The following is a 72,089-nucleotide window of genomic DNA, read 5'->3' on the forward strand; positions in this document are numbered from 1 at the left end:
TGGGCAACCCGAGTGTACTGTATAGACCTTAGAGATTAAATTGGAGCTTGCATTCTTAAGTTGGATTTAGTTTGAACATTTATGTACCTTTAGCTGAATTCGTCTACAATAATAGATTCTAGTCCAGCATTCAAATGGCACCATATGAAATATTGTATGGTAGGAGGAGTTGTTCTCTTATCGGATGGTTTGAAGCTGGTGAGACTGGCTTAATGGGACCCGACTTGGTACAAGAAATTATTGATAAGATCCGGTTCATCAGACAGAGATTGCTCATAGCTCAAGGTAGATAAAAGTCTTATGCGATAAGGGCAGAAGAGGTTTAGTTTTTACCATTAGGGATAGAGTGTTCCTACGAGTTTTTCTTATGAAAGGAATGATACGATTCAAAAAAAAAAGTAAAGTTGAGTCCGAGATTTATGGAAGGGTACGAGAAACTTGACTGAACGGGAGCTATGGCATACCATTTGATACTTCCTGCTGAGTTGTATTTTATTCATTTTGTGTTTGATGTTTCAATGCTAAGAAAATATACACCAGACTCTTCTTAGGTGTATGAAGCACTGACGCTACTGTTCGATGAGAACTTGTCATATGAGTAGCTGGTGGCTATTATCAAGAAAGAAAGCTATGATCAAGGAAATTATAATGTGAAAGTCTTGTGAAGCAATCATACAGTTGAAAAAGCTACCTAGGAAATAAAAGATGTGCGAGTCAAGTACCCTCACTTATTTTAGTCTACAGGTATGTACTTGAGTTAAATTCGGGAACCCAATTTTTATAAGGTGAGGAGGATGTAATATCTCATGATTTTAACCAAGGATATATTAGTCATTTAGCAATTAATTAAGTAAAAAAAAAGATGCACAAAAAGAAAGAAAAGTCGAACAAATCTAGCAAAAAGAACTAATAAAATAAAACAAAATAAAAAAAAAGAGTATGTAAATGGGCCTTACCCATCAGCAACGTAAGGGCATAGGAGAAAAAGAAAAATATATATATAAAAGGCTAAAGTGATTTTGGGAGAAAAGGGACGCAGTGAACAAAAGCTTAAGAACAAAAAAAAATTGAAGAAGGCATATAAGTAAGAGGCAAAGAAAGCAAAGAAGGGATTTTGTTGAAATCTTATAGTCAACAAGACATAAGAATTAGAAAGGAGCGTTGGTTCAGTCTTTGTTCCGCAAAACTTCTACCCTACTGGAAAAGTAAATTTACATTCTTGAGTTTCCGCGATAAGTTCCAGGTAATTACATATATTTTTCCTCCTTTTGAAATAGTGGTAATTTTATATACATAATTCCTCGCTAGACTAAGTAAATATAATGTTGGGATTTGATTCTAAGTTAAAAAGAGGAGGTTAGGGAATTGAGAGAAAATCCATAAGACTTTTCATGAATTAAGCGAGCATATTATATAAATAGGCTAAAAAGTTATAGATTTTGGACTAATCTAAATTACTCATAGCGTGGGTAAATATAATTTGGCGAATTGATGATAAAATATAAAATTCGGAGGATTGGGTATCCTAAATTTTTTTCATCAATTTAGCCTAAATGAGGCAATTAACACGAGATCAGTGTTGATGTGGTTATAGATTGATTGAATAAAGTAGTACGAATCGTTCGAGGTGACGAGTTTGGTATTTCACACGAGTATTGTGAGTAGTAATCTTACCGCAATTTGTACTTTAATAACTTGCATGATTTACACATGATTTTTAATACGAATATATTACCGATTATTTTGAGTTTCATGTGGGACAAGTCTCACTCGATGTGATACCGAAATAGTTATTTGAGATGATTACCGTTGTTTTAAATATTCTTGTTGTCACTAGTCTGTTCTACCGTTACTTCAATTTACTGTTATCGAAATGAAATTACATGATTTGATAAGAACCGAAATGCCCTATATTGTTTTAAAATATTTTCCTATGAGTATATACGGATATAGAGACAGTATAAATGGGAGTAGACTTCGAAGGATCCCGTAGCTAACGGTGGGTTCGTTAGACCTGGTGCACCTTGTATTTACTGATTACAGAGTACAATTATAGCCCTCGCTAGTGGAAAGATAGAACTAGCATACCGTTATCGTTTTCCCTCGTAGGGACTACCGTTATATTTGACTGCTTGCGAAGAAGTCCACAGTTATACCGATTACATGATCCGTTCATTGAAATCTCCCAAATGTGAATATTGATATTATATAGTGGTTACCGAGCTTATTACTGAATTGTTAATTGTATGTACCACAAGAAAAGCATGATGAGACTGAGAATTATTTATTATTTTTGAAAGAGCATTTTATGTTATTTTCTGTTTGAGATACTAGCATATTTTCTGACTTGTCCCCAATAAAAACGATTGTTGTTAAGTGTTATTACTCGCTGAGCTAGAGACTCATTCCCCGCTAATTTTTTTCTACATAGACAGCAATTGACGCGGGCGAGGATTTCGTTAATTAGAGCGCACATGTTGATAGTTCTTGGTGAGCCTCACACTTGTTTGCATGGGCGGAGATTTTATTTATTGTTATAGTCTTTTCTTTGAACTCTTAGAATCGCTCCATAGTCAATATTTTAGTGTCATGAGTATTCTTTTGTTATTATTGTCTTATGTTGAGTATCGTTCTTTATTATCAAAGTTAGAGATAAATTAGTATTTCTGGTTGTTAGTGGGTTGCTTAGTAATTGTGGAGACTTGTTTTAGTTAATTGATAAGTTGTCAATTGTTTGATATGATATTAGGATGTTTGGTTGTTGATTTGAGATTGGAAAAAGTTTGGGATCGTCCAAAAACAGGAAAAACTCTATCCGATTTTCTGTAAAATACCTGTGAGGCTTACTTGGGAGCACTTGCTCCTAAGTGCCGGTCACGATCCTAAATTGGGTCGTGACAGTTCTTTCCCCAGTTTTTCTTCCTTTGACGTTCTCTACTTTTTATCTTTTCATGTTGTATATATTTTTAATGGAATTCATCAATGGATTTCAATCGTTTTGCTATAGAGTTTTAATTTAACAATTTCCTTTTATGTTGCACAATTGGTGTTCAAATTAAAATTGTCAATCAATAAGTTTTGAAGGTGTTTGACTCTCCACCATTGATAACTATTAAAAAGTTTTGAAGCTTTGAATTCGAATTTGGGTTTTCAAAAATCATTATTTGTTTGGATTGGATATTGTTGCAAACAATTGGGATATTGTTTGGAATTTATATCTCAATTTTGAGGTGTTTAGTGAATATTAGACTTATTTATGGCTCAATTTTAGATTGAAACTCGAAAAAGAAGAAGAAGAACACATGACATACAATATACTTACGAAATTGTAGTAACGTTGTATGTAAATTGTATTTAAGTTGTATTCTATTGTAGTTATATATTTCTTTATTTGAATGTTGTATGAAAGTTGAAAAATAGTTGTATATGAAATTTGTATTTAAACTATAAATACTATCTTTTTACATAAAGTTGTTGATATATATCAAAATTATATTAAGAGGGGAAGTTTTGAATGGAAGTTTAGATAGGAAGAAGAACAAACCGCATACAAAATATATACAAATCAGATACAAAATACATCAAAAAGATATATTGTATAAAATTTGTATGAAAATTGTATTTAAGTTGTATGATATTGTAGTTGTATTTAACTGGGTAAATATTATGTATGAAAGTCGTAGATAAGTTATAACTAAGTTGTATACTACATAATTAGTTGTATAAAATTTATTTTTAGTTTATATGTTGTTGTAGATGTATCAAATATGAATTACTGTGACTTATTTTTAATCATTGTTCTATGGAAGCATGTCCTATTTTGTAGAAAGATTGCTGCAACATCAGAAATTCACCATGTGTCATGTTGTATAATTTGTTGTAATTGTTTCCACAACTACTCATGTTTCAGTAGCTATGTAGTAAATAGATTGTGTTTTTTCACATTGCAGAGCTGCAAAATGATCACAAGATTATGACAGAACGAATAGACATATCCAAGTTCTGCGTAGCGCAAGGCTTGCTTCTATACCTTCTTTTGTCAAAGACTCAGGATACATGATATGACATTGCTGGATCAGTAAAAAAAATTAGCACATGATATGTGTTGTTGAAATGGTTATTGGTTATGCTTTAGTAACGCTTCTTAGAACTCGAATATGATGAGGCAAATTTCTGTTTGTGACTTGTGAGAATCATTGGATTGTTTTAATTTGCTTGTGATCACAACTGAATATTTTTGGATTATAAACTTAGATATAATAAAATTTTCTAATTTAAGGCACTAATAATGAATTGTATATGGAGAGATGCGGCAGAGAATAGGGAAAGAAGAGAGGAGAGAAAACAGGAAAAAAAATGTAACTGAATCCCCTAAGTTAAGACACTAATAATTGATTGTATATAAATTGTAAGCAATCCTTATTTAGGGCAGGTAATATACAAAACTAAGATAGTCTTAGTAAATAAGTTTCAAATATTGTATAGGAAGAAAAAAATTCCTAATATGTATTGAACGAGCTATTTGTAAACTATTCCAATTAAGGTAAGAGGGTATCTGTGTAGACTATGTGGGGAATTTGCATCTATACTCGCTTTTTGTGTTACGTTTTAACTTATGCCCACTTTGCAAAAAAAATTGCAAACGTACCCGCTTTTTCGCATAACTTCAGCATACGAGGCTGAAGTAGCAAAGGCAATCACGCAAAACTTCAGCATTCTAGTAGTCGGGCCTGAAGTTTAGTTCTAGAGCTGAAGTTTTTGTTTTTGTAACTGGCGAACTTCAGCTCTAGAGCTGAAGTTTTTGTTTTGTAACTGGGGAACTTCAGCTCTAGAGCTGAAGTTTTTGTCTTTGTAACTGGGAAACTTCAGCTCTACAGCTGAAGTTTTTGTTTGTTTATAATTTCATTTGTCACACCATCTTGACCAAACTGACAGAAAATTAATTACCAAGTCTCGATCATATTGATCGATCGGACATGTTTCTTCCTTTTGAGATTGTCAAGCAGCTCGCGAGATCAGGCGTTAAGGTTATCTTAATAGCCAGAAACGAGAAGAGGGGAGTGGAAGCAACATCCTTGCTGAATAAACAATGTTTTTCAAATGTTGTTTTCCATCAGCTTGATGTTCAAGGTACTCTGAGCATTAAATCTAAGAATTGAAAATTTAATATTATTCTTATACATGAATGAGATCTTGTCTCTTTTGTGAGTATTATTTGTATTTAAGAATAATCGTATTTTCACTATTATTATTCTTATCAAGATAGAACCGTTACAGCTGAGGGTATCGGCGAAAAGAAAAAAATGATTGACAATTTATAGGACTCACCGGAGAACTAAGAAGAAGCAGATAGGGATGAACCTTACTTCTGGAAAAAGAAAAGATAAAACTTTGAGGAGGAGAAGGAGGAGGAGAAAGGGGGCTGATGTTGTTTAAAAAGTGGGTAAAAGTTAAAAGTTTTTTAAAAAATGGGTATAGATTAAATGGGGCGACCAAATAGGGCGCCCCGTGCAACTTTTACAGACTATGTAGTCCAGTAAGGCCCAAAACATATAGAAGGCTTTCTGATTTAAATATTATCTAGGGAAACTACCAGTTATGTCCATTTATAAGTAGCTTATTATAAAAATTGGTCAATTCATAAAATATTATTAATATTAGCCAAATATTACTAATATTAGCCAATTAGCTATTTGTAGCAAAAAAAATCAATTTTTTACTTTCTTTTGAGTGGGTGTTATTAGAATAGATTGGATACATCTTTTTTTTGGTTAAAGTAAAATTTTATTCAACCAAAATTGTATATTTACAGCCACTAGTTCCATTTGGACTCAAGAACTAGTCAACTATATCTCTTTCTATCTAAAAGTGTTAACTATGCATTTACATTCATAAGCTATCTACTCTTAGCTAGGAAAGCTATTTAAACTATCTAGTATCTTCTTCCATTTGCTATAACTTTGTCCTCTAATGTGCAGTTGGAGGCTGATTTCTTTAATTCTCTGTTGACTCTCTCTCTCTCTTTTCATTTTGAAATCTTCTAGCATTCCTTTCACTCCATACATGGTATACTGTTGCAGCAAATAGCCATGCTAGAACTTGGCCTTTAGCTTTGCTTCCTCTAAACCTCTTTGCCATCCAGCATACCTCCTCATTCCATGTTTTAAGAGTTCTATTTTCATTCATCCACTTCAATAAAGAACACCATATATCTCTTGCATATTTACATTCAAAGAATAGGTGAGCTAGTGATTCTGTGGTTCCTTTGGAGCATAAAACACAATCTTTTGGAACATTTATTCCCTATCTCTCTAGTCTGTCCACGGTTGCAAGCCTTTGTCTTATGGCTAGCCATATAATGAATTGATGTTTAGGTATTTGCCTTGCCTCCATGGTCAGATTTTTCCATTGAAATTTTTGATATTATGGCTGAAAGGATGAATAAGCTGCCGTGATGCTGAACTTATCACCCTTGCTGCACTTTCCCAGTTCCACCTTGTAGTTCCTGTTGCCAAACCAGTTTCTTGCATCACGTAATTTCCTCACAAGCCAGCAAGCTTGTGTATGTGTTTTCATGTATTCTATCTCCTTGTTCTTTACGTAATAATCATGTATCCATTGCACCCATAGTGATTCCTTCCTTGTAGATACTGCCCATAAGAGTTTGCATATGGTTGCCCTGTTCCACAAAGTGTAGTCTATCAACTTTAGGCCCCCCGCTGATCTTGGCATACACAATGATTCCCAAGATACTAAAGCTTTCTTTGATGTTTCACAACTTCCAGTCCATAGAAAGGTTCTGCATATACTTGTGATGAGTTGAACAACCTTCTTGGGTAATATAAAAATCTGAGCCCAGTATGTTTGCATCTCAAAAAGAACACTTTTGATCAGCTGCACCCTTCCACTATAGGATAGGAATTTAGTAGTCCAGCATCTGATTCTTGATATCATCTTCTCCACAATTGGCATACACTGTTGTACAGTAATCTTCTTGGAAGAATGTGGAACCCCCAGGTATTTGAATGGCAGTTCTCCTGGTGCAAACTGCATCTCGTTCAAAATCTGCTGCTTCAGTTCCTGAGGAATTCCAGCAATATACAGAGAACTCTTGTCCAAATTTGCTTTCAGCCCAGACACATTAGAGAAATGATTAAAAGCTTGGATCATTAGTCGGACTGAAATTCAATCAGCCCTACATCACATGAGTAAATCATCAGCAAAACATATATGTACCAGCTTCATCCTGCTACATCTAGGGTGGTAATTGAAGTCTGGATTATGTTGTAACTGTTTGAGGCATCTGTTTAGGTACTCCATAATCAGCACAAACAAGTACGGGGACATGGGATCATCCTGTCTCAATCCCTTCCTTGCCTCAAACTTTGGACTAATCCCTCTATTTATCAATATAGCATAACTTACAGTAGTCACACATTCCATAATCCACCCAACAAATTTCTCGGGAAACCCAAACTCTAGTAAAACAGTTCTAAGGAAGTCTCATTCAACTGAGTCATAAGCTTTTCTGATGTCAACTTTTACCATGCACCTAGGGGAGGCTCCCTTATGCGTATATCTTTTCACTAGCTCATGTGCAATGATTACATTATCTAAGATACTCCTTCCTTCTATGAATGTTGATTGTGAATGTCCAACAATTGTGTCTGCTACTAGTTTAAGTCTATCAGTCAGGATTCTTGCTATCAATTTATACAAAGTTGTACAGCAAGCTATGGGTCTGTACTCCTTCACATATGTGGGATTTGCTACATTTGGTACTAGAGTGAGTGTGGTGCAGTTTGCTTCCTTTAACATTTTCCCAGTTTCAAAAAACTGGACAACAGCCTTACTCACCTCCTCTCCTATGACATATCAATATTCTTTGAAGAATTCTGCATTGAACCCATCCACCCCTAAGGCCTTGTCATTTGGTAGCTCTCTTAATGCATGTAGGACATCCTCTTTTGTGACTGGTTGAATCAGTAGCAATTGTTGATCTCTCTGTAAACAAGGGTCATCTTTAGCAATGTAAGTAACTACACAAGGTAGTTCATGTGCTTTGTCTCCCATCAAGCCTTGATAGAACCTTATGAATTCCTGATGCACCTACTTTGGGTCAGTTAACCGCATTCCATGTTCATTATAAATAGTAGCTATGTTATTCCTAGCCTGTCTTGCATTGAGTTGGGCATGAAAGAACTTGGAATTTGAATCTCCCTGTTTGATCCATACAACTCTAGATTTTTGTCTAAGGACTCTTTCCTGTATAGTAGCCCATTTCTCCAGCTCCAGTAGTATCTCTTTTTCTTCTGTGATCAGTTGAGTACTGTACAAGTCAGTTTCCAGAGCATATTGTGTTTCTTTCAGTTTTGCCTGCAGGTTCTCCAGCTTTTGATCTAGCTTGTTCATTTCTTGATTCATCTGTTTAACAGTTTGTTCCACTTGTTTCAATTTCCCGCAAACTCCATACATAGCATAGCCATCAACTTGGGTCTTCCATATATCCTCTACCATTTCCTTGACTGATTGTTGCTTCGGCAAGACATTGAGTTGTCTAAATGGATACATCTTAAGGAACTTGAATCTTAGTTTTGGGATAATTTGGTGAAGTTTTGAGGTGGTTTGAATTGAAAATTCAAAGTAAAAACTGAACATGAAAAAATTATGTGTATCATTTGTGTATTACATATGTATCATATTTTTATCAATTGTGCATCACATGTATACATGTGTCTGAGATACATGCGTGATACATGTTTGATACATGTGTCGCAGAAGAACTTTTTGAACGCGATTTAATTACGAAATTTGATACAAAACCAGTCCAAATCACCTTCAATCTTCCTCAAATTTTGTACATTGACTTATCTATATGTTTTCAATGAATTTCAACTATACCCATTGAAAAAGTTCTTTTTTGCTTAGATTTTTGGAATATTATATTTATTTTTTTCGTATTTTATTACCTTATTTGCTACCTCATCCATGAAATTTCCTTTCTGTCTTGCATCTAATGTTGCTAATCACGCTTAAAAATATAGAAGGTGATTTTTGCATGTGATTCTTTGAGAGAAAGAACCTTATTAATTTGGGTTTTCAATTTTTATATGTGCTTGACTAGTTTTGGTAAGTCTATGACTAATGGCTAGAGGTTGGTAAGTTGAGACTTATTTGGGATATTTGTGTAAGTTTCCCAATTATCAATTGGAGTCACTAGGAAGACCCATGATCCACCAATTGTTAATATTCTAAGACCTTTCACTCAATTGTTTTTTTTTTTTTTTTTTTGGGGGGGGGGGGGAGGGCAATTAACATCATATTCCAGAGGTGATTTGTGAATTTTAATTTAATAGGTGTGATATATTGCGTTTTTTTAAAAGATATAAACTATATATACTGTGTGATAGGAAAGATAGAAGTGTGCAAGTGAAATTGTTTAACTGATTTGTGGCCCTATATATTAATTTAAGTCCTTTTCTTTACAACCATGCTTAAGAGTATGGAACTCATTGGCAAAGAAAATTGAATATAGGATGGTCAGCTTATTAAAAGGAGTGGTCCTAAACTCCTAATTAAATATTAATATGGTCATCCTCAAACCCTACTTTGACATTGATACACAACTCCTAATGGTCCCTCTTGAAAAACATTCCCATTGCTTGGCCTACCAGTGTAATAAATGTTAACTCAGTCATCCCTTAGTCACCTAGAGAATTTCCATCCTCAATTTTGGTGGCAGATATCCAACATTCCTTTGAAGTCCCTCCAAACATTCTTCTTTCAATGCCATAGCAGCTAGTTGATAACAGCTACTCCGTTCACTTTTATTTGTTCACTATTGACTTTGCATATCTCTTAAGACATAATAAATAAAGTGCATAATTTACCATGATACCTATATTAAATGGTGAATAGTCTTAATGAATATGAAAAATAATTTAAAATGAGTAATTAATACTAAGTCAAAAAAAGAAGAAGTAAATTACTTTTCTCTTGATATGCGAAAGTGGACAAGTAAAATTAAAAATCTATTTTTAGAATAATATAGACTAATAAATAAACAGAGGGAGCACATAGTATACCACAATCTGTTGCTATTGACTGTTAGTTTAGCCTCTAACTTTCTTCTCTCTTCAATCAAGGCCTATATCAACCACATGACTCCATAGCATATCTTTTCTTCACTATTAATCCGTATTAAAAACATGGGACCTTTCTATCTGTGACGCCAATAACGGAGGGCGGGTCAAAGAGAATGATTGAGGATTGCACATTACATTTTAGACGAATCACATCGGAATGTGAGAGAAAAGTGAAGAGCTTTATAACGCAAAATACAAGTTTGCATGGTACACACGCTTTAAGATCCATGATGGCGAGAGAAAAAATTCACGAGGTCTATTGGATCAAAACGGACAATATATGCCATGGGCTTGGGCACAGTGACACTATTGTGGCACCTTCATCGAAACCATGCGTTATCTTATCTGCCAGGATTAAGGCTCGTACACATATGAGGAAATAATAACATGGTTTTGGTTCATGCATAAAAATAATGTTCATATTCTGTCAGTGTTTCTTGATAGTATAGTTAGTCCCAAAATTTCTTGGTTAGGTTTATTGCTCACCTGATTTCCAGCCCAGCCGACTCTTTTGTGAAAGAGAGACTAGAGAGGTGAATTTAGAGTCTAGAGTAAGTGAATTGAAAATGCGTGTGATCTAATTATAAATATTTTATTTTATTTTTATTCAGAGAGAAGTAATAATTAACTACATACAGTTAGAAACTAGAGAATCCATTATTTGCTTCCAAATAGAGGATTAGGATGACTACAAAATTAAGAATTGCTAACAGACAAATTCCAAGCACATTCAGGCATGATTGTCATGTGGTTATGTTATCTTGATTGACATTTCCTTTTGATTCTTCCAATTATTGAACTCATACTTATATATTAGAAGTATATAATTAATTTTATAATTCTACTCTAGAGTTCCTACTCTCCCCCCTCTTGCATCAAGATCTATCTGGTTCCACAGTTTGGAGTCGTTAACAGATTGAACACGTGTTCTCTTCCCATCCTGTCGACGAGTTACGCAATTTTTTAAGATATAATTTCTGTGCTTTTAAATAGGACAATGAAAGCCACTAAAATTATACATTAATGGCAATTGGCATATGATGTTTTGGCAAAGCTTATCCTATTGTTCTCTTGAAAATGTTGTTATCCAATTAACTGGCTGGGGGACACAAAGGACTGGTACGAAGTGGCTTGAGAGGATTTTGTTTTAAGTTTTCCAATATTGCTAGCAGAGCCTGTAGGACGTGCGACCATTTCATTTGAAAAGCTTAAGTTGTTAAAATATAGTGTTTTTTCAATTGTTACTTCATTAGTGTGTGTTTTTTAGGCACGCTAAATTTGAACCTAAAAGCTTAAGTTATTAACAAAATGCCCACATTTAAATTCTTAATTATATCATGTGTCAGTAGAGTCTACACGTTATTTCAACTACAGATCTTCAACTAGTGGAAACAATATTAGCTAAGAGCTCAACATACTCTGATACAGATCTTCTGTACCAGACTTACGGATAACATAGTTAGACACACTTGGGATCGAGTGCACCTGCTACATATAAAACAGTTCAAAATCAAGTGGAATATTCTACTACTTAGTTTTGGAAGTCGCATGGCCACACTCCCCCAACCATGTTGGTCGGACATAGATGAAAAGGGTATCAAATATTTCAACACTAATGAAAACTTTGTCAATGGACGAGGCAGACAGCATCACTTGAAGGCATCAGTTTAAAGTCCAAATATGTATCTCATTTTGAAGCAAGATTCTGTTCAAGTAGGGCCTTTTGGGTTTTGGACATAGGTGCATGCCAACTTCAATATTTGGATTTGATGACTCTTGAGTGAGGCAAACATGTCTTTTGGAAAGTAGCTTTGTTTCAATGTAGATTTTCAAATGTTGATGAATACCAACTATGGAATATCAGGAGAGCATAACGAAAGGAGAAACAAATAAACAAACCATAATAATATCTTCTTTTCGGACAAGGTTGGCCGATGGTTACCTTATTTGTGGTTAAACTTGGCTTTATTGTCTTGGAGAGAAAAAATATATGCTTTTATGTATGAAGGCTGCTGTGGCTTTTCTTGACAGTGAAACAACTTTACTGATGACAAGATAGAGTCGGCAGTTAAGAGGAAGACAAATTAGCTACAATAATACAAACTATTCCTTTATTAAAGACTGGAAGATAGTGACTAAGCCAAAGATTATACCAAGTACAGGTCCAACTAAAGCATTAAGTTTCACACTCCTTTTCAATAAGAAAATAATTTTAATCTCAAATTTACTGAACTAAGAGGAAATTAAATCATCTTTGCTTTGCTTTATCACTAGTCTTATGCACAGTTTCAGCCACATTTACTGCTTTATGGCTCTTGCAACCTAAAAGCCCAGTACTAGGGCGAGTTTTTTGCACCTCTTTGCCTACTGTATTCTTGTTTTTGGTGGTTTTATTGGTTGCATTTCTTGAATTTATGTTACCACTAATGCCAAAGTTTTTTTCATCATAATCGGAGATAATGGACGAGTAATCAGCAGCACTGGCCGTGACAACGCTCCACTCAATGCTGACCTCACTTGGCGCGTACTGAGTTGTTGGAGACATGCAACTGCTAGACATACAATCACCTGAAGTTTGTGTATTCACAAGTCCATATCCACTGCTGGATATATTCTCAATTTCGAATAAATCGGAGCTAGCATCGCTAGCCATGTCATCACAGACTGTGCTGCTTCCATTGGTGGTTGTAGGGAGGTTTTGGGCTTTAGGAATAGCGTCCCAAGTTAACATAGAGAGTTTCCTCTCTAAGTTAACTGCTATATCTCCTTTTCCCATTTTGCCAGAGCCAAACACTTCCAGTGATTTCCTCTGCTCTTCAATGCTTTGATCCTGAGCCAAACTCAACGCAGAAGGACCTACCCCATGCTTTGGTCCTGGCTGGGAAATTGCATGTCCTATGCTTTCATCCACATAAACTGCTTTCTTGTCCGAACAAGGTTGACATGCGAGTGTGTCCAAAAATCTCCTTGTCGTCTTCTTCTGCTTTGTCTGATATCCATTTCGCCGAATATTTCGTAACAGTGCATTTTGACTGTTCCAGCTGCTTGCCTCAGAACAAATGCTAGGAGTTCCTGACTGTACATTGGGTTTCAGGTTTGGTGGATTTATTCCCCTGTACTTCATAACCCCAGCTGGAGGGAGAGGAGCAGCTCCATAATCCAAGTCCATGTTGAAGTACTTGTCAGCACCAAATATGCTAATCTCTCCATCTTTGGACTTGTTTCGTTCTAGTTGCTTTACCTGTTGAGGAAATACAAATGCAATAGTAGGATCTTGAACTGGAGCTGCTAAATTCTTAAACACAAAGTTGTCTTCCTTTGTTTTGAGATAAGAAGAGAAAGATTCCACGCGAAGATTCGCGGGGTTATCTTGGTTGCTGTTTAAGGACGGCTTTGCAGTAGCTGCCTTAGCAGCTTTTACTGCAGTCAAGGAAAAGGGGATCTCAGGGGGTGAAATAAGAGCAGACTCAACTGCACCACCAATTTTCTGTACAAAGCTCTCTTCAGGGTTGCTGAGGTAACAAGAAAATGATGCAATACGAAGGCTGGTCGTATTATCATCGGCTGCCATGGAGACAAGAAATGTTTTTTCCTTTCAAAAAGTTACAGAAGTTTTGAACTGGGAAAAAAATTAGTTCGAGAGGATTTGTACTATTAATATCTTCGGAGGTATCAATCAAATTGACTTATATAAAGAAGCTTAGTAAATATTTTGGAGGGAGGCTTACTTTAGAAGCAAAAGTTAAAAGAATTGAAAGTCATAGGATGAATTTTGATTTGAAGAGGTTTTGTTTTCTCTTGGTTCTGTATGCACTCCTTTTATAACATGGCTTTTCATGGAAACATGAGGGAAGGGGGTCAGGTAGCTTTAAGATGGTGGATCCTACATGTTTGGAGAAGCCTAATATTGACAGCCTTATAAACTCTCATCAAATCTAACACAATAAATCACAGACTTTACAGTACCTCTGATGTTCTTTCAACTAAAGATATCTTCCATTCTATGCCTAACAGTTTGCAGTTTTAGTCAGTCATTACATCCACAGGAAGAATGCACTATTAACTACGGATAATAAATGCGACGGGACTTCTGCGAATTGGCAGCAGATAACAAGAGGCTCAAAAAAAAAACTCAAAAACAAAGACAGAGATCCGCCACTCATCCAAGTGAGGTAGGGACTCAAGACAACACATCATAATGAATTTTGAATTTGATGCCTCCCAAAAATTCAGTAGTTCAATGATTTGGCTATCCTATGGTTAAGGGTTATCAATTTTACAGACTCATTTATGCGTACATGGCTTTTGCTTTGGCATTTCTGTTAGATAAATGCCTAGTTGGATCCGAGATGGTTGCATATCGATCTGTTTCAACATTGAGAGTAACCTGGCCCATGTCCAGTTCTGTAATAAACTGTTTCACTGGAGTAAGATCAAAGTTAGATGTTCTTGAAAAATAGGACATCAGAAAGTAAGTCTGATTCCTAACAATAAATAACTCATTCTGCTGAGCTGGAATCTCTAAAAAAAACTGCTATAAATACATGGTATATAGCAAAGTAAATCAAGAAAAAAGAAAATAATTATAATAGTAATAATACTACACAAAGAGAATGAGATGAAGCCTTAATAAACAACCAATGAGGATAAGAAACTAAAAACTTTTCTTACCTGCAACCACTAAATAAGAAGAAAGAAAAAGGAAAAGAAAAAGAAAAAGATTACCATGACAAACTGCAGGGATCTCTCCTTGTAGTCAACTTTGAATTCCCAGGGGGAAAAGAATCATACTATTCACTATAAGGCGGTGGAGTTGTTATCTCCAACAACCCAGTATCTTTTGACAGCAAACAATACCTTTTCTGGAATAAGAGGACCATCCTCATTATCTACCATTTTTGTCTTCCACCTCATACCAGTTGCAATGAGTTTTACTTGGCCAAGAATATCTGCATGATCTCGGAATATAACTGCACCTTCTGGTCTAAGAATCCTGTCCATCTCTAGTAGAATGTCTTCAACATTACATCTGTATACAAGTATATTCAAAAAAATTCAGATGCAGTAGAAATACTCACATAATCAGAAAGTTTACAAGATCTAACTCGACGAGTGTGCTGATTAGATGTTCTTTGTTAATCTGATCACAGAAACTTCTGATCAAGATTTAGATTACTGAAACTATTAGCAATGAAAGATATGTCTGGATTTACACGTATCATTTTTTTTTCACTAGAACATAATGTTGCATAGAACGACAGTAAAACCAGCAATGTTATAGGGAGTGAATGTTGGGCCTCTAAGCCAACATATCCACAAGATAAGTATTGCATAGATGTAAATGTTAAGATGGATCTGCAGTCATACAAGATTAGACAAGATTGAACTGATCACTTCCGTCAGAAGATGCAGCTAGCGCATATAGAGGATAAAAGGAGAGAACGTGGGTTGAGATGGTTTCGTCATGTGTTACATAGGACTTCAAATGCACCGATTCTGCGGTTCATAGATGTGAAAACATGACGATTGAAGGTGTTAAAAGAGGAAGAGGTAGTAAATCACACGGAAAGAAGTTATAACAAAAGATTTAGAATATCTCGGAACCTAGGCAGATCCAGCAAAAGATAGAAAAAGATGGAAGTTGAAAATTAGTAAAGGTGATACCAACCAGAAGATTATTGCTTACTAGAAGACTCTTAGTATACTAGAGATATAACCACTAGAGTATATTAGAGAACTCCAAGTTTAAGATAATCCTTAAGTACGGAGTATTGAAATATTATGGACCGAAACACACACACCCCACCCCACCAAAAAACAAAAAAACAAAAAAAAAGGGTCTTATAAAGAAAATTGCTACATCTACCTGCTAAATACATGGTATCCTTCTACCATAAAGAGTTGTCTCCATGACAAACTATTGGAAGATGTTAAATTAAAATGCTCTAGATTCTGCAGATCAAGTGGAGTCTGAAGAACTTACTTGTCCTTATATAAGCTGAAAACTCCATTTGCATGAATAAGGTCATACGTCCGAGGGTAGGTAGAGAAGGCTTCACACCTGAATTTGGAAGATGAAACAACCAATAAGAGACTTGAAAAACAAGAAAAAGTAAGGAAAGCTCAAGATAGCAAATTCACAAGATACCAAAATCTCCCCCATTATAAAAGTAAAAGCACTAAAAAAACATCAGCACCAACAGAGAAGGGTTGGCTCATAGTGTTGCAATTTTAGCATCACGAACAGAAGAAATCATGCAAAAAACTTCCTATAAGGTCAAACCTCAAGCTATCTCCTATGTATATGCAAAGAGGGGGATTTAGAGTTGAATACAAGCTCAAACAGAACTGTAGTCCTGTCACGCTATTGCTGTCAACTGAGAATGCTGAGACATGAAACCTGGGGGAGGAATAGTATCTTCAATGTCATATAAAAGGACTATATAAAGTAGTGATCATGATTGAAGGTCAACCCAGACTAATGCCCTTTGTCAGAGTCCTGAAAGAAAACTACACAGGTATACAAATATGAAAAGATGGTTGCATCAAAAGTCTTCCCCCTTCTGGGAAATTCTATGTCCCTTTCGTCTCAAATTTAGTAAAAGGGCATGTCCTGACTACTGTTATACAGTAATAAGTTCAAACATATGCTGGCTGAGCCCCTGAGGTGTTTAACCAGCAAATTGTTATCTTTGTTCTGCTTTTGGCAGCATGACCCGGCCTAACAAATGTATAGCTCTACCCATTCTGAGCTCAACCGGTAGTAAAATGTTATGTTTATATTTGTGGTACATGCGATGAGGATGCATCCTCCTATACATCAAATATCAAGAAGCAGCAACTACTCAATGAGTAAAATCAAAAGAAACTGCAATTACAAATATCATTAACTGGAAGATACAAACAAGACCTTGGTTTCAATGAGAAGTTAGTAGGAAACATATAAGAAGCAAAAAAGTAGTTGTCACGATTTGACAGTTTAACCTATGCATAGTCACAGATAGAGAAGCTACTCTGCTTGCTAAACATATCTAAGAATTTAAACTTGGACAGTATCTGATGAAACTCCAGCAAAGTAAGAAGACAAAGAGAACGAACCATCTCTCAAAATAAACTTAACAGTCAGACCAATGGATTGTGAGTCTTCTTGTTTCCACAACATTCTTTTCTTTACTTATTCTTTACAACTTACCATCTAGAATTAATGAAAAGAAGGTGGAACTGATGCTAGAGACCAATGATAAAAGATAAGAGAGCTTCATATAGTTACCAGTCATGGTATATGCCAATCAGGCCTCGTTCATATAATACGCCAAGAGTGTCGCTTTCTGCTTTAGTTGGCATAACATTCATTACCCACAGCTTAGGTGACTCTAGTGCTGCAGCAAAACTTCCTAGGCCAGCATTCATATCTAGTATATTGCGATACCTCCCAGTGTCAAGGAACTTGTTAACTCTCTTATAAGCTTTCACATGCTTTTTCCACAACTTGTTGTCCTCCTGGAATGACTCGACAGAGACTCCAGGAACAGATCCACTTGCTATTCTTGGAGGAATAGCATTAAGTCTCTCTGGAAATGGCTTGAGCTCTCCACCAGCAACTTCATCAGAATTCCTTGTTTCAGGATACGGAGTTACACATGCCTCCATCTTCTTATACCTACAGCAATATATTGGTTTAATATCACGTAATCAGATGGAGACCAAAAACTTCAACACCAAAGTCATAGAGAACTCAAAATCATCAGATTCCCATTTATAGTCGAAAAGTAATGCAATTCAGTACTTTTAATAATCATTATTGTACTCATATTTTATAGCAAACATTTTGTGGTTTTCAACATCTCACATTCACTATAAGAAGGGAATGAAACGATTTTGGTATGGAACAGAAAGTGCTTGTAGGAATATGACATGCTTGGTCATAGAAGATGAAAGACTTAGGGCACGGCAATAAAATATAAAGATAAATATATTATAAAAGAACTTATGATATCCCCTTTGACTAATAAACATACCACATCATAATCAAACATCACTGCCACTCAAAATCTTAAGAGACAAAGACTTTACCTAAAGAGACTGATAACAATCATAAAAAGGGTCCTCTATAATAACTTCAATTATGCTTGTCATTCCAGCTTTGTGCATCCATTGAATAATACAATAAAGGATAAGAAAATCCTCATTTATTTGGCCATTTGAGAATTGCAATTTTGATAACATTATAAGGTGCAAGAAGTTACCAGACATTTTCTGACTTCGAGGATTCACATAGAGTTACACGAGAATCTCGTTCACTGCAGTACTCATTGTTTACTCGTTTTCTCCATATTGCTATCTCACCTTTCTCATATTTCTTTTCCCAGCAGAGAAATTCAGCTATCTCTTCAATCATTCTTTGTTCCTCTTCCAGCTCCTCTTTAGGCCGTTGCCATGATTGATAATTAGTCCGCCAGTTGATGGGAGGACCTGAAAGTATCCAGTACCCCCCTGGTCTGAGCACGCGATCCACTTCCATCATGTAGATTCCACCTAAAAAGAGTAGCTTATAAGTTATCATAAAAATAATAAAAGATAATTGAAGGAAGAACGTAAGTAAAAAAATCCAAAATACAAAAACAGCGAATAGAGTAAATTTCCAATCCTCATCAGTGTCCACATGCACTATCTTCTTTCAGAAGAAGACTTATCAAAACCAAAAACACATTGCTTACTCCTAAAGTTCCTTCTCTAACACCAAGGGTAATCCAAAAAAGGAAAAAGAAAGACATGCTTTGCATGTAGATGCACGTTACGAAAGTTGTTGACCAGGTACAAATGTATGTTTAAGTACAGTACAAGTATAAATATGACAAGTAAAATATCTTATTTGACTTGCAAGGTTTCTAAAATGAGACTAAGAAATGTGTATTCTTTAATTAAGGGAAACACATGCTTATTAGCATAGCACAGTTTTCATTGGAAAGTTTAAAGAAATTGTGTTTTGGCAATCCAAAATGGAAAGGGATAATCAATCTAGGATTATCCTGGGTTGGCAATTGGTGCTGGAAAATGGTTGCTAAATTATCAAAAGAACATGCATCACAAATACAAGAAAAGAAGTGCCAAGTAAAAGCTTGTGTTTACCATATCTCTTTTGAGGATGACTTGAGCTAAGTTGATTACTAGTAGGAGTCTACTATATGAATATTGTATATCCATTCCACTCTACTCCGGTCTAGTTTTTCTAATATTAAATTATTTGTCTTTCAAGGTAAATAAGGGTTTCTCCAGAAGAAGAGGTTCTCTAAATATCATATTTACCCTACGCTAACAGACAAATCTTTCACCAAGCGAAAAAGATCCACAATAACCAGGTCTAATAAAAATGTTACAACAAAAACTAAGTCTTGATACCAATTAGTTTGTAATGCCAAGGTATCATATACACGCCAGAGAAGAGCCTAGAATACTAAATGAAAAGCACATATGCCTAACAAGATAGGTGGCATCTTTCTAGAGGAGCAATCCCCTGCCTTATCAGATTTCTAATTAGACTAAAAGATCGCAGAAAACGAAAAGATCCAGAAAAAGATGCTCACCATTTGCAGCCCATGGAATCAAACATCGTGAACAATGAGCCATATCAAAGGCCCTTGATGGAAATGGCAATTTTATGGTTCCAAGTACACCAATAACTGCTGGCACACCTCTTTCCAAAGCAAATTGGACTTGAGCTTCATGTGAATCTCTTGGTGCAAATGACATGGCTATAACGTTCTTCTTGAAAAGGTATGCACCCCAACTTGCAACCTAAGATGCCATATGCCAGTGGTCAAACATTAAGAGATTGAATTGGGGTAGAACCATAAATCATTATGATGAGAAAAGGAATAAAAGTAAAAGCTTTAACCTCGCAAAGGAAGAGGAAACCAAGAAAATAATGCAAATTTGTACAAACTACCAGCTGTCATGAAAATGAATCTTAACTGATATTGTAAACGTAAAAGTATTCAAACAAAGAGTACAACTATCAGATAGATAGTGCAAGAAAAAGCAGCAGATAAATCATCTGAACCGAGAGTAAGTGCATCCAGATTAGAGCAGTAAAGACGGCTAGTGAAGAGATAAGAATATATTGAAAAGCTTCTACTCACCCCACAACCGGTATCCAATGCAGTTCGAACTGTACCATTGTCCATTGGGATCACAGAAGCAAGTTGGTCAATATATGCATCTGCCCCATGTGGGAATTGAGTTCCACCACCTGGAAATCTAAATAAATTCCCTTCATATTGGACCCAGTTTTGCACTGCCTTCTCAACTGTTAAACTTTTATGTGGTGCATTTGCAAAGGGTACGTAATCACGACTTTTTGGCCATTGAAAAGGAGTCACATATCCTTTTGGGGCTGGAATAAGACAATGCAGCTTCTCTTCCTCTGGAGGACAATGTCTCTCTCTGTAGTTCATATTTTCTCTAGGAAATGTCATTGCTCGCATCTGATCATGACACGGTGTGTAATCAACATATTGCTCACCACAAGGCTCAAACTGCTTGACTTCTAGCTTGGGATCATCAACCATACCGCTTTGATCACCATGATGAGTTTCATATTCTAGATTGGAGAGGATGCTGCAGTCTTCTGCCTTCTTTGTCATCTGAAGAGCTATGCTGTCTCCCTTCCCAAAACCACTTCTTTGCCATGCTCCTAGAAGATAGAAAAAACAACAAAGTCCAACTACAACAAATATTGGCAACGGGCCTCGGCTTCTGTTATCTCCTGGATTTCCTTTTATTGCCATGATTGATCTGGAATTGTATTATAGATTTCAGATGACATGGAAACAAAGAGAGAAAATAAAGCTCAATAGTTTTCATGGCAAGTAATCATTAAGGATGTAGATGAAGAGTTTGACTACCCCATATCAACCATTTTTTTTTGGTAACCGAGAAATCCCCGAGGACTAATGGTGCATGGTTCGAAACTCGATGGATAATAAGCCCGTCCCTGTACCTTCCCATATCAACTAACAAATTTTGGTTTGAGAAATACAATCAGGTAAGAAGTAATTCTCAGACCATTGTTTAACACTGACATAATCAAGGCGTGCGACTGTTTAAATTACCAAGATTCAACGTCCACTGCATTTTGAGGTGAAAGGTGTTATCAGTCACAGTTAATGATTAGTGCCGCACTTGCCACTACATCATGAGCATACCCTCTTCCCTCTGTTTGTCATTTTTCTATGGAGGTACTGCCCCTCTTCTTGTCTGCATAACAAAATGTAACGTGCGTGCAGCCTACACCTTCTGCCCTCACTAGATATATGACATCTTGCCGAGCTCCTTACTTATTGTGTCATTTAATAGAAGTGTTTATAGAAGACCAATAATTCACATTTTCACCAAACAACATCTCATTGCAAGCAACAGTCACACGCGCTCTACCTCCCGCAACCTTGCTAACCGGTAAGCCTTAATATGCAAGCACTTGCATGTTGTCAAGACAACAAACATCCTAATATATACAAGTAAAAAAGGGAAGTAATAAACAAGTAAATGTGCTTGATTTGCAATTTCAAATAGATGTCAATGTAACTGTGTAACTCATAAGAGGAAAAAAAGCACAGGGTTCCAATTTAGTATATTCAATTAATACTAACACTATGTTATTCCACTTGAGACATTTTTTTATCATCCAATTACCCAACGTCATATATAAATCAAGAAATAACAATTGTTTCTTTTATATCAGAACTAATTAAAGATCTCAACAGCAACATTCACATGACGAGCACAAAAGAAAGAACCGCAAAACAAGTTTTGTGCTAATTCCTGAAATACTATGAAACAACTGCTACTAAGGAAACAGGAATTTTCTTGCAAGAATTGACCGAGTATTTAGTAATTTAATGAATAAGCACCCACAAGAGTTTACTATATCTCGTATCAGCACCAAAAAGAAGAAGAAGAAAACAAACACTCACACGGAGAGAAAATAAGCAGAAATCAACAGGACGAATACGTGCTGAGAATAGAAATCTTACGGATCTCAAAAAACAGGATTTTGCGGTTCCAATAGGATCAGAGCATAGTTCGATTATTTACGGCGTACTAATAGAGTACAAAGTTGTTGATCGGAAGTTACAGTAATAAGGATGTTGTTCGTCAGAATGAGCAACGGGGCTGAGAGAAGAGGGAAAAGGAGATAATTGGCAAAGATTTTAGTTCGTGAGGGTCGTACGTATACAACAACATTCGACATAACTTACAAAGACAAATCCGATGTTTTCAATAAAACAGGGGAGTTGGAGTTATTTACGCCTCGGATTATTACTAGGCTGGCTTTTTAAGGAAAAAGAATCAAATATACCATCTCCCAACCCAGAGTTGTGGACTAGGACGAGCATTTATTTTCAGCTGCGTGTCTGGAAAGTGAAAAAATATTATATAAAACAATTGGGTACGACGAATAATGTTATTCTGAAAAATATTCTGCTCAAATTTTTCCTTTTACTACCATTTAATGTTCAGTATTAGACAAGAGGGGCTGCTGTGATGGTAAGCAACCCCACTTCCAACCGAGAGGTTGTGAGTTCGAGTCTCCCCAAGAGCAAGGTGAAATGTTCTTGGAGGGAAGTATGTCGGGGTAGGGGTTATTGTTGTTGTTGTTGTTGTTAATGTTCAGTATTTGGTTCCTTGATTGTTGAATAATTTTCTTTTTAAGAAAAATTATGTTTAGCTAAAACAAGAAAATGGATTTCGTTACCTATGAGATAAATAAATGTTTTAACAATTTAATTAAGATGAATTTACCTAGAATACAACCTTTTAAAGATTTATTTATATTCTCTACAACTGCTTTTACAAAATTACCTTTAGTACAACTTATTTAAAAATCTTACTTTTTTAATTAAATTATGTACATTTTTTCATCTTCTAAAATCTCTCCCTTGAGATTTTCTCTCACATAAAGGTAGTATCTCTTTCTGGTTCTCTCTCATCTAACATATCAATCACTATAAATTATCACCCCCAATTTCTTTCTCTTTGAACCTTATGCATCATCCAAAAATCATCTAAGGCTTAGGAAATTTTCAGCAGAAATGTGTTTTGCCTCCCCGTTTTTCTTTTGATAATGTATTAGTTTATATTACATATACATATATTATGTTATTGTATAATTTAATAATGTATATTTTATTATATACATTTAATCATATATACATTATATTTTGTTTCCCTCAAATTTGCTTCTTCTTTATTTCCCCATCAGCGAAAACGTGTTTACTTCCCCCAATTCTTTTTATAATGTATTATTGTATATTATATATAATATATAATATATTTATGTATTTTTCATTTTATACACACACACACACACACACACATATATATATATATACAAATATTGAACCGAATAAAACGAAACATCATTAACAAATATACTATATACAGATAATATACGTAAGCTATATAATATATATATTGCTCTGTATACCGTATATATATATATATATATATATATATATAAGTGTGTGTGTGTAATGTGGATATAACATTCTACACGTATACAAGAGACGCATACCAACTACGGGTAGTACCTATTTTTAGGAAATATGGAGCATTTGTTATGAGGTAGTGTTGTAGTGGTAACTAATATATTTATATTGATAATTAATAATTAATTAATTGGAGAACATTTAGGGCCTAACTATATGCTTCAGACTAGCATACCCCTTAAATAGGAAAATTCCATACATTTCAAATATACCTCATTTTAACGACATTCCCCTTAAATAAGGATAGTTACCATATTGTTAGAGTATATTTTTAACATATATGTTGTACAATTTGTAATTCAAAACCAAATTGTATATTATGAAATATTTTACACATCCTTAAGTAATTATGAAAATTTCCCTTTAATTAAGTTAATCATAGAAGACAAACTAAAATCTACTAGAGTCCTACTTTTTATAAATAAAAATTTCAATAGGGTATTACTAAGGAATAAGCAAAAATAGATTACATCTTCCTCTGTTTGCATTTTCCCTATCAATAATTCCTAGTAAACTGCATCTTCGTTTAGTTGTATTATCTGCGGAACAATTTTTGACATAAATGAAAATGCCTACAGGTAGCTAAAGGCTTGAGTAAAAGAATGCGAGTGTTCTATTTTTCATCCCAATTTGACAATATCAAAGAACCAAAAATGCATACACTATGAAGTAAACGAAAATGTAATCCATATGTTTTTGTAAAAGGATGAACTATGCTGTTTTTGTAAGCAAGCTTTGGAAACAAAGGAGCATATGTTTGCAGAATATGCATATGGCAGAGATTTGTGGAGCAGGCTCATGCAATGGATTCAAATGCAAACTAGTCTATCTTCATGGATAGAGTGGCAACAATGGGTAGTACAGAAGACAAAAGGAAGATCTCAAATGACTAGAATACTCAAAATGTTAGTTGCGGAATATGTGTATGCATTGTGGATTGAAAGAAACTTAAGAGTCTGAGAAAACAGGGGACATCCTCGCAAAAAAGATAGCATGCGATAGCCTGTGTATGTAGTCTGAGAGCTGAGGGGTATACTAAAGTTTTGTTAGCAAAATGTAATTACAAATTGATATAGCTGATAGGCAGTTAGATGGAGGATAGATTGATTGTATCCCGTATGGAAGTTAGGTTGAGCTGACCTACTGCTTTGTAAATATTACTTTGGTGGTTAATATAAGGATTGAATTACCAAAAAAAAAATGTAATCCATAAAAAGATGCAACTTCTTGGTAATACATAGGAAGCTTCCGAGTGACCTGCACTTTGATATATTTTCTCAGCTCGTGCAGAGCATCCATCCACATAATGTCGGATGAACATAGATGACAGTAAGTTCAAATCCACGTAAAATCTTCCCGAACAAACATATGCAGAAGACCTTTTTTCTTGATTAATCAGGATAATAGTAAGTTTATAGAACTTTCTGCCCTCCATCCTCAACCCCAGAAAAATTGGAAAAACAAAACTCAGTTGACATCTTGAGTAATTATATCTGAAGATAGCATGTTCGGAGGTGTGGGGATGAAAGTTCTCGACTCACCAGCTATATACTTCTCAATAGTAATCCAAAGTACATTCAGAGTCATCTGAAGTTCGGACTGTCCTATTAACAGATGGCTCGTGCCACGAGTTGCTATTCGAAGATCCATGTAGCTTGCCCTCTACTATCAAACGTGAGAGTTCATTGGTATCATGTTGTACTCTCCCAGTAATCTCCAAGCACAAGCCATTACTCGGGCCTTTCTTATTATTCCTCGCCTTGGGAGTTTTCCTGGGACCTGGATCCACAAAGACGGGCTGTACTTTCAGGTTTGGATTAGGTCTAATGCGGGTTGCTTCCTTTTCCCCTGCTGGTCTGAGTAGAATTCCATTCTGCAGTTCTTCAGAAGCTTCATCTTTATTTATAAGAACCTGCAGAATATAGATCAAGAAAGGCATTGTAGTTACGATTAGGATGAACTCCAAGCAACCAGCAGGCGTTCTTCAGGTTGTTACAAAAGTTACGGGAGTAAGGCTTATCCACCATGAAAAAATAAAAAATAAAAAAGAAGAGAAACCCTAAGGCCCGTGCCTAAGAATAAGTCAGAGCTGAAACAATAGATAACTTCCCCAACTAAAATTTTCAATGAATCAAACATGCGAAAAAGAATGTTTACATTGTTGAGGTGTTGGATCAAGGATCTGAAAATGCTCCTTGAATACAAGTAATAACACTGCAACTGTGCAACAAGTTACAATTGCATTGCGCGCGCACACAGTCAGAAAATGGGAATGACAAAAAAAGTGAGGTCGAAGAAGTTTCCAACTTTTTTAGACTATCAACAAGCAGGTTCTGGAAATTGCATGAGCATCAATTACAGTAATAATGGATCAATACTCCAGTGCAGCTTGTAACCAAATCCAATGTCATTTTACTATTTGGGCTATGAAACTATCAGTATTTGGTTAAAGTAGAGCCAGATTTTGGATATGCAATCTCTATCAACATGGTAATAAATAATGAGCTATGCTGCAGCACATTTGCATAAAGAAAAGATAGGAATCAACAGTCAAAAGCCAAAAGAACAAACTAGTTTGTCCTGATGATTGAAAAAGCAAGATTAAAGATATGCGCAAAAGAACAAGAAGATATGAACCACTTTCCCACCCTCCATGCTAAAGACAGAGAACAAAGAGAAAAGAAAGAAAGAGAGAAAGAAAGAAAGAAAAAAATAACAAAAGAGAGAGGGAATAAGATGCAAGCACATATCCTCCTTAATAGCAATGAAAGAAAAACCTTGCGGCCAACTAGGTCAAATGTCATTATGACTCTATTTCGTTTAGCACGTTCAGCCTCTTCTATCTCCTCTTTCTTTTTCCTCAGAAGTTCCTTTTCCTGTTAAAAGGGGAGGAAAAGAAGGATAACGAACATAAGTCAGTGTCATCATAGAAGCCAAGTCTTGCAAAGTGAAATGTTCTCACAAACGTGCACTGTACCTCCTTCGACAACCAGCTATTTCCCTCAAACTCATAGTAGTCACTTTGGTCATCGATAACAGTCGTACGTGCTGCAGAGTTCCGATCATAGTCAACTAGCCTCTTTGCATAGGCTTCAGCTTCTGCCTCAGCATCGGAAATTGGAACTGGGCCTTCATTTAATCCAGCATACGAGCTTCCTTCCCTTAGCACAAGTGCACCACAAAAGTTACAAGGCCCTTCACCTTCCTGTTCACATACTATCTTTCCACAAGATAGACAATTGCTAATCAGCCTGTGTCGACGGGCTTGGCATGAGCATGGCTTCCCCTGTTGATATACAATGGACCCTTTTGCAGCCTCAGCAAGCGAAACAACTTTGTCAGATTTTTTCTTTCTAGAGTTTCTTTGACTTGCTTGGGGTTGAGGTGCAGTTGTTGTTGTTGTCGTAGAGTTTCCCTGACTTCCTCTTTGTACGTTTCGTCCATTTGATGTCCCAGCTGTGCTCTGACTCTCCTGCTTACTTGAGGCTTTACTTTCTTTCGGTGCTCGCACTTGTTTTTTAGTTCCAGCTGCCAGACTATCACCTGAAGGGGGCTTTACATATGCTTGCAATTTGGAAGTAGAAGTACCTTGAGTAGTGTGGTATACATCTGAATGACCTCTCCGTCTCAAATATTCATTCGTCACACTTCTTCCAGCTTCCTGACCTATGATATTCTATAGAAGATTCAGAAAGAAAATATGTCAGTAAATGCACCAACAACAGTCAAATGGTACCAATTACAAAAAACACCAAACACAATCTTAATCGCCATGGCCATCTGCAGAGAAGATCTTACCGAATTCACGTGATGATACATGAGATCAAGATTTAATAACCACTAATAAGTATCAATGTGAGAAAGGTCTTAGCAGCACCCAAATTCAGATCGTTTTCAAATACCAAATGAAAAAGTAGCCTTTTACTTTCTAACTGGAGGATCAGAATGCTACACTAGAAAGACTCACCAACGTAGCTCCGTTTTATTAATCTACACATTCTCTAAATATCAAGAAGACTTAACGACATACATACAAGAAAAAACAAATTACTCGTATCAATAAGCATGAGGCATCAATTTGATAAATGGTTAAAATGAACCGAGGCCATTTGACTTTTCATCCTCTCAACAACTAAAAATTTCAGAAACAATTGCGGAAGCACCTCTTGGATTTATAATACAGAATTTGACTGCTGTCTTCAAAATATAGATACTTATAGATATAGTCATAACATTGGAACTTGTACGGATTTTAGTTGCCACGTAAAAGCAAATATTACAAATGTGAAAATGTTGAGAAGAGAGCATAGGTGCTTTATTACTCAGGAATATTCATATAGCGCTGTTACAGCCTATAGGAAAAAAGCGCTAAGGTATGCTCGGGCTTTAAGTAGAAAGCATAATAACAAACTGATCTTCGGTGAAAAAGTACTAGATGAAGGGAAAACAAAGGTTTATAATGTAAAATGAAGTATCTTTAAACAGAAATAAAGTTATATGAGAAAACAAATTGAGAAAGAATGCAATCTTAATCAATGTCAATAAAGGGCAGCCTGGTGCAATAATCTCTCACTGAGCGGATTCTGAGGAAATGCCAGACTACATCGGGTCTATGTACGCCGACTTATCTTACATATCTACAAGAGGCTATGCTGACTTATCTTACATATCTACAAGAGGCTACAACAACAACAACAACAACAACAACAACGACCCAGTATAATCCCACAAGTGGGGTCTGGGGAGGGTAATATGTACGCAGACCTTACCCCTACTCCGAAGGGTAGAGAGGCTGTTTCCAGGAGACCCTCGGCTCAAAAAAAAAAAGCAATAGGAGACGATATATTAGTACAATAAAAATGCATAATACAATAACAGCAATATAAGAGATATGAAATACAGAATACGAAATACGAAATAGATGGCTGGTATAGTAAAAACTAGCAGGTAAAGCCCTGCATCAATAGACGACCAATGACATTCTTAGTCTAACTCCTAACTGGCTAGTCTCACTCTATTGTGCTGTAGAAATATTCACAACTTTCCCCTAACCTACAACCTTAATGCTCGACCTCCATAATTCCCTGTCAAGGGCCATGTCCTCAGTAATCCTAAGTCGCGCCATGTCCTGTCTGATCACCTCTCCCCAATACTTCTTAGGTCGCCCTCTACCTCTCCGCGTGCCCACTACAGCCAGTCGCTCACACCTCCTCACCGGTGCATCAGTGCTCCTCCTCTGAATGTGCCCGAACCATCTGAGTCTTACTTCCCGCATCTTGTCCTCCATGGGGGCCACGCCCACCTTCTCTCGAATATCTTCATTCCTAATCTTATCCATCCTTGTATGCCCGCACATCCACCTCAACATCCTCATCTCTGCTACTTTCATCTTCTGGATGTGTGAGTTCTTTACCGGCCAACATTCAGTTCCATATAACATGGCAGGCCTAACCACTGCTCTATAAAACTTACCTTTTAGTAACGGTGGCACTTTCTTGTCACACAAGACTCCCGACGCTAACCTCCACTTCATCCACCCCACCCCTATACGGTGTGTGACATCCTCGTCAATCTCCCCGATCCCCTGAATAACCGATCCAAGGTACTTGAAACTACCCCTCTTGGGAATGACTTGAGAGTCAAGCCTCACTTCAACTCCCGCTTCCGTCGGCTCAACTCCAAATTTGCACTCGAGGTATTCCGTCTTCGTCCTGCTCAACTTGAAACCTTTAGACTCAAGAGCATGTCTCCAAATCTCTAGCCTCTCGTTGACGCCGCCTCGTGTCTCGTCAATTAGAATAATGTCATCAGCAAATAGCATGCACCATGGCACCTCCCCTTGAATATGATGAGTCAGTGCATCCATCACCAGGGCAAATAGGAACAAGAGGCTATGCCGACGTATCTTAATATCTACAAGAGATTATATCCAATGCTTGAACCCATGACCTCATGGTCACATGGTGGAAACATTTGCCATAAGCGCCAAGGCTCCCCTTTAAGTAAAAACAATGTCAATCAAGCTCAAAAATCATTCTAATTTTTATCAAGCTAGATTCAGTTTTATTTTCAGAAATACTTTTAATTGAAGCTAAATTTCTAATATTCTACACCTAAATCACCAACAATTCCACAATCATTCTTTAACAATCGTTTTTCCAGCTCTATTTATTATTTAGTACCACCTTTTCAACACTGAGCTACTGTCCGTCATAAATTTAACTTTAAAAAAAAAACAATTCATCACAAAATCAAAAAAAGAAAGAAAATTCCAAAAGGATTCAAATCAGGTTTTCAATGTGTAACACTGGGATCAAAACTTACACAGAGATAAAGTATCCCTTTGAATCTAACAAGAGACCCCCTTGATCGTAAATGTCTATAGGTGCAGTCTAATATTAGTCATATACCCCTACCCTCAATTATGGACTTTATACTAAATACAGAACCCAAATTACCATAACAATATGCTCATCAAAACTGGAAGCAAGAAAATCATCGACATAGAAATTATAAAAACCAGAAATATGGATGGAGGGAAAGAGGTTACATCAAGATATTCTTTAGCATCGAGAGGAGGAGCAAGCTCGCAATAGGAGACGAGCCCAGATATAATCTCAGCATCTAAATCAAGACCAGTCTCTATCTTGTTACATAGCTCCAGTAATGCTCTTTCCAGCCATTGCCCTGATGATTCCATTCTTTCGCTTTCTCCTCTATTCTCTATTTCTGTGTTCCTGCCTCACCACCGCGTTATATACTCCCAATTTTGTTGGTCCATCTTGATATTATAGGTTAATGCACTTACCACCTTTAAGTTTTGGTTTACGCACTTTAGCCCCCTGATTTTGGGGGAAATTTTTTAAAACAATATTTTGTGTTGTTAGCGATAATAGGGGTTGCTCTGATGGTAAGCAACCCCCACTTCCAACCGAGAGGTTGTGAGTTCGAGTCTCCCCAAGAGTAAGGTGGGAAGTTCTTGGAGGGAAGGATGTCGGGGGTCTATTTGGAAATAGTCTATCTGCCCTAGGGTAGGGGTAAGGTCTGCGTACACATTACCCTTCCCAGACCCCACTAAGTGGGATTATACTGGGTTGTTGTTGTTGTTGTTGTTGTATTTTGTGATGTTAGCGTAAGCGGATCAAAAATTTTGAGTATATAGAATAAGGGTGTCTAACGGGTGGGCTGGATGAGTAGGTAAATTTTGGGATACTTGCATCTATACCCGCTTTTTGTGTCACGTTTTAACTTGTGTCCGTTTTGCAAAAAAAATTGCAAGTGTACTCGCTTTTTCGCATAACTTCAGCATACGGGGCTGAAGTAGCAAAGGCAATCATGCAAAACTTCAGTATTCTAGTAGCCGGGCCTGAGTTTTTGTTTTGTAACTGTCGAACTTCAGCTCTAGAGCTGAAGTTTTTGTTTGTAACTGTCGAACAGCTCTAGAGCTGAAGTTTTTGTTTGTAACTGGCGAACTTCAGCTCTAGAGCTGAAGATTTTGTTTGTAAGCTTCAGCTCTAAAGCTGAAGTTTTTATTTGTAACTGGCGAATTTCAGCTCTAGAGCTGAAGATTTTATTTGTAAGCTTCAGCTCTAGAGCTGAAGTTTTTGTTTTGTAACTGTCGAACTTCAGTTTTAGAGCTGAAGTTATTTGGAAGCTAGCTTTAGAATAGGATCTGCTCAAATAAGCTGGGGATCCATCCATCAAACAACTTGCTAGTTTGTTAAAATCTTTGGGGTAAAATCTCGGCACCGGGCTCAAGAATTTTTATGTGCTAACATACTCAATTTAGCTTTACAAGAAACAACTTTCACCTTAATAATATTTATCAAAACAACCCAAAAAAGAAGTAAATAAATGCAAATTAACCATCCCTGATTGCGAGAACAAATAATGAGCTTCGTAATACGATTAAAATGCAAAGACGCCGTCACTTAACAATGGTATCTTGATAGTTTCCACTCACAAAAGGAACTATGGAAAATAATTTCTTTTTTAATCATATAAAGGTACAAAAGAAAGTTTTAACTTCTATACACCAACAGTGTAAAAGAAATTTTACCTAAAAAATAATCTGCACCAACAGCAGCAGAAGAAAGAAGAAGAAAACGAAGGATGAGAAGGAGGAGGAGAAAGGGGGCTGAAGTTATTTAAAAAGTGGGTACAAGTTAAAAGTGTTTTTAAAAAATGGGTATAGGTTAAATGGGGGCGACCAAATAGGGCGCCCCGTGCAAATTTTACATAAATTTTGGAACCGAATGGGTTGGGAACCGTGCCGGTTACGGATTAGGGCTTACCGGGTTTAGCGGGTTCGGGTTCATTCGGGTAAAAATGAACCGTATTGGTTACGGGTACAAGGGGCCGGGCCGGGTTAGTGTAATTTTTAATATTTTATTTTTTTATTTTGTATAACTATTATAAGTTATATTAATATAAAGAATACAATGAAGATGAGAAAAAATTGCGCTTATAAATTGCAAGTGCTACATTTATTTCAAAATTCAAACTTACAAATTGAAAGGTTTACATTTAACAATAAGTAAATTAACAAAAAAAGAGTAAATTCAAAAGTTTTGCATTGTCTTAGTAAGTTTTTCGTAATCAATATGAATTGATTGGCCTTCTTCTGGAGTGTTAAATTCAGATGGGTTATCATGTGTTAATACATCTCTAAGTTCCTCGTCTTCTGGGCTATCAACATCTTCACGTCCTTGATTTCTTTGTTCCGATCTAATCCAATTTCTGAAACATACTAAAACTTCCAAAGCATTGCTTCCCAATGAGTGACGGGTGTCTCCGAGTTGTTGTCTTGCTTTTCTAAATGCACTCTCTAATGCAACAGTTGAAATTGGCACATTCAGCACGTCCCGAGCCATAGCGGAAAGAACATGAAATTGCTTTCCATTCTTATGGCATCATCCCAACGGTGAAAATTCCTTTGTGCTAAGCTCTTTTTGCTTCTGCAAGTAGAATTGAAGTTCATCAATGTTCCTGCTATTGATTTGAGTGTTAGAAAATGTAGAAAAAATATTAAAACTATCAAGGCCTTCATCATCATCCACAGTAGTAGATGCGGTACAGTGCATAATGGGATTACATTGCCTACATTAAGAGCATCATCATCAATTATATTTGCATAATAATTATATAATTATTGTAAAGAATCATTTAGCTTGTTCATACAAACACACACACACACATATATATATATATATGGGGTTTCAGTTGATCAAATCTCCATATAAGTATATAAAGCATTTATTAATTGGTGACAATCAGACATCTTAATAGAAGGATTTAAAAGAGCACCAATTAAGTAAATCGGAGGAATTGGAAAGAAATATTTTTTGAATTTTGCTTGCATTTGTTCAACAACATCCCTATATATTTTTTTCTTCTTAAATTCAAAGAGTAGAAAAGAAATTTTAGCTATATGTACTAAAGCCATAGTAACTGTAGGGTAAAATGCTCCAAAAAACTCAACAGTAGCTGTATAAAATTTATGTAAAAATTTAACAACATCATTAATGACCTCATAAGTAGTAGTTGTTAACATACGGTTTGGATCAGTACAATGTGCATTAGCAACTTCAGTTATTGGGAATCTATATTTGTGGCAACATTTTAAAAATATATATGTACAATTCCATCTAGTAACAATTTCGTCTGGCATAAATCAGGGTTTAAGGTTATTCTCGGTACACTTATTCTTAAATTCCCTAATTCTAGATTATCTATTATTTTCTTGAATAACACCAACTGCTCTTCTAAAATGAGTAATCTCACTTGAAAATAATCAAGGTCACTTTTAACAATTAAATTATAAACACGACATGCACACCTAACATGAAAAATTTCGTCAAGTGGTGGTTGCAAATGGAGTTTTAATATTGAAATTGCGGCATTATTGTTAGAAGCATTATCAAAAGACATACACAATATTTTTTGTTTGAGATTATAAAATTCAACAACTTCATAGATAGTAGTACTTATAAACACATCAGTATGACTCTGATCTTCATCATATTTAAAAGCGATAATACATTTTTGCATATAATAATTATCATCTATCCAATGACATGTAATTGTCAAATAATCATTTCTATTAATAGCATGACCAATATCACAAGTTAGAGAAACTCTACAAGGAAGGTGGTTAAACAAATAATGTATGTATGTTTGACATTGTCCATGAAGTCTAAATATATCAGATCTACAAGTACTTCTAGGGATATCTTTAAATAAAGGATTATAAACCCTTTGAATATACATAATAAGATATGATTAAGAAGCAAAAGGAAAAGGTAGACAACCCAAAGCAATCATTTTTGCTAACTCCTCACGATCCTTCATTTTATTATATTTCATAAGTCCTCCAGTAGTAGGGTTTAGAGTTGCTTGATTTTCATCTCCATCAGAGCCACATTCTATAAGATGCTCAATTCTCATACATCTACTAAGTGTCTCAGTCCCCCCTGATTGTCCTCTAGTCTTATGTTTAAAAGTATCATTACAAAGTTTGCATTTAACTCTATCAATACCTTCTATTTCGTCAAAAAATCGGCAAACCTTACTTTTTTTCTCCGATTAGTAGTTGGGGCCACAGGTGATCTACTACTAGCACCACGACTACCATCCCTGCTACCAACTCCAACACTACTAGGTGTAAGTGGTATCTCATCTTCCATTTCTAATTCATGATCTTCTATACCGAAATTTTCCTGTAATTGTTCATGATCTATATTATTATCAAGTAATGTTTCAGGAATATGTGTAGAGTCATTTAAATTACTACCAGATGCTGAAGCAGAAGTACTACCTCTTTTTTATTTTCCCGATTAGTAATCTTATTACAAACTCTTTTTGCAGCATTAAACATATTGTGAAAATTTAACTACTTGCAAAAATTAAATATGCAAATAAAATAGTAAATAAGAGAAAGAGTTGGAGGGAATGCACCGAATTCGGTAATAAATTGAACACCTGATGATTTAGCAACTGCAATATTACCACGAAGAAACGTCAATTGTTCAAAGTTCAAATATTAAATAATACGATAAATGAAATTCCAAAAAAATAAGAGTCAAATATTAATTTCACTTTAGGTGAAGAATGAGAGAATGATAATTGAAAATATGAGTTTGAGAAATGAGAGATGAGTGAATAAATGAAGAAGATGGGGGTGTACTTATAGTTTTTCTAAGGGCAAATTAGGTAATTACAAAAAGTGTTTAGTTTTAAAAAATAGCCCAAAATGGGTTATTTTTGCAAATCTGTCGTTGGGCAACGACTCCAAGGCCAAAAGACTGTTGCCAACGGTCAGAAAAAGGCCCCACTATATAAAAAAAAATAAGTAGCTCTTATACCGATCTGGGTCGGTCTGGTCTGGGCCGATTAACCTGTTCTACAATAAAAATCGTTGTATTCACATCATATCTCCCTATCAATGATTTTTATTGTAGAACAGGTTAACCATCCTAGCCCCAACGTAAACGGACTAACCCTCCTTACCACATTAACCTAGCCTCACCCGGCCCTCTTGTATCGGTCCGGGCCGGTTCTGGTTTTAATTGGTTTGGGTACGATTAAACCCCGCTCGTTAGACACCCTTAATATAGATTCTTAATTCTTGAAAAGACAATTTACAAGGTTTTGATTAAAGTATATACATATATTAAGTAGATTCTTTAACGTGAATAAATACATAATTTTAACTGAAACTGTCGAGTTCTATGGAACTTGTAACTAGAATTTTAACTTCGCTCTTAGTTATTAGAATTAACTTTTTTATGTGAGTTAAACACTTTCTTGCAATCAAACATTGTTGGGTTTCTAACTCCACCTTGTATTCACATCCTATCTCCCTGCGTATGAAAAAATAAAACAAAATACACTATGTATTGCGTGTCAATAATGGTTCATCTTATTAAGAATAAAAGACTTCCTTACTCCCCAATAGTGGTGGCAAAGTAGGGGTGTTCATCAAAAATCGAAAATCCGAACCAAATCAACATAAAAAAATAATAATATTTTAGTTTGATTTGGTTTTGATTTTGAATTTAAAACTGATCAAATTTAATTTAGTTTTAGTTTTAGGCAAAAATATAACTGAAAAATCGAACCAAACCGACTATAGAAATAATTATTTAAAACTTTATTATTACACAAACATGCATACAACATATATATATATATATATATACACGCGCGCGCGCGTCACGCCTCCTTTTTACTACCCCCGAAGGGATATAAGGAAGTTTTCCAATTTAAGTGACAATCTAAATGGGATTATTTATTTAAAAATCAGAGTCGCCACTTGGGATAATTTATGGTGTCTCAAGTCACCGGTTTTAAATCCCGAGTCGAGGAAAGATCGACTCTGTTTTACAGTCCGCGAACACAGAAATTCGGGTAAGGAATTCTGTTAGTCCGAGAGAAGATGTTAGGCATTTCCAGGTTCTGTGGTTCTAGCACAGTCGCTCAACTATTATTATTGGCCTATTTATCTGATTTTAAACATTTTGAAACCTATGTGCATTTTTAACCTTTGACCGCTTTTGATTATTTAAGGAATTATTTCAAGGTTATTTAAAACATATCGCAAGCCACGATACATGAAATGCACCCGCGATTCACGACACGTTCTATTTAACCTTGTTGGAAATTAGAACCGGGTCACATGAAATGCACCCCCGAATTTTAGAAATTAAGCGTCACAACTACGTCACGGGAACCGTACCCGTAGCCATGATAATTATTTAATTAACGCGCCTAAAGCAAACTACGATAGTTCAAGGTATTTTCTACATTAGTTAAGATAATTAATATGAGGGTCATAGATTATGTGATTCAATTATATGAATGACACGCCTCAATTTTATTTAAAGTAAAAGTATTCAACTAAACGAACTATAGATATTCATATTTGACACTAATTAAAACTGAATATCACAACTACACCACGGGAACCGTACCCGTAGTTGTGATGATTTTACTACTTGCCTAAAGCAAGCTACGAATATCTTAGGTCTCATTTTCTTTGTATTTTTTTAGCTCATTTCATAAAGTGTAGGGATTTCTAGGTTAAGGGAGTATGAGTTTGGTCTTATTGGGCCTAAATTTAGGAGATTGGGGTACGTTCATGTCTTGTTGGGTCTTAAAATTGGGCTCCAAAACTCCAAAATTATTATTCAAAACTATACCTAAATTCCTTTAATATAAGATAACTATATTACATGATGCGAAAATAAATTCTAATTAATTAAAATAAACTGTATTAAAACATGAAACTATTATATATATATATATATATATATATATATATATATATATATATATATATATATTTGTATTTTCAAGATTATATAAAGATAAAAATAAGGTACTATTTTTTGTATTTTTTAAATTTATGAAAGATACATAAACTAAAATAATTTTTTGTAATTTTCATTTTCTTGTAATAAAATAAAGTAAAAGAGTCAAAATTAGTCGAAATAACGATATTAGGCCTAAATTAAATATTTACATGCTAAAATATAAAAAAAATTGGGGAGGGTCAAAAATCACATGTCTACAACACACACATGCATACATAATTTTATGGTAAATATTTAATCGTTTGCACTCTTATGGTAAATACAAGAGGGGTTGCTCTGATGGTAAGCAACCCCCACTTCCAACCGAGAGGTTGTGAGTTCGAGTCTCCCCAAGAGTAAGGTGGGAAGTTCTTGGAGGGAAGAATGTTGGGGGTCTATTTGGAAACAGTCTCTCTACCCTAGGTAGGGGTAAGGTCTGCGTACACACTACCCTCCCCAGACCCCACTAAGTGGGATTATACTGGGTTGTTGTTGTTGTTGTTGTTGTTGTTGTTGTTGCACTCTTAGTTGGTAGTCTAGTTCTTTGTCATTATAATAATTAAGTTATTTGCCTTTACTTTCTAGTTTGATGGTAGTTATTTTCAAAGTCCAAGAATCTATTTCACGTTCAAAAAATTATCTTTAATTGAGTCCTTAAATTACTCTACTATTTAATTCAATCATATATTCTTAATATATCTTGGTAAATGATAAATTTTCTTAATGAATAATAGGTTTGATAGTGTTATTTTAGAATATAGGCGGAATATGTGTTTGGCAAATGTCCCATATTTAAGGGAAAAAACCCCGATAAAAACTCGAAATAACCGAAAAATTAGAGGAAAATTAATTCAAGTCGAATCATGAGCACCCCTAGTGGCAAAGTTCAACATGCAAGGAGTTATCAGATCTAAATTTGTATATTGAGTTCTTAAATTTTTATAAACATACAAATTTGAAATATCAACTATAGTAGTAAAGAAAATCAGTTATGATTGACAAAATAGCAATAGTGCTAGTACTATTTGCATTACATAATTACATTTGATTTGTGATATTCTATTGCATTTGCATAGAAATGAGTAAACTTGTTTTATAAATAAAGAAAGAGTGGGTAACGCAGAAGATGTAAGTGAGTTTTTTAGGTTTATTCTCTTCATTTAAAAAAGGCAAAATACATAGTTTATCCATCTACTTTGTACTCAAATTTTTGTTACATACCTATTGACCACGGATTTAATGTTACGTACCAAAACTTTTAAAAGTGTGTCAATGACACACTACTTTTGATCAGCCTAGTTAATACTCAATGTTGTATATACGCGCGCTTATTTAAATTAAAAAAATTATTTTTTAATTAAAAATAGACAACCTGATCCAAGCTTTAATCCCCGACACAAAAAAGATTTGACCCGCTAGATTAAAAAATTACCCCTCGACCAGATTAACAAATATATTTCTATTTTCACCAAAATGTTCTTCAGCCCTAACTTTGAAGGCGGTTTCGACGAGAACAAATCTGCTGGTTGTTGCTGTTACTTTCGTCATTTTCAGGTTAGTATTCTAATTTTATGTTGTTCAATCATTTTCATTTGTATGGGTGGGTCAAAATAGTTAGGGTTTATTTGGGTATTTCATCAGAAGTATTTTTAGCGCTTTAAGACATCTTTATGGGGAATCTCTTGTCATTGTCTACTGAAACCTGGTGCTTTTGAGCTTGTGTTGTCTTTTTCTTTCTTTATTGTGTTATATCTTTTTTTATTGTCCATTTTGATTTCTTTATTTTTTGTTTGCATGTGAAATTGAAACTTGTTGTCTGCTTGTTTCAGGGACAATATCTTTTAAAATTGGTACTTTAAAGTGGTATCACGGGGGTGAGTTAATTATAGGTCCTTTTAGCAGATATGTGGGGGGCGGTCAATCCTTGACTTTAGACGTGGATATAGATAGAATTTCGTTATTTGAGCTTATGGATTACACTAAGGAGATGTGACTAACTAATATGGTTGAGTTGTATATGTACCCGATGGATATGATTGACAAACTGGTAAATGTATTGACTGATAAGGACATTTTAGACATTTGTAATCAGTTAGAGGATATGGATACACTAGAAATATATGTGAATCATGCTGCCCCTTTATCAGTACATGACCCTATTAAAAAAGGGAAGGTGTGAACAGTAGTAAGGCTTCTGAAAAAAGGCCTATAGAGGTTGAAGAGGTAGATGATGAAGATTCTGATGACATACATCGGATTTCAGAGAGTTCTGTTGCTTCTAATGGAAATGTTTCTGATGCTGCTGGGAATGAAGGAAAAGTAGACATAGACTGGATTTCTGATTATTTTTATGAAGTTGACTTGAATGTTTCTGATGACAATGATCTCCAATCTGATATCCATGAGGAGTTTGGTGAAGGTAGAGAGTAGGTGAAGAGAAGCAGGAGAAAAAGAAGTGAAAAGCCTAAAGGGAAGGGTGATATAAACATAGATAAAGTAGGTGTAGACATTAGGTTTGATGAGCTGCATACAGGTAGTAAGAAAATAGGTGTGAAGAACTAATTGGGACTGATGAGCCATACTTTAGTTCCTCATATGATGAAAGCTGTGTTTCATATGTGGAAGGTCAAGATGGTGAAGAACATAATAGGAAAATGGAGGAAGAAAAAAAAAGATTGATCTTTGGTCCTACTGCCAAGAAAATAACTTGGAAGTTAGGATTGATATTTGAAAATGTTGATGAGTTTAGGGAAGCAATCACCAAATAGGCAATTCAAAAAAGGGTGCAAATTGAGAAGTACATAAATGAGCTATATAGGGTGATGATAAATGCATGGTACCTAAATGTGGATGCCTTCTAGCAACTAGTGAAGATGACAGATCCAATAATTTTAAGGTGAAAAAATACAATCCAGTGCACAAATGTTATACAACCAATAAGAACAAGTAACGAGATATCTTGCAAAAAGATACAAAAGCAAATTATGTCACAGCCAGGTATGAATGTTTGGGATTTGAAAGCAAGAACTGGACCTATATGTAGGGAGATCAACTGCCCATATGGCTAGAGCTAAGATACTAAAAGAAAATCATTGGTGATGTGCATCAAAAGTTCAAAAGACTCTATGACTATAGAGATATAATTTTGCAGACCAATACTGGGAGTACATGTGTGGTTAAAGCAGAAGATCAAGGTGATGTAAAACTGGTATTTTCTAAAATTTATGTTTGTTTACATGCCATGAAAAGGGGTTGGCTTGAAGGATGCAGAAGAATTATTGGTCTTGATGGATGTTTCTTGAAAGGAGTTTGCAAGGGACAACTTCTTGTAGCTATCTCCAAAGATGAAAACAATCAGATATTTCCAATTGTATGGGCAGTTGTAGAGGTGGAGAACACCTTCACATGGACTTGGTTTCTGAAATATTTGAGTGAAGATTTAATCTTAGAATATGGTAAATACCTTATAATTATGTCGGATATACAGAAGGTAATATTTTCCTTCACTGTTCTGCTTCAGTAACTATTTTCCTTCACTATTTTGCAGTAAATGTTCTGCTTCAGTAACTATATTTCTTTTAATGCTTTAGGATTTTATTAATGATGTAAGGGATTTGTTGCTTGAGTGTGAATACAGGATGTGTGTTAGAAACATCCTTGCAAACTAGTCAAAAGAGTGGAGAGGGTTGGATAGGAGAAATATTTTCTGGAGATGCGCAAGAGCTTCTAGTGTTGCAGAATTAAATGACCAACTTGATATGCTAGACAAGTTTGGGGATGGCATATGTGAAAGCTTACTCTACTACAGAAAAGAAACTTGGTGTATAGCTTATTTCAAATGTGATAGGAAGTGTGATATTATTGACAACAATATATGTGAGACTTTCAACTCTTGGATTCTGGTTGAGAGACACAAGACAATCATCACAATGTTAGAGGAAATCAGAATTAAGCTGATGATTATGATAGGTAAGATGAGGGAGTTCTGTGAGACATGGATATGTGGTACCTCCCCAATTGCAATGATGGTTTACCAGGATAATTTAGCAAAGTCTATGAGGTGTACTCCAAGATGGAACGGTGAAACGGGCTATGAGATTGAAGATCCTAAGTACGGGCATGTAGTATCCTTAGTGAATATGAGAGCTTGGCAGTTAAAAGGTATCCCCTGTTGTTATGCAATTGCTAGCATGCATTTCAAGGACATGGAACCTATTCACTACATTTCACATTAGTATCATAAGTCCATGTACTTAAAGGCTTATTCAATATTTATCCAGCATGTGCCTTGTATGAAACAGTGCCCATCTTCAAGCCACCCCCATTTTGAACCTCACCCTATTAGCAAGATGCCTGACAGACAAAAAAAATAGGAAAAGAGAAGAAACTGAACATCCAAAATCGGGGACGCTTTCAAGGAGAGGTATGGAGATGAATTGCTCCCTCTATAGTGTGCGTGGACACAACAAGAGGGGATGCCCCAGTAAAAAAATTGCTGCTGGAAATGATGCTTCTGGAAATATTGTACCAACTGGTACACCTTCATCTGCTGCTGGAAGGGGTAGAGGAAGAGGAAATGGAAGAGGAAGAGGAACTAGTTCTACTACAACATCTAGTTCACAATCAGTAAGAGGTAGAGGAGTTTCTGCAAGAGGTAGAGGGGTTGGAAGAGGTAGAGGCAGTAGAATTGGGTTGTTTCAAGCAAGAAATGGGTTCACTTCTTTTACTGTAAGTGAACTAACTAAAGCTATAATTAGTGTATCTTCCTTCTATTGAATGTAATATTGTAACTAAATATATAGTACTTTGGCAGAGTGGAGGACAAAATCCAAGGGTCATTAGCACTGGAACTAAGACTAAGAGGTCTACGACTTCAGAAGAGGAATGTTCTTACCAACCAAGAAGTGTCGGTTTGAGGTGGATGGGCAAAAATGGCATAAGCACAAGAAAACTTCAAAGAGTTGCAGCATCACAACACAATCTTAGTCAAGCTAGTTCATCATCTCAACCAATGAAGAAGCAGAAAAAGAAATGAAAGCTTTATGTTTTGTTAAGTGTTGCTATGGACAACAAAGTATTAAATTTTGTAAAGTGTTGCTATGGACAATCAAGTGCTATATTTTGTAAAGTGTTGTTATGGATAACCAAGTGCTATATTTTGTAAAGTGTTACTATAGACAGCCAAGTGGTATGTTCTGTTAAGTGTTGCTAATCCGTTTTGGTGTCTACTAATGAACACCTATTTTGTGGAATAAAGTATATTTATGTCTTCTTTTTATACTGGTATACTTTGGTTATACAAAAGCTGCATTACACATATTTTGCTACCAAAGCTAAATAGGAACATAACACAAGAGAAGACCAATAACTTCAATGAGCTAAATAGGAACATAACACAAAGCTTGAATTCATCTCTAATAAAATAGGGGATAATCCTCATAGACAACAACAACTTCAATCAGCCAAAATACATGAACACCCAATATAGGGGAATATCATTATACTATATAGCAGTGCTCAGAACTACCAAATACAATGGCCTTAGTGATGATTAATCCTAAATCAGAAAAAAAAGTCTCCTCCAATTCCTCTATTTTCTGGATTCCTGCAAATGCGCTTCAAACTGCTTCTTCTTCTTAAGCAGATCCAAAATCACTAGCTTCAAGTGTTCATGAGTCACGGGATCAAACCATGCGAAATACTTACACCCAGTTTTCTTATCTTTCTGCAAAATCCAAAAATAAGTTAAAATAAAGCTTATAAAATCTTGAAATAACGTTTATAACAATCTAAGCTTACCTCGTAATTTTTACAGCCGTAGAATCGACGACCAGGGTTCTGAATGCTCCATGAAATTACTAGTTCAGTTGTATCTCCATATCGATAAAAATGGACCTGAATTCTCCATTTAATATGAACCCTAATACGAGAATTTATAGAAGAATAATTATCTTACCTTATGAATTACACTTTAATTTAACAAATATAACAAGCTTGATAATATTAGATGTAGAAGGTGAATGCCCCAGTAAAATAACTACTGCTGGAAATGCTGCTGGAAATGTTATACCAATTAGTACACTTTTATCTGTTGCTGGAAGATGTAGAGGAAGAGGAAATGGAAGAGGAAGAGGAAGAGGAACTGGTACTATTACAATATCTAGTTCACAATCAACAAGAGTTAGAGGGGTTAGAAGAGGTAGAGGCAGTGGAATTGTGTTGTTTCAAGCAAGGAATGGGTTCACTTCTTTTGCTGTAAGTGAACTAACTAAAGCTATAATTAGTGTATCTTCCTTCTATTGAATGTAATGTTGTAACTAAATATATTGTACTTTGGCAGAGTGGAGGAGAAAATCCAAGGGTCATTAGCACCGGAACTAAGACTAAGAGGTCTATAACTTCAGGGGAGGAATGTGCTTACCAACTAAGAAGTGACAGCTTGAGGTGGTATCACACCCCAAACCTGGGGAGGCATGGCTGGCACCCGGTGCCGTTGTGGCCCGAACGAATCACTCTGTAACTCATGATCGTTCGACCAAAACTAGAACATATATAGGTCGAGTTAGCTGGACTTATTCCTTTTGTAATATCGTGGGCCAACATGGACACAACTCGTAATGCATAACTATAAGTGGGCAATACTGTATCAATAAACTATCATTCTTAAAACATGAATACATATGGACCGGTGATAACTAGGGATTATGGTTCATTTTACACTCCTTCTTACTTGAGTTTTGATTAAAAATATATACAAAATAGTTCCAAAGGCTTACACGTTGTACTTGTTTGTAGGGTTTGGTAAAAAAGGTGACAATTAGTCAAAACCAGCTCAAAAAGGAGTGAAACATGCACAAGTACCAAGAACAAGTTCAAGCACAGTGAAACAGATCTACTGCGGTCGCATTCCATTTAGTGAGGTCCGCAGTGAAGAGATTCAGAGAGTGAATATTTTGTAAACTCAAGAATTGCAGTCGTAAAGCATTTTGTGCGGACCGCAATGGCCTCATTGCGGCCGCAATCGAAATTGTGTGGTCCACAAAGAAGGAGTTCAAAGAGTTGGGACTTTGAAGAATTATTGTTAATGCGGTTCGCGGTCCTTTTTGTACGCACCGCAATTGAAGCCACCGCGGCCGCGGTGCATTTTATGCGGCCCGCGGTGGCCAAGTTTAGAGAGTAGAGATCTAAAGCCAAGAAGCCTCACCGCGGTCGCACTCGATTTTGTACGGACCGCACTACCCCCGCAGGGGTATTCTTGTCCAGAAAATTCAGCCTAGTATAAATACTTTTTTCCCCATTTTTAGGTCATATTTTGTAATCTGACTTTGGGCTGACCACGTGAACTGTTGTTCTTAACTACTTTGAGTAATTTTATAGTGGTTTTATCATTGAATATTCAATTATTAGCTTGTAATTGATTCTTATGACTTTTTCTTCATCTATTTATCAATTTCTTCTATTATTATGAGTAACTAGACCTATTAGCTAGGGTTGTGGCTCAACCCTAATGTGAGTATTTGATGGGTCTTGAGTTTTAGGACTTGAATGTCTATGAATGTTTGATATTTGGACTAATTTTTATTTTCTATGTTGAATTAGTGGTTGCAAACACTAATTTGTGCCTTTTTGACTTGAGCTCTTCTTGAGAAAGAGAGCTTGAGTCTAGGAAAATTAGTCCAACAAGGAATTGGGGCATATTCAAGAGATTGATATCCCCAATTAAATGGTTAAACCTAGAGATAGTAATATCCGACTTGAATCTAAATTGCTTGCACAAATTATCATACCCAATTGGTCTTGAGAAAATCAATTAGGGCAAAATCACTCAAACTACCGAGAGGTATAGAGTGAGAAGTTTCGTACATTGGTTATATCGTAATCCCCAAAATGACAATCTTGCCTTAGATTCGAGAACCCGTCAAGTATTCACTTAGGAGAAAGTCACTTCCCTAGTGCCTCCTTAACCATTTAGACAACCTTTCAAGTATCTTACTCTTAGCTTAATTTAGCATCTTATTAGCATAATATTAGAAGTAATCAAATGACCAATTATGATTAGAAGTGCAATTGAGAGCAATTACGCATCTCCAGTTTATATAGGAATCCAATTCCCACTTCTAGCTCTCTGTGGATTCGATCCCAACCATCTCGGGTAAAAGCTGCTTCGACCATTCTCGCTACTTTGTAGTGGTGCAGGGTTGGCCCCCGATCACTTTTTGGTGTCGTTGCCGGGGAGATAACGGTTTTGGCTATCTATCTAAATAGTTTTATGTATTGTTCTTCTTTCCTTCTGTGTTACTATTTTGTGTGTGTCACAACTTCAAGTACAAAATGGCAACAAACAACGCACCTTTTGGAGATCTTCCGCTGGGGGAGGAGGTAGATAATAATGTTGATGATGAGGTTCCTATTATACCTCAAGGACAAAGGAGAGGCCGCCAGGCCAATGATATTATTCCAGACCTCCCCCGCCACCTCTAAGAGTGGCTCCTCGGGTGCTTCCCAACCAAGTATATGCAAGTGCAATTGTCCCAACCCAGATCCGGGCGAGCAATTTTCAAATTACAAATGTGATGCTGACATTGTTGGAGCAACGATGGTATTTCACGGGCGCTGCCAATTAGAATGCATACAAACATCTCAAAGGTTTCGTGGATACTTGTTGGGGGAGCAAGAAAACTAATGTATTATAAGATGCACTTCAGTTGAGACTATTCCTTTTTTCACTTAGAGGGAAGGCATTGGATTGGCCTGAACGACTTCCCAACCATTCCATCACTACTTGGGATGAGTTGGCTGATAAATTCATTGAAAAGTTTTTCTCACCGGGGCACATGACAGTATTGAGAGATGAGATCTTAGCTTTCAAGAAAGAGCCCACCGAACCATTACATGAGATATGTGAGCGATATAGAACCATGGTAAAGGAATGTCCCAACAATGATATGATTAAGGCAATGATACAATAGACTTTCTACCAGGGCATTAACACAATAAATCAGTGCATAGTGAACCAACTTGCTGGAGGTAATTTCATGAAGCTGTCTTATGATGAGGCTTGTGACATTCTTGACGAGATGGCTGACACGTCCTCCGCTTGGCAAAGTAGAGCCAATGTGCCACAGGGTGACCCCACGGTCACTTACTTGCACAAAGAGCTACATGACCAAGGGCAGGCTATAGCAGAGCTGACAATAACAATTAACCAGCTAGCAAAAGCACAGTTACAACATGTTCAAAATCCGCGCTAAGTAAATGCTATGAAGGGTGTCAACATGATAGTGAACAAAAGAAGACAAAGAGGTCAACAGAACCAAGGGAGTTCGGATAAATATGACAATGATTGTGGTGGATTCCAAGATGATGGTTATGATGGGCAGAATTAAGAGGTGCAATACGTGAACAACTATCAAGGCCAAAGGGGCAATTCTTCCAACCAACAATAATGGAGACCCCAAGGCAATTGGGGCAATCAATAACAACAAGGGAATGGTAATTGGGGGAACAACAACCAAAATTCCAATTGGGGAAATCAAAACAATAATCAAAACAATCAGGGTAATTGGAATGGCAACAACAACAACTGGGGTGGTAACAACAATCAGGGTGGTTGGAATAATGACAATCAAGGAAATCGGGAGCAAGGATTTCAAAGGACCCCAATGTATCAACAACCGAACAGTCCACCCCCATTTCCATCCCAAGGTCCAAGTTCTTCTAACAGTGAAATGGAGATAATTGAAATGATGTTTGAATAGATGATGAAAAAGAATGCGGACTATGACGCTCAGTTAGCTTCCCACAATACTTCAATTAGAAACTTGGAGGTTCAATTAGGCCAAATCTTCCAATCTTTGAATACTCCCCCTAAGGGGGCTCTACCAAGTGATACGGTAGTTAAACCGAAGGGTGGGAACAATCATGTCATGGCGGTAACTACAAGAAGTGGACGAGGCGGTGATGTGAATGCCTCCAAGCAAAAAAAAAATTAAGTGACAAAGTTGAGTTTCAAGAAGATGAAATTCCTTTGGTGGTTGAAAATGTGATTGATGAGAATGTGAATGAGGAAGTGAGGATTGATATTCAAGATGTCGAGGTGGAGACTCATAATGACATGAACCCGTCTAGACAACAAGTAATAGACATGATGAAAACGGTTGTGCCTAAAGCCAAGGCTCTTTTGCCAAGGCCACATCCACTTTATCCTTAAAAGCTTGCGAAGCAGAAAAATTAGAATCAGTTTAAGAAGTTTATTGACATGATGAAGAGCTTATCCATCAATGTGTCTTTGGTGGAAGCTCTAGAGAAAATGTCGGGTTATGCTAAATTGATGAAGGACTTGGTGACAAAGAAAAGATCCACGGATTGTGAAACTATCAAGATGACCCACCAAGTTCAATAGTGCACTCAATGGCCCTGAAACTAGAAGATCCCGGTGCTTTCGCCATTCCTTGCACCATTGGGAGTGCTGACTTTGCAAAAGCTCTATGTGATTTGGGGGCAAGTATCAACTTGATGCCCTACTCAGTTTTCAAGACTTTGGGTATTGGGCAATCGAGGCCGACTTCCATGAGATTGCCAATATCGGATAGAACTATGAAGAGACCATTGGATATTATTGATGATTTCCTTATCCGAGTGGATAAATTTATCTTGCTAGCTGATTTTGTGATCTTGGATTGTGAGGTAGATTATGAGGTTCCAATCATATTGGGAAGACCTTTCCTTGCTACTGGGAAGGACTTAGTTGATGTGGAAGCAGGGGAACCCACCTTCCGGGTGGGTGATGAAAAAGTGGTCTTTCATGTGTACAAGTCAATGAAGTAGCCCAACAGTTTTGAAGTGTGCTCCTTTGTGAACCTTGTCACGGCAGTGATAGTTGATGATACTAGTGCAATGATCAATGTGGAAGACCCTCTAGAGGCAGTATTGTTGAATCTTGATGTAAATGAGGATGAAGGCCGAGTGGAGTGCATGAATGTTTTACATGGAATGGGCTCTTACTCTTATGAGCCTAGGAAACTCTATTTGGATCTTGACAATAGGAAGACTCCACCAACAAAACCTTCAATCGAGGAACCTCTGGTGTTAGAGTTGAAGTCATTGCCTCCACACCTCAGATATGAATTCTTAGGCCCTTGTTCAACTTTGCCAGTTATTCTTTCTTCTTGTCTTACTAACATGCAGGTTGATGCCACATTGGTGGTTCTTCAAAAGCAGAAAAAGGCAATTGGATGGACCTTAGCTGATATTCGGGGGATAAGCCCCGCCTTCTGTATGCACAAGATTATTCTGAAAGATGATGCAAATCCCTCCTTGGAACATCAAAGGAGGTTGAACGAGGCAATGCAAGAAGTTGTGAAAAAAGAGGTGATCAAGTGGTTGGATGCCGGGGTTGTGTACCCCATCTCTGATAGCTCTTGGACTTTGCCAGTGTAATATGTGTCAAAGAAGGGTGGCATGATCGTGGTTGCAAATTTGCAAAATGGGTTGATTCTCACCAGGACCGTCACCGGGTGGAGGGTGTGCATAAACTATCGCAAGCTGAATAAAGTGACCCGCAAGGATCACTTTCCATTGCCTTTTCTTGATCAAATGTTAGATCGACTTGTTGGGCATGCCTTCTACTAATTCTTGTATGGGTATTCTGGGTACAACCAAATCTTGATTACTCTGGAAGATCAGGAGAAGACCACCTTCACTTGTCCATATGACACCTTTGCTTTTCTAGGATGCCTTTTGGGTTGAGTAATGCACCGGCTACATTTCAGCGGTGTATGATGGCCATTTTTATCGATATGGTGGAAGATATTTTGGAGGCGTTCATGGACGACTTTAGTGTTGTGGGGGACTCATTTGATGAATGTTTGAAAAATCTTGATAGAGAGTTGACCTGTTGTGAAGAAACCAATCTTGTTCTTAATTGGGAGAAATGTCACTTCATGGTGGAAGAGGGCATAGTTCTTGGGCATAAAATTTCAAAGCATGGTATAGAGATGGACAAAGCAAAAATTGATGTGATTTCAAGGCTCCCTCCCCCTACTTCTGTCAAGGGAATGAGAAGTTTTCTTGGACATGCGGGGTTCTACCGGAGATTTATCAAAGACATTTTGAAGGTAGTAAACCCCTTATGCAAGTTATTGAAAAAAGATGCCAAGTTTGTGTTCGATTAATGATGTATGCAAGCCTTTGAAATGCTCAATCACAAGTTGATCACCACTCCTATTATTACCACACCCAATTGGAGCTTGCCTTTTGAGATCATGTGTGATGCGAGCGATGTTGTGGTTGGGGCGGTCTTAGGTCAAAGAGTGAACAAAATATTTCATCTGGTGTACTGTGCGAGTAAGATAATGAATGATGCTTAAGTGAACTACCAAGTGACTGAGAAAGAGCTTTTGGCTATTGTGTTCACGATGGAGAAATTTTGGCCATATCTCATAGGTGCCAAGGTCATAGTTCATACCGATCATGCTGCACTCCGGTACTTGATGACGAAGAAGGATTCCAAAGCTAGACTGATGTGATGGGTCTTGTTACTTCAAGAGTTTGATTTGGAGATTGTGGACCAGAAGGGTAGTGAAACCCAAGTGGCGGACCACTTGTCCTGCTTGGACGAGGAGGGGAGGCCTCGTGATGGCCTAGATATCAATGATTCATTTCTCAACGAACAACTCATTTCTGTATCGGTGAATGGTATGCCATGATTTGCGGACGTTGCTAATTTCCTTGTGACTAGTATAATCTCGTGTGAGCTCTCTTCTAACCAAAGGAAGAAGCTCAAATGGGATAGTTTGTATTTCTATTAGGATGAGCCATACTTGTTCAAGATCTGCACGGATGGTGTGATCTGAAGGTGTATCCCAGAGGAGGAGCAATTGAGTATATTAGAGGCTTGTCATTCCTCTCCCTATGGTGGCCACCATGGTGGGGCGAGGACGGCTTCAAAAGTTCTTAGTTGTGGGTTTTATTGGCCAACTTTGTACAAATATGCAAGTGAACATGTAAAGAGATGCGACGAATGTCAAAGAGCGGGTGAAATTTTGAAGAAAGATGAGATGCCTCTCAATACCATTCTTGAAGTTGATATTTTTGATGTATGGGCCATTGATTTTATGGGTCCGTTTGTTAGCCCATATGGGAACACATACATTCTTATGGCGGTTGACTATGTTTCAAAGTGGGTTGAAGCCATGGCTTTACCCAACAATGAGGCTCGGAGTGTTGTTGTGTTTCTCAAGAAGAGCATTTTAACAAGGTTTGGCACTCCTCGTGCAATCATAAGTGATAGGGGGTCTCATTTTTGTAATAGAGCTTTTGACACTTTGCTTGCAAAGTATGGTGTCAATCACAAAGTTTCTACTCCTTATCATCCTCAAGCGAGTGGCCAAGTTGAAGTCTCAAACAGGGAAATCAAGAGTATATTGTCAAAGACGGTCAATGCAAATAGGACCGATTGGTCAAAGAAGTTGGATGATGCTCTATGGGCTTATAGGACTGCTTACAATACTCCAATTGGTATGTCTCCATTTCGGTTGGTGTTTCGTAAAGCTTGCCATCTACCGGTTGAGTTAGAGCACAAGGCCATGTGGGCTTTGAGGAAGCTGAATCTTGAATGGGATGTGGCAGCAAATCTTCGTGTGGAGCAGCTTAATGAACTTGATGAATTCTGATTCCATGCCTACTCCAGTTCATCCTTGTACAAGTACAAGATGAAGTACCTTCATGATAAATATGCTCGGGGCAAGGAGTTCAAAGTAGGTGATTTGGTTCTCTTGTTCAACTCTCGGTTACGTCTGTTTCTGGGAAAGTTTAAGTCGAAATGGAGTAGACCTTTTGAAATGGTGTTTGTGACTTCGTTTGGTGCACTTGACTTGAAGAACAAAAATGGGGAGATTTTCAGAGTTAATGGACACATGGTCAAGCACTACCTGGGCAAGATTGATGACAGCCACTTGGTGTTACTACTCCATCTAAAGTGATTTGATAGTAACATGTGTCGTGCTGTGACGTTAAATCAGGCGCGTCTTGGGAGGCAACCCATGTGTCTTTCTTTTTGTTTTTCTTTGATTTTATTTGTAGTATAGGATTTGCTTTTGGACTAACTGGTTGTAAGATGTTGTAGGATTGTTTTGATGTAGTGCAGGACTAAGTTGGAAAAAATGCACACTCTCTGAAGTTTGCACTACGGCCGCATTGCATTTTGTGTGGCCGCAAAGGCATTAGTTCGGGGGCAATAATTCAATGTGGACCACAGAGTGGTAAAAAATAAGGAGTCTCTGAAGTTTGCCACCGCGGCCGCAATGCATTTTGTGCAGTCCGCGGTGGACCACTATGGCCGCATTGTATTTTTGTGGTCTGCAGTGGACATCTCCCAGTGCCTCTTGATTCTGAGTAGTGCGGACCGCGGTTCCATTTTATGCGGTACGCGGTGGGTAGGTGAAGTGGGCCCCAGGTCTTTTTTCTATAAATAGGGCCTGAGGGCTTCATTTTGAACTTTTCGCTCTTTTGTGCACTAAATAGAAAAAAATCATTGTTCATCACTCATACCTGCTTGAATTCAACTGCTAAGTCTCATTAATCTACATTGCATCTTACTTCGGGTAATTTTAATTTTTTTCTTAGTTGTTTAACTTTGTTATTTTCTTTTAACTTTTATTTTCTTAGTTTTCATCTTTTTCTTCCCATTTTCTTTCAATTCTATATCGTAGAGTTGTTTAATCATGCTGGGATTAGGGTTAATTAGTGACAACTAATGATTAAACACTTGAGGAATTAATGATATATGATTTTAGGCTTAAATTGAGAAAAATTTGAAAACCTAGGTGGTATTACTATTCCTGGCTTACCGCAGTCTGCAATGGTATTTTATGCGGTCAGCGGTGCTTCTCTGCGGTCCGCAATACCATTTTGTGCGAACTGCAATGGTATAACTTCAGAAAGTGGAGAGTTGAGGACCGCGACCGCGGTGGATTTTGTGGGTCCACGGTGCCTCAATGCAGACCGTAATACCATTTTATGTGGTCCGCGGAGGCCTTTATCAGAGAGTGGTAGTCTGACCCCCACCTCAGTGCGGACCACGGTGCATTATGTTCAGTCCGTGGTAGCTTCTTTGCGGCCGCACTTTATTTTGTGCGGTCCGCGGTCTGCAATTTTGCAATTCTGCTTTTCATTTTCAACTGCATGTAATCTTATTCTGCACTGCTTCATCTAATACTGGAATACTAACAAGAACAGAATGCATTCTCCTTGCAGATAATAGTGAAATCATGAGGCAGAGGCGATAAACAGACAGGGAAAGGAGAGTCCTCCCAGGGTAGGTACGAGGCATGATTAGATTGACCCCACAAGCCCGGCAAGCTATCAAGGACACCGGGAGAATCATAAGGGCTGCTGATAGAGCTGCTTCCCAATCGGGAAATGAGTATATGCCCTCCCGGGAGGCATCCGACTTCGTGCTAGAATATGTTCTTGACTGGCCGAAGAGGCCTAGATTGAAGGATATACCTCCAGTCACCCCTACTGCCCAAGCATCAATGCACATTTCTTCTGAGTCATCTGAGGGCTCAGCTGCGGGCAGTGACAATGCATATTCTACCTCACCTACAACTTCACTATCCGGTAAGGATCCCGTAGAAGAAAAAGGAGGGGGTGAGCCCCAAGTAGGAGGGGTGGAGAGAACCAGGAACCCAGAGGCATGGCAAGACAGGTTTGTGAGTGAAGTGGTCTACCACAAGTTCAGAGAATGGTGACCCGAGAGGAAGTGAATACCTGATCGGAAATTCATCACAAAGGACCTCTTGCCTCATAACCCCAATGTGCTGAGGCAGTTCAGAGAAAGAGCAGTATGAGACTATTTCATAGGCCACATGTAGGATGCAAATGAGCACTTGGTGAAGGCGTTTTACACGAATGTTGCCCACATAAAAAAGGGCACCACAGTGACCAAGGTGCGAAATTTGAAAGTAAAATTTGATGGAAAAACGATCAATGACTACCTGGGCTTCCCGGAGGAGGAGGAGAAGGAGGCATTGTACTTAGAAAAGGTGGAATTGGGTGAGGATACTCGTCCTTGGTTAGTAGAGTACTTGGAAATCCCAGGTACCACCCCAGCTTGGTTGACCGCGGGAGTGAAAATTCTGAGGAGGACCCTGAACTTCGAAGCAAAAGGGTGGGAGACATTTGTTTATAGCAGGATAGACCCCACCATTCACGACAACTCTCTTCCTATCTCCCGGGCTATATTGGTGGCATCGATCATGGCGGTGTACCCGATCAACATCGGGAATGTGATATTTAGGTGATTGTCACACCTCATTTTTCCGCCCCCCGCGAAGGTACAAGGAGTTTTTCCAATTAAAGGACAATCGAAACGGGATTTGTTTGTTTATTTCAGAGTCGCCACTTGGGAGATTTTAGGGTGTCCCAAGTCACTAGTTTAATCCCGAATCGAGGAAAAGAATGACTCCATACTACAGTCTGCGCACCAGAAATCCGGATAAGGAATTCTGTTAACCCGGGAGAAGGTGTTAGGCATTCCCGAGTTCCGTGGTTCTAGCACGGTCGCTCAACTGTTATATTCGGCTTGATTATCTGATTTTATACAAATATGAACCTATGTGCAAATTTTATCTTTTAACCGCTTTTATCATTTACTGTTATTTGTATCAAGAATTGCAACATCGTGGAAACACATCTCGAACCACGTCACATCAATGCACCCGTGGTTGTTGGCATATTTCCACTCTATTGATATTTGGATTTGGGTCACATAAATGTGCACCCGCGTTTAAGAAAATTAAATTATTAAAGGCGCGCCTAAAGCGACTAGCGTATCATTTACTTTGGGTAGGGCCGTGAATTTTGCTAAACGGTCTATCCCGAAGTCTAAGCAATTTTAAAGTAAATATTTACTGAGGGCCCCGCAATTTTGTATTTTTATTCAGCGAGGCTCATCTCATTCTTATTTTTAAAAGGAATTTGCAACGTCATGGACACGCATCTCGAACCACGTCACAATCAATGTACCCGTGATTAGAAACACATTTCGACTCCGTTGAGATTTGGATTTGGGTCACATAAATGTGCACCCGAGTTTAAGAAGGTAAGATTTATCAAGGCGCGTCCTAAAGAGACTAACGTATTGTTATTTTAGGAAGAGACCGTGAAGGTTCATTAAACGGCCAAATCCAAAGTCTAGTCAATGATTATGTATTTATTGAGGGCCCAACGATGTGTGATTTATTTGGCGAGGCTCGTCTCATTTTTATTTTTAAGGATAAACCTACAGTGACTACATTTCTTCTATTAAGTTTGTCTCTAAAAATAAAAGAAAATTTCTCAATTAATTACATGCTGAAAAACATAACTTATTAGTTATTAGTTTACGGCTAATGCGAATGAAAAATTGCGATCGAGTTTGTACAAGGAAAAGAAAAAAAAACTGCTTTCATTCTATATTCTATTATTCAATAATACTAGAACATGAGATTGACACATCATAATATCAAAACAAATTAACTAGTATTTGATTAATTTAAACTAACATCATTAGATTAAGAAATTATACATATGCAACTCCATTACTCATTAATAAATCGACTACATTTTTATACCAAGAAAGGAAAACTATATTCAAACACAAATCTAAACAGGAGGGATTCAACAGGAACGAAGCCTGATTAATATTTCATTTCGCTTCAAGCCGAGAGTGTACAAATGTGTACCTGGAAATGGCAGTACAAGAAGAAAAGAAGTAGGAGTCAGCAGCAATAATACCACAGCAACAGCAGATTCAGCAACACCGCAAAACCAGTAATGACCAGTAGAATAACCCAGTAACGGATTGAAAAATCAGCAATACCAAAGTGTAATCGCAGTCAAAGCAGAAGAGAGACGGATACAAGATGCAGTAGTTTACTTATTTTGAATAACACTCAAGGAAAGGCAAACGGAAATTATTTAAGTGAAAGTTCAAATTGTCTTTCTCTTTTCAAAACTCTACCACACTTCTTCAGATTTTCAGAATGTATTACTCTCAAAAATATTCTCCCCAAAAATCTCTCTAGAAAATAATCCTCCTCCTAATAATCTTTTCCCCCTCTTTCTTCCAAATCTCCTCCCCAAATTCAATCCCCTTATCCCCCTTATATACAAAGCAAGACCCTCTTTTACCTCTTTCCCCTTTAATTTTTATTATTACCCATACTTTTACTTTAGTAAAAGTAGTCAACGTGGGCCCTCCGTGTTCCCTCTTTTTGAAAAGTAGTCAAAGTGGGCCCACATGTTCCCTCTTTTTGAAAAGTAGTCAAAGTGGGTCCCCTTGTTCCCTCTTTTTGAAAAGAAGACATCATTATCCTCCTTTTCCTTTTTGCTTTTATCATTACGTCTTGTCCCCCACCATAATTAAATAATCTGCAATTGGTTAATTCACGTATTACCCCTAAAACTACTGTTACTACCCTGATTCAAAATCTGTTATAACTTCAAAAATCTGTCCAAATAACAATTATCGCACATTAATAAATAGCAATTAACTATAAAAATCACACAATTTAGACGTTAAATGCTAAAAATGCAACGTACATTATTTTTATGATTAAATAAATACTAAATGCAAATGCGACATATTTTTGTAATTTTTTTATTAATTTAACCAATAAACACGCACATACAGAAATACAAATAATTATCAAAAATGCCACAAAAATTCTAAAATTGCACATTAAGGAAAATTGTTTATTTTGGATTTTTTGGGAGAAATTCTCTCATGGGGCAAAAATCACGTGCTTACAGCTGCCCCTCTTTGCCCGAAGACACGAAGGGTTTTCGTGCAAAGATAAAGTGATCGATTTTTGCCCATCTGAGTACTCCGTGTGAAGCATTTTTGAAAAAAGATTTAACCGAACCTTTGCTTCAAAGGTTTCCTACATATCTCTGGCTAAAGGGGAATCAGGTTAATGTAGTTCGGGAAGTTTTGGTAGCTGGGACTACCATGGGACTGCAATGTTACTGTTGTTGCATGCTATTACCACTGCTTACCAATCTCCTTGTTACACCGTGCTTAAAAGGAAACAAGAAGCTAGGCTAGACTGCAACTTGTTCTTGTTGCCTTGCTTTCTTGTCTGCTTGCGTTTCTTCCGGTGCTTTTCTTCCGAGACTTCTGGCCGTTTGCTTTTCTGAATACCAGTTTTCATCATTTTGTTCGGTCCGCTGGGGACATGGCTTTCTTCATTAAGCTTTTCGGCGGTTCCCCTGGGGATACAACTCTCTTCATCAGATTTGTTATGCTGGGCATGATTTAATGTTCATATGCCACTTCTTTCAAAATGCGTCTTTTCTTCCTTTTGACACATGCACTTGAGTTTGTGCTGGGACCTCTTGTTGCAACCTTCTACTTCCCGGTGCTGGGGATTTTTATTGTTTCCTGTTGGGGATTCCTATTGTTACCTTCTGCTTGGGGTGGGTTGCTGATTTCAAGATCTGCAATATAAGACTGAAAAGTATTCCTCTCGTTATACAGGTGGGCGCCTGAATGCAAAAATATGAAATGTATGCCCGCATTATACTAGTGGGCGACCTAGAACATGAAATGAAAAGACAGAAATGTATTCCCGCATTATACTGGTGGGCGACCTAGAACATGAAATGAAAAGACAGAAATGTATTCCCGCATTATACTGGTGGGCGACCTAGAACATGAAATGAAAAGACAGAAATGTATTCCCGCATTATACTGGTGGGCGACCTAGAACATGAAATGAAAAACAGAAATGTATTCCCGCATTATACTGGTGGGCGACCTAGAACATGAAAAGACAGAAATGTATTCCCGCATTATACTGGTGGGCGACCTAGAACATGAAATGTATTCCCGCATTATACTGGTGGGCGACCTAGAACAAAAATGTATTCTCGCATTATACTGGTGGGCGACCTAGAACAGAAATGAAAAGACAGAAATGTATTCCCGCATTATACTGGTGGGCGACCTAGAACAGAAATGTATTCTCGCATTATACTGGTGGGCGACCTAGAACAAAAATGTATTCCCGCATTATACTGGTGGGCGACCTAGAACAGAAATGAAAAGACAGAAATGTATTCCCACATTATACTGGTGGGCGACCTAGAACAGAAATGTATTCCCGCATTATATTGGTGGGCGACCTAGAACAAAAATGTATTCCCGCATTATACTGGTGGGCGACCTAGAACAGAAATGAAAAGACAGAAATGTATTCCCGCATTATACTGGTGGGCGACCTAGAACAGAAATGTATTCCCGCATTATACTGGTGGGCGACCTAGAATAGAAATGAAAAGACAGAAATGTATTCCCGCATTATACTGGTGGGCGACCTAGAACAGAAATGTATTCCCGCATTATACTGTATCCTATTCGAGGGCGGATGGACCCGACATATCCTATTCGAGGGCGGATGGACCCGACATATCCTATTCGAGGGCGGATGGACCCGACATATCCTATTCGAGGGCGGATGGACCCGACATATCCTATTCGAGGGCGGATGGACCCGACATATCCTATTCGAGGGCGGATGGACCCGACATATCCTATTCGAGGGCGGATGGACCCGACATATCCTATTCGAGGGCGGATGGACCCGACATATCCTATTCGAGGGCGGATGGACCCGACATATCCTATTCGAGGGCGGATGGACCCGACATATCCTATTCGAGGGCGGATGGACCCGACATATCCTATTCGAGGGCGGATGGACCCGACATATCCTATTCGAGGGCGGATGGACCCGACATATCCTATTCGAGGGCGGATGAACCCATCATATCCTATTCGAGGGCGGATGAACCCAACATATCCTTAAAACTTGAAAATGTCTTACCTCGAAAACTTGCTGGGGATTATTTTGCTGGGGATGAATTTTCCTTTTCTTCCTTACCCACTCTGGGTTGTCCGACCCTCTTGAAACTTGGTCGAAACTCTGTCGAGGATGCTTCTACATCTCGATGATCCGCTGGGGATAACACTGCGAATTGCTGAGTAACCCTGCTGGGGATAACACTGCTGAGGATAACTCTGCTGAGTAAATATGTTATCTTACTCCTTCCAAAACTACTTCCTTTTAAGTAGGATGTTTTATTCCTCTGCAAACTACTTCCCTTTTTTTCTTTTTTTTTTTCTTTTTTTTTCTCTTTGCTAGCTTCTTCCTTCAAAGACTACCTCCCTTAAGACTCGTTTTGCCTTTTCCCGAAAGGAACCGCTGAGGATACCGATTTTCACCAAACTTGTGTTGGACTCCTCGAAACTGCTGGGGATAACACTGTTGGGGAATTATTTACTTACCTATTGGGGGATAAAATGTTATCAGCTGGGGATAACGCTGTCGAGGATAACACTGCTGAGGATAACTCTGATTCCTTCAAAACTAGTGTTTCACTCTTCTGAAGGCTACTGAGAATGATACTGGCCTTTTGCTTTTTCCGAGCACAAGTTTCATCCTTTTGTTCTGTCCGCTGGGGAACAACTTCATTTATTAAAACTTGTTATGTTGGGGGTAAAATTGGTTCAAAGACCACTTCCTTTGAGACTGGTGCTATCTTTATTCTTCCCCAATTGGGTATCTGACTTCCAGAAAATTTTCTAAATGAAAGGAAAATTTTCTGCCCCAGTTTGACAGTCTTTCTTGTGGCATGCATTTCCGTTATCAATGCCATTTCCTTTACCTGTTTCAAATCAAACAAAATTTGTTAGTTTAAAATGCGGTGGTTGGTTGTGATACTCCTACTGGGATGGTTTTTCCTTTCTCCTTCCTTGTTTTGCGTTCCACAACTTATTGGGGATGATATTATTTGCTGGGAATGATCCCTTTCTGCTGGGGATATCCCTCTTCTTTTGTGGCATAGTTCGGAAACTGTCATTTTCCCGACCTTTTAGTCTTGTATGAATTTCCCAAATCATGCCCATTGCTCTCCTTGATTTGTCCACAGGCCTTGGCCTTGAGGTTTATAACCTTTGATTTTGGCAAGGATATCCCTCTTGATACTCGTCAATCCTTTGGTCAATTTCCTTTTGCTGGGGATATCTTTTGACACTGGCCTCGCGCTTGTTCCTTACTGACTTAGACCATTTGGATGTTCTAATCGGATCCGATCTTGCATAATTGGAAAACTGATGGCATATTTTGAAGTCAATTCTTACTTGTTCTGACCAAACAGACTCTATTGGGGAATTTTTCTATGAAAGGAAAAAGATAAAAGGGAGTAAAATAAAAAGACAAAGGAAACAGATGACTCTTTAACAAAAGAAACTATAAATAAAAACCTATCAAACGCAGATACCGACTCTAATGGTTATGACATGCATATGTGGCCTATCCTCCGCCATCAATCATCTTTCAAGACCTTCAATTGGCAATTCCCCATATGATTCTCAATCTTATTCGCCTTGTAGTGCCCGAAGGTTTTCACTATCAAGTCTCTCTCATTTTTGGTTTTTCTCTCAGCTTTCATCGCCTTATGGTGACTGTGAAGGTTTTCACCGATAAGACTCTCTCATTTGTATCACTTTCCAGCTGGGGATTTGGAGTGTTGCCGATATGACTCTCTCTGCTGGGGAATAGAGTCCTTTCTGCTGTGGATTAGAGTGTTATGTTCATCGGTAAGACTCTCATTTGTCTAACTTGACATCTTTCGAAGACTGATCAGAAGGTCTTTCTTTGGACCGTAATGTGGGTTTTTGGATAATTAGAAAGAAAGGGTATTAAAGGCTCAAAAAACAAATCAGTTTGGGGTTTAAAATTACAACCTTCGGAACCATATTTGTTTACAACAAGCGCAACCCTTGCCCCAGTTTCTTGCTTGGGGATTATTTACTTATTTTTGTTTTTTTCAATTTTTATTACACCATGACCGAGCCGTGAGGCGCCTACGTATCCTCTTTGAGGAATCAGGTCGAACGTAGTTCCCAATTCCTCTATTTTCTTCTGACTTTTTTTTTGTTATGATTTTTCTCTTCTTTTCTCTTTTTTTTTGTCGTTTTGCTATTTTCTTTTCTTTCTCTCTTTTTTTTTTTATCTTCCATGCTCGTATTTTCTAGTCGTTGCTACTGATTCCGAACGAGGGGTATGAAAGAAAATTAAATAAAGCTCAAAAGGGGTAACGAAGGATAAAGTGTTTAGGTAGCAGAACAAAATGCCTTCGTCATTCCAGTCTTCAAAACATGCCCCGTGCAAACAACACCTTTAAACAAAGATTTGTAGCCTCTTCCGATGGTGCTGGACTTGACAATTATATTCAACATTTGTCATCTCTAAAGCACCATTGGGCAACACTCTCACTCGCATTATTATGAACGACCCTCATGTCAATTTGACAAACCTTGCATTTAACGGTTTTCTTCATATTTTACTTGCCCCAGTTCCAAATGACTCGAGCTCTGAATAATCTCAACCGTCCTTATTTCCTTTAAATGGTCTGATCATCTTTTCGGGGTTTTATGATTAACTTTTAAGATTAGGCCCAAACAGTATGTGCATGTCATGTCACTAGAATCGGCGTTGAATAAAAATAATAAAAGGACTAAACAAAAGAAAACTTGAAATAATAGAAGACCGGATTTTGCATTAGATTACCGGTGAAATGGTTTGAAAAAACAAAAACAAACCGGAATAAAATCCTAAACAACCTGGACAAAACTTAAACAAACCGCTATGACAAAACGGAAAGATAAGCGGAAAGATATTGACACAAAACAATATCCGAATTACAATCCTAATAATCCGAACAAAAGAAATGACAACAAAATAAGCCACCACAAGCTTCTCCATTGCTAACCAAGGAACGGAGCGTCCTCCCACTTTATCAAAACTGGCATATTAGCCACTGAGCTTCGCATCAATACTGCCAAGACCATTCATTACCAGCTTCAATATCATCAACCTCCGTCAACAAGTTCCCAATATGATTCAAGTGCTTCTGTTATCAGGCCTGATCCCCGCAGAGTGTGTATCATGAGGTGCAAGTAAAGGATTCTGAGTGTCATTGTCCGGCTTACCACAAACCAACCACCTTAACTTTATTTGCGAAACAAACAGGTTAGAATGGACTCAGTCGGTCCTCATTATTAACAACATCTTTTTTTCTTTTTTTTTATGTTTTTCTTTTTTTTTCTTTTTTCCATTTTTTCTTTTCATTTTTTCTCTTTTTTCATTTTTCACTCTTTTTTTCATTCTCTTTTTTTTTTTTGCTTTTTTCATTTTGCCTTTTTTTGTCGTGGTCGAATCTTATGGAGATTGCCTACGTATCATGACCCCGCATGAATCGAACCTTACGTAGTTCGGACCAAACGAAAGGTAAAAGCAATGAAACATCTTTCTTTATCAATTTTCATAATAAAACAAATTGGGTTTCAAGGGTTTGAAAGATGACCAACAAACTCAAAAATCAAACAACCCACATATTTTAGTCAAAAGATTTACAAACGCCAAAACAAATGGCCAACTTCCTTCCTCCGTTTGCTAATTTTAACCAAATGGTTGTTTTTGCAAACGTGGCCCCTTCCAACTTTCACATGAATTTTGAGGCCGATGAGGATTATTTTATGATACTTTACAAACTTGTTCGTTCTTTTACGAAAATAACCTTTCGACAACTGAAAGATACTCTAAGGCTATTTCGGCAAGAACGGTTTAAGACGCGGCCGAAGTTGGCTCGGCTTATTATGACAAAAAATTCAAACGGTATTCACCTGACCGCTGACTCTTTGTGTTTTTTTTTTGTTTTTTTTCTTTTCAAATTACAATAAAAACCTGGTGTTGCAAACACGGCCCTTCAGCGCCTCGGGGACGAAGATTTATAAGGTTGTGTGGGTCAACTAGACCAAAAATCCTAAACATGACCCAAAAGGTGGTTGTTTATGCAAAGTCAGCCTTCCGGCGTCCCTTTCGGGAACATTTGGCTATTTATGACAAAGCAGCATCACCTGACTTATTTATGACTCTTTTTATCGTTTTTCAAATTAGAAAACTCAATATTGCAAACACGACCTTTCAACGTCTCGGGGACGAAGATTTTTTAGGCTGTGGGGGTCAACTGGACCAAATCTTAAACGTGACCCAAAGAGTGGCTGTTTATGCAAGGTCAGCCTTCCGGCGTCCCTTTTGGGAACGTTCGGCTATTTTTAACAAAACAGCATCACCCGACTTATTTACGACAAAAATTAAAATTTTGACATATTTTTTATTTATTTATTTATTTGTTTTTGGCAATTTTAGCAAAAGGTGGGGTTGGACTCGATGAGGGTTGCCTATGTATCTCACATCCGGTGAGAATCAAACCCGCGTAGTTCGTGCCTCGTGAATAAGTAAATGAACTAACATTTTTTTTAATTGGAATTTGTGAAAGAACTGCTTCAAAAGAAGAAAGGAAGTATATATATTTTTTGATTGATTTCTTTTGATTTGCACTTTGAGAATTTCAAAAGTAAAAGGAAGATATGCTTTTAATAAAAGAAATGCTTCTAAAAAATATTTTTTGAATTTTGAATTTTGAAAGAAGAATCAAAATATTTTCGGATTTTTTTTAAAAAAAAAACATTTTTATTATTTTTGTTTTATCAACAATGGAAAATAAAGATATTTATATTATTTTTGCAAGACATATCTTTTTGGAATTTTACTTTGAATTTTCTTGGCAAGACAAATACTCTTTGCAACAAATAAAGATATATATATCTTTTGGAAATAAAAAAAACTTTTCGGATTTATTTATATATATATATATATATATATATATATATATATATATATATTTGCGACAAATAATGAAAGACTCTTTTTCATTTTCATTTTCATGGCAAGACAAACTATTTTCCTTTTCTATTTTTTTTTTGAAAAACAAGACAGAACAACGACTCTTTTTTTCTATTTTCCTTTGCTTTTAATAAAACAAACTAATAAGACATTCTTTTTCTCATTTTCTCAAAATTTCGGCAGAGTTTTGACAGTATTTGGGTATTGGTTTTTTTCAAAAATAAACAATCAATTCCCTACCCGCTATTTCTTTTTTTCAATTTCAAAATATTATTCCTGATATTCACAAGTCAGTCAACACACAAGTCCGAATCAAATAAATGCGCAAGTAGTAGCAAGTAAGATGCATCAGGATGATCATTTTCATTTTTTGGTACACCTGTCCTAGACAGACCCAACCCCTGTGTTGAGCCTCCAAAGTCAAATGCACGTGATGCAAACAAACGTTCCTATTAGGGATCCGGCATGAAGCTAAGTTATTTTAAGTTCATAACCTGGGTATTTGTTCTAGACTGTGTACCCGAGCGGACAACTCGAGTCGAGGAGGGGGCAACTTACCGGGAACCAAAAGGTCGTCCGGCTTCGTAACTTATCCGTCCTCTTTCTTATTTCGGGTATTGACGCTAACAGAATAGGGAGCCTCGACCAGCGAGCTTCTCCCCTGAGGTAAGAAGAGAAAGGTTTCGGCACAGTTTATATACAGTTCAAATAATATCAAAGCAGTAAAAGCATCATTTAGCACATTAGGCATGTATCATGTAACGAAATCAGATAAAAACCAAATATAACAATTCATCTAAAGCTCAAATTTTCTAACCCTGAACCAGTGGTTCTAGGTCATTATCCCCAGCGGAGTCGCCAGAGCTTTCACACCTCATTTTTCCGCCCCCCGCGAAGGTACAAGGAGTTTTTCCAATTAAAGGACAATCGAAACGGGATTTGTTTGTTTATTTCAGAGTCGCCACTTGGGAGATTTTAGGGTGTCCCAAGTCACTAGTTTAATCCCGAATCGAGGAAAAGAATGACTCCATACTACAGTCTGCGCACCAGAAATCCGGATAAGGAATTCTGTTAACCCGGGAGAAGGTGTTAGGCATTCCCGAGTTCCGTGGTTCTAGCACGGTCGCTCAACTATTATATTCGGCTTGATTATCTGATTTTATACAAATATGAACCTATGTGCAAATTTTATCTTTTAACCGCTTTTATCATTTACTGTTATTTGTATCAAGAATTGCAACATCGTGGAAACACATCTCGAACCACGTCACATCAATGCACCCGTGGTTGTTGGCATATTTCCACTCTATTGATATTTGGATTTGGGTCACATAAATGTGCACCCGCGTTTAAGAAAATTAAATTATTAAAGGCGCGCCTAAAGCGACTAGCGTATCATTTACTTTGGGTAGGGCCGTGAATTTTGCTAAACGGTCTATCCCGAAGTCTAAGCAATTTTAAAGTAAATATTTACTGAGGGCCCCGCAATTTTGTATTTTTATTCAGCGAGGCTCATCTCATTCTTATTTTTAAAAGGAATTTGCAACGTCATGGACAAGCATCTCGAACCACGTCACAATCAATGTACCCGTGATTAGAAACACATTTCGACTCCGTTGAGATTTGGATTTGGGTCACATAAATGTGCACCCGAGTTTAAGAAGGTAAGATTTATCAAGGCGCGTCCTAAAGAGACTAACGTATTGTTATTTTAGGAAGAGACCGTGAAGGTTCATTAAACGGCCAAATCCAAAGTCTAGTCAATGATTATGTATTTATTGAGGGCCCAACGATGTGTGATTTATTTGGCGAGGCTCGTCTCATTTTTATTTTTAAGGATAAACCTACAGTGACTACATTTCTTCTATTAAGTTTGTCTCTAAAAATAAAAGAAAATTTCTCAATTAATTACATGCTGAAAAACATAACTTATTAGTTATTAGTTTACGGCTAATGCGAATGAAAAATTGCGATCGAGTTTGTACAAGGAAAAGAAAAAAAAACTGCTTTCATTCTATATTCTATTATTCAATAATACTAGAACATGAGATTGACACATCATAATATCAAAACAAATTAACTAGTATTTGATTAATTTAAACTAACATCATTAGATTAAGAAATTATACATATGCAACTCCATTACTCATTAATAAATCGACTACATTTTTATACCAAGAAAGGAAAACTATATTCAAACACAAATCTAAACAGGAGGGATTCAACAGGAACGAAGCCTGATTAATATTTCATTTCGCTTCAAGCCGAGAGTGTACAAATGTGTACCTGGAAATGGCAGTACAAGAAGAAAAGAAGTAGGAGTCAGCAGCAATAATACCACAGCAACAGCAGATTCAGCAACACCGCAAAACCAGTAATGACCAGTAGAATAACCCAGTAACGGATTGAAAAATCAGCAATACCAAAGTGTAATCGCAGTCAAAGCAGAAGAGAGACGGATACAAGATGCAGTAGTTTACTTATTTTGAATAACACTCAAGGAAAGGCAAACGGAAATTATTTAAGTGAAAGTTCAAATTGTCTTTCTCTTTTCAAAACTCTACCACACTTCTTCAGATTTTCAGAATGTATTACTCTAAAAAATATTCTCCCCAAAAATCTCTCTAGAAAATAATCCTCCTCCTAATAATCTTTTCCCCCTCTTTCTTCCAAATCTCCACCCCAAATTCAATCCCCTTATCCCCCTTATATATAAAGCAAGACCCTCTTTTACCTCTTTCCCCTTTAATTTTTATTATTACCCATACTTTTACTTTAGTAAAAGTAGTCAACGTGGGCCCTCCGTGTTCCCTCTTTTTGAAAAGTAGTCAAAGTGGGCCCCCATGTTCCCTCTTTTTGAAAAGTAGTCAAAGTGGGTCCCCTTGTTCCCTCTTTTTGAAAAGAAGACATCATTATCCTCCTTTTCCTTTTTGCTTTTATCATTACGTCTTGTCCCCCACCATAATTAAATAATCTGCAATTGGTTAATTTCCGTATTACCCCTAAAACTACTGTTACTGCCCTGATTCAAAATCTGTTATAACTTCAAAAATCTGTCCAAATAATAATTATCGCACATTTAAATAGCAATTAACTATAAAAATCACACAATTTAGACGTTAAATGCTAAAAATGCAACGTACATTATTTTTATGATTAAATAAATACTAAATGCAAATGCGACATATTTTTGTAATTTTTTTATTAATTTAACCAATAAACACGCACAGACAGAAATACAAATAATTATCAAAAATGCCACAAAAATTCTAAAATTGCACATAAAGGAAAATTGTTTTATTTTGGATTTTTTGGGAGAAATTCTCTCATGGGGCAAAAATCACGTGCTTACAGTGATTACACAGGTGGTGAACGAAGGTGCCAGATCCTACCCCTTTTCAAATTTTCTAACCATGTATTTTGAGGATCTAGATATGGAGAAAAGAATATTTGATTTGAAAGTGAAAGCCAATGCACATTTCTCCTGGTACAACACCAAGGGTCCTAACAACCCCAAGGACCCTAAAGGCAAAACCACTACTTCAACTGGCAAGTCTGAAGAACCATTAGTAGTAGTGGCTCCAACTCAGCCTTCTTCAGCCATACCAGAAATGGCCCCAGGACCCTCCACTTCTATAGTTCCAGATATCCGCTTATCCAGAACATATCCTTTGACTGCCCACTTCCTGAGCCAGACCATTGCCAGTATCAATAACTGGATGCAGACAACCACTTCTAAGCTGTCTGTACTTTCTACTTTGGTGGTAGCCCAGTCTGCACCTCCTCAGCCATAGGTCCCACACTTAGTGGAGGACACTCTCAAGGAGCTCCTGGAGAATCAGAAGAAGCTCCTGGAGAACCAACAATTAATATTGGATGTTGTGGGTTCACACAGAAAAGAATTGAAAGATTTGGCCAAAGAAGCAAAGAAACTGAGGAGGACTCGGGCATCCAAGGAGTCGGTGAAGGAGTTGAGAGTGGAGGTGGAGAGGTTGAAGTTGGATCACTTTCCTTTGGACCTTCTATTGCATGACCCAGCTCCAGCAGCCTAGCCTGAGCTGGAGCAGGAGACAGAGAGGCTATCCAAGAGGAAGAGAGTGATTCCCCGTACGGATGGTGCTGTTATAGAGTTGGAGGACTCGCATGGAGGTTCCTCTAGCCACCCCAAATTCCAGTACAGGCCCAGGACTCAGTACAGGCATAGGTCCTAGTGGAGACACAGGTTACAGGGAGCCAATCATAGGTTCCCAAGTAGTCCGAGGACCCAAGAACCCAGACTTAGGATCCTATGCAGACGGAGGGTCAATAGGGAGTTTCTTTTTCCTCTCTATCTTTTCTTGTGCTTATTTTGGTTACTTAGCATTGAGGACAATGCTAGCTTTCATTTGAGGGGGTAGCCCTATTTGGATGACTGTATATATGACATTACCCTTTTCTTTATGCTTTCTTTTTACTTTTGTGTGTCCCGATGATGGATGGCATGACAACCTTCTTAAGGGTTTGAGTCTATTTTCTTTTTTGCTTTTTGTGTAAATAGTAGCTAATGAGTAATGGTGCCTCAGGCAAATCTTCACTTGGGCCTAATACATTTGTCTTTGATCCTATGGTTAAAAACAAATTGTTATGTATAGGATGATGAAAGGGTTTGAGTCTATTTTCTTTTTTGCTTTTTGTGTAAATAGTAGCTAATGAGTAATGGTTCCTCAGGCAAAGCTTCACTTGGGCCTAATACATTTGCCTTTGATCCTATGGTTAAAAACATATTGTTATGTATAGGATGGTGAAAGTAGTGACCTTGAGACTCTTGTGTTGGCCGATAATCATCAAGTGGTTTTTTGGGACCATTGTATTTCTCAAATCTTAGCTAAGGTTGTTGTGGGCCCCCGACTCTGTCTCTTTAGCAATCTCATAGCTTGTGTGGTGATAATATGAATTGCAAGTCCAAGTCCCGTGCCATTAGTCTAGAACTTGCCCTGAATGTTTGTCTAGGCGAAATCCTAAGTGTAGTTTGACTTGAGATGTGATTATAGGCTCTCCTTGATCTGAATGATATATTGAAAACTTCCATAGCCTACCAATGATAATATCCCTAGTCAACCTTTTTGAGCCATAGACCTTTTTCTTTAAAAAACTACGATACAAGCCTTTACCCGTTCTAAAAATACCCTCTCTTGGCACCCGATATTTCCTTAGCACAAGGTAAGAGCATAAGTTTGGGGGAGAGACGAGGAATGCAACAAAGTGGTAAAAGGTACAAAATGAAGAAAATGAAAGGCAATGAAAAAGAAAGAAAATCAAAAAGACAAAAAGAATGATCAATGTAAAAAAATGAAAAAAAAATGAAGAGATTCAATAAAAGTAAAGTGATGAAAGGTATGGAAAGTTGAGAAAGGAGAAAAAGATTTGAAATGAACAAGAAAGAGTGACAGTGTGTCTCTCTAACCCCTTAGAAAGAAGTTAAATGACTTAAAAAGTCAAGAGAATATATGCCAAAATGAAGCAAACGAAGTGCTAAAGGAAAGATGGAACCTACTTAGACCAAACATTTCCTACCCTGAACCAAAAGCCTTCACTATATCTCCACAAAAGCCCTATATGATCTTGAGTTGAGTGAAACTTACATTAGTGGTGATTCACATAAGGGGCAAGCTTATGGTACTTAGAGCCGGACTTGTGACCTTTCTTTGAGAGAGATGAGTGTGTTTCCATTATCCTCGTTCTGAGTGCTACAATCTAAAAGTGAGGTTTGCTTAGGAAGAGTTGAGAAGTATGAGTTTGGGTTCAATAATGACCAAAGTAGTAGAAAGAGTTTCTTTGATGGGCCGAGTCAACTCTTGATGCTCTTGTATCGCACTAAATCCATGGTGTTTAGAAGGTCGAATGTTGTTAATGATTCATTTGAATTGAGGGTAATTGTTAGTCCCAATTGATTCTAGATGAGGTCACTTTAGGTCAGCTGAATTTTCTTGGATTTACTCTTAAGGAGGTGGGTCTTATTTTGTTTGTTTGAGGACAAGCAAAAGCTTAAATTTGGGGGAGTTGATAACTAGGGATTATGGTTCATTTTACACTCCTTCTTACTTGAGTTTTGATTAAAAATGTATACAAAATAGTCCCAAAGGCTTACACGTTGTACTTGTTTGCAGGGTTTGGTAAAAAAGGTGACAATTAGTCAAAACTATCTCAAAAAGGAGTAAAACCTGCACAAGTACCAAGAACAAGTCCAAGCATAGTGCAACAGATCCACTGCAACCGCATTCCATTTAGTGCGGTCCGCACTGAGGAAATTCAGAGAGTGCATATTTTGTAAACTCAAGCATTACGGCCGTAAAGCATTTTGTGTAGACCGCAATGGACTCACTGCGGCCGCAATCGAAATTGTGTGGTCCGCAAAGAAGGATTTCAGAGAGTTGGGACTTTGAAGAATTAATGCCAATGCAGTTCGCGGTCCTTTTTGTGCGAACCACAATTAAAGCCATCGCGGCCGCAGTACATTTTATGTAGCCCACGGTGGCCAAGTTCAGAGAGCAGAGATCTAAAGCCAAGAATCCTCACCGCAGTCGCACTCGATTTTGTGCGGACCGCACTACCCTCGTAGGGGTATTTTTATCCAAAAAATTCAGCCTAGTATAAATACTTTATTTCCCATTTATAGGTCATCTTTTGTAATCTGACTTTGGGCTGAGCACGTGAACGGTTGTTCTTAACTACTTTGAGTAATTTTATAGTGGTTTTATCATTGAATTTTCAATTATTAGCTTGTAATTGAATCTTATGGGTTTTTCTTCATCTATTTATCAGTTTTCTTCTATTATTACGAATATCTAGACCCATTAGCTAAGGTTCTGGCTCAATCCTAGTGTGGGTTTTTGATGGATCTTGAGTTTTAAGGCTTGAATGTCTATGGATGTTTGATATTTGGACTAATTTGTGTTTTCCATGTTGAATTAGTGGTTGCAAACACTAATTTGTGCCTTTTTGACTTGGGTTCTTCTTGAGAAAGAGAGCTTGAGTCTAGGAAAATTAGTCCAACAAGGAATTGGGGTATATTCAAGAGATTGATAGCCCCAATTAAAGGGTTAAACCTAGAGATAGTAATACCCGACTTGAACCTAAATTGCTTGCACAAATTATCATACCCAATTGGTCTTGAAAAAGTCAATTGGGGCAAAATCACTCAAACTACCGAGAGGTATAGAGTGAGAAGTTTCGTGTATTGGTTATATCGCAATCCCCGACATGACAATCTTGCCTTAGATTCGAGAACCCGTCAAGTATTCACCTAGGAGAAAGTCACTTCCCTAGTACCTCTTTAACCATTTAGACAACCTTTCAAGTATCTTACTCTTAGCTTAATTTAGCATCTTATTAGCATAATATTAGAAGTAATCAAAAGACCAATTATGATTGGAAGTGCAATTGAGAGCAATTACGCATCTCTAGTTTAGATAGGAATCCAATTCCCATTCTAGCTACTTGTGGATTCGATTCCGACCATCTCGAGTAAAAGCTGCTTCGACCACTCTCACTACTTTGTAGTGGTGCAGGGTTGGCCCCGATCAGCCGGCAAGGCCTCTGACATACTGTACAAAATGAACCCTTGTCTACAAAGCCTCTAAGAGTAATTGACATAAAATGGGACAGGATACCAGCCTACTCATAAGTCTGTAGCAAACTTCTAATACGATGACTTATAGACTCGGCTGCACTCCGGATGAGGTGGAGTCTTACCGATCCTTCGCTGAAGCCAATCTCTTCTACTATGAGGGCTCGTCAAACTAATTATCTATACCTGGAGATATGAATTCAGCGTCCCCAAAAAAATAATATCAGTACAAATAATGTACTGAGTATGTAAGGCATGTAAATTAGTATATAAAGAACATGGAAGAAACATGGAGTAAAGGACTCAACCTGTAAGTCTGAATAGCTTTGTAAATCATGAAATATTTATAATGTCATGCATATGCATATAAATGTCATGTAATGCATAGGTTTGTACGTACATAACATCATCAAGCCTCTGAGTGCATCCCATCATATTATCTCGACCACTGTGGGCAAATCATCAACGTATACCAGTTGTTGATTCCAAATTTTCCCCTCATATATTTCAAAATGCATATATACTTTCAAAATGGTGCATGAACATCAACCAGTATTTTTCCATAATTTTTCTGTAATTTTAAAAGGGTTTTAATTAATTTATTCTATTATTCTTTGTCCAAATAATTACTAATTGCATTACAAACGGTTTTATGATAATTGTATTACTTAATTTTATCATTTATATTTATACTAAGCTTTGATTATTTTATGAATAGTCATATGTACATGATAGGATTATAATTGCAATAGCTTTGCAATAATAGCTCATGTGTGTATAAATACTTTATTTCACAAGAAAATAAACTTTTATATTTTTATAATACTAATTAATTATTTTAAATAACTTTCATGCATAAATAATATTTTATCATTTATAAATTATTTTATAAAATTATTTTATTAAGATAATTGGGTATTTAAATAATAGCCCTTTTCCCTAATCAATTTCGGACCCCAACCCAATACCTTAATCTAATCCAAACCCAATAACCCAATTATGTTAACCCGACCCAAAACCTCCTCTAATCATGGCCATTGATCTCTGAGATCAACGGTCCACATTACCCTTTTTCTTTTTTAATCCAAAGACCCCCCAAACCCTACTCACTCTCTTATTTGCGCCACCTCTGAATCCTCTCCTCCTCTCTTCTCTCTCAAACACCCTCAAACCCTAGAGCATAGTCCCTCAAATATTCCCCCAGACCCCTTCGATTCTTGACCATATATGGGATCATCTGGTGATTTATTGCCTTATCTAGCCTCCTACCTCTAGTGGTTGTTCGATTTCTTCGTATTTTGAAGGGATCTCAAGGAGATCCAACTTAGAGTCGACCTAGACTCTTCACTTTCTCGATGAACCTACTTCGTGTTCATTGCTATAGTTGTGAGTATTGTTATCTTTGTGCTTATGGTTCGATACTCCGATTCTGGACTAGATTTTTCATTACCTTGTTCCATTTTTCAAGAACCCTAATCTCCTTATACCCGAGTCTGTTCAGATCCTTGTAGATCTGAAGCGATTTTGAGTTTATTTGGTATTTTCTGTAAAAAAATCTTCTGTTTTCCTTATCATTAATCAATTTTCTATGTTTGTCTAAAACTAGGGTTTCACTTCTTCTTGTTTCTACAAAACTTTTAAAG

The 72,089-nt window shown here is 37.1% G+C and overlaps 3 protein-coding genes across 4 annotated transcripts; all 3 read right to left on the bottom strand.

Annotated features, from left to right (window-relative positions):
* Positions 1 to 12,234: 12,234 nt before the first annotated feature.
* LOC104222502 (protein PHYTOCHROME KINASE SUBSTRATE 3-like) lies at positions 12,235 to 14,178 on the bottom strand. The gene has a single exon (XM_009773734.2). The coding sequence runs from the start codon at positions 13,714 to 13,716 to the stop codon at positions 12,394 to 12,396; it is 1,323 nt and encodes a 440-aa protein (XP_009772036.1). The 5' UTR covers positions 13,717 to 14,178; the 3' UTR covers positions 12,235 to 12,393.
* Positions 14,179 to 14,373: 195 nt separating this feature from the next.
* LOC104222501 (probable methyltransferase PMT2) lies at positions 14,374 to 22,514 on the bottom strand. 2 transcript variants are annotated; one of them, XR_709942.2, is made up of 8 exons: positions 22,178 to 22,514; positions 20,285 to 20,939; positions 19,730 to 19,940; positions 18,392 to 18,680; positions 17,416 to 17,805; positions 16,129 to 16,206; positions 14,871 to 15,174; positions 14,374 to 14,567 (listed from the first exon to the last, which is right to left on the bottom strand). XR_709942.2 is itself a non-coding variant. In XM_009773732.2 (7 exons), the coding sequence occupies exons 2-7, from the start codon at positions 20,930 to 20,932 to the stop codon at positions 14,943 to 14,945; spliced, it is 1,848 nt and encodes a 615-aa protein (XP_009772034.1). In that variant the 5' UTR covers positions 20,933 to 20,939; positions 22,178 to 22,514; the 3' UTR covers positions 14,710 to 14,942. The 2 variants fall into 2 exon arrangements, 1 of the variants encoding a protein (XP_009772034.1); XM_009773732.2 differs by lacking the exon at positions 14,374 to 14,567 and having other exon boundaries at positions 14,710 to 15,174.
* Positions 22,515 to 24,878: 2,364 nt separating this feature from the next.
* Positions 24,879 to 30,418, bottom strand: LOC104222500 (uncharacterized). The gene is made up of 4 exons (XM_009773731.2): positions 30,243 to 30,418; positions 26,670 to 27,368; positions 26,470 to 26,568; positions 24,879 to 25,604 (listed from the first exon to the last, which is right to left on the bottom strand). The coding sequence occupies exons 1-4, from the start codon at positions 30,390 to 30,392 to the stop codon at positions 25,248 to 25,250; spliced, it is 1,305 nt and encodes a 434-aa protein (XP_009772033.1). The 5' UTR covers positions 30,393 to 30,418; the 3' UTR covers positions 24,879 to 25,247.
* Between the last annotated feature and the right edge of the window lie 41,671 nt (positions 30,419 to 72,089).

The sequence above is a fragment of the Nicotiana sylvestris genome, chromosome 3, assembly GCF_000393655.2.
Source record: "Nicotiana sylvestris chromosome 3, ASM39365v2, whole genome shotgun sequence".
NCBI classification, from domain to species: domain Eukaryota; kingdom Viridiplantae; phylum Streptophyta; class Magnoliopsida; order Solanales; family Solanaceae; genus Nicotiana; species Nicotiana sylvestris.

Bases quoted from the DNA above. Each gene is read 5' to 3' on its own strand.
- LOC104222502 (XM_009773734.2), bottom strand. From the start codon at position 13,716: ATGGCAGCCGATGATAATACGACCAGCCTTCGTATTGCATCATTTTCT.
- LOC104222501 (XM_009773732.2), bottom strand. From the start codon at position 20,932: ATGGCAATAAAAGGAAATCCAGGAGATAACAGAAGCCGAGGCCCGTTG. The intron at 18,681-19,729 runs GTGAGCATCTTT...TACTCTTTTTAG, and splicing joins GATTCCATGGGCTGCAAATG to GTGGAATCTACATGATGGAA. The intron at 16,207-17,415 runs GTAACTATATGA...TTCCAAATTCAG, and splicing joins ATTGGCATATACCATGACTG to GTGTGAAGCCTTCTCTACCT.
- LOC104222500 (XM_009773731.2), bottom strand. From the start codon at position 30,392: ATGGAATCATCAGGGCAATGGCTGGAAAGAGCATTACTGGAGCTATGT. The intron at 26,569-26,669 runs GTACAGTGCACG...CCCTTTTAACAG, and splicing joins ATAGCTGGTTGTCGAAGGAG to GAAAAGGAACTTCTGAGGAA. The intron at 25,605-26,469 runs GTTTTTCTTTCA...TATATTCTGCAG, and splicing joins TTGACCTAGTTGGCCGCAAG to GTTCTTATAAATAAAGATGA.